Source organism: Parasteatoda tepidariorum, chromosome 2, assembly GCF_043381705.1.
Source record: "Parasteatoda tepidariorum isolate YZ-2023 chromosome 2, CAS_Ptep_4.0, whole genome shotgun sequence".
Classification (NCBI taxonomy): domain Eukaryota; kingdom Metazoa; phylum Arthropoda; class Arachnida; order Araneae; family Theridiidae; genus Parasteatoda; species Parasteatoda tepidariorum.
Genome location: NC_092205.1, coordinates 53,416,664 through 53,488,752, shown reverse-complemented (window position 1 = coordinate 53,488,752; position 72,089 = coordinate 53,416,664). Strand labels below are relative to the sequence as shown.

General features: G+C 28.6%; 1 protein-coding gene across 4 annotated transcripts; it reads left to right on the top strand.

The window, feature by feature from the left end:
• Window positions 1–19,215: 19,215 nt before the first annotated feature.
• LOC107447724 (uncharacterized) lies at window positions 19,216–57,643 on the top strand. 4 transcript variants are annotated; one of them, XM_071177572.1, is made up of 6 exons: window positions 19,373–19,761; window positions 27,289–27,434; window positions 49,993–50,235; window positions 51,448–52,287; window positions 55,240–55,411; window positions 56,203–57,643. In XM_071177572.1, the coding sequence occupies exons 4-6, from the start codon at window positions 51,448–51,450 to the stop codon at window positions 56,865–56,867; spliced, it is 1,677 nt and encodes a 558-aa protein (XP_071033673.1). In that variant the 5' UTR covers window positions 19,373–19,761; window positions 27,289–27,434; window positions 49,993–50,235; the 3' UTR covers window positions 56,868–57,643. The 4 variants fall into 4 exon arrangements, with proteins under 4 accessions (XP_015918211.1, XP_071033673.1, XP_071033674.1 ...); XM_016062725.3 differs by lacking the exon at window positions 27,289–27,434 and having other exon boundaries at window positions 19,216–19,761; XM_071177573.1 differs by lacking the exons at window positions 19,373–19,761; window positions 27,289–27,434 and adding an exon at window positions 49,810–49,904.
• The last annotated feature ends 14,446 nt before the right edge of the window (window positions 57,644–72,089 follow it).

The following is a 72,089-nucleotide window of genomic DNA, read 5'->3' as shown; positions in this document are numbered from 1 at the left end:
TTCGATGGTTTTAGATTATTGCAATTCGAAGCAAAACGTTAATTAGGAATTCGTGTGGCTGCTGTCAGAAGCTTCTGTCCAGAGAGGGAAAAATCTTAAGTGCCTGGGGTAATTAGTTACTGAATATGTATAAAGAAAATTACTTCTTTATGTGTTGAATATGATGAGAATTCCATTCATCAGGATTGAGTGAAAATGCAACACTCTGTCTTTTATTAATTCATTTTTTCACTAAGAACAATTTTTTTTTTAAATTATTGAGAATATTCCAGGTTAGGCACGAATGCATGAATTATATCAATAAAAAATACACTGACCTTGTAAAATAGATACAAAAATTCCAATTAGTAAGTTGAAGAATGAGAGGAACGTCTGTAAAGACAAGAAAAAATCGTAATTTTTAGTGTATTAAGTAACTAAACATGTAAATAGAAAATCGTAATGTTATTTCCATGACTCATGATTGAATAAAAATGCAATAAGACTTAATAGTTCAATTTTGTACTACGGAAAACTTTTGTACTAGAGAATTTTCTCTGTTATGAATAAATGCTATGGTAGAAATTACAGTGTTTTTATGGTAAAACCAGAAAAGTTAGATAATTTTTTTCCGTTTTGTTTTGGTTATGATTTTAGTAAAATTAACAATAAAATACGGTCTTATAACATGTGATAAAAGTTGGTAATTTTTATCATGATACCGTAGAACATTGCAAAAAAAGCCAATTTTTTGTGTTAAATCTACTTATTAGTATGAGGTAATAAGAACTATAATTTTGAAAACCAGATTTTCTGGTTAACCTTGCTATATGAACGAAAAAAATCCCAAATAAATAGTTTAAATGCTGTATATTTTGGTCTTTATCACCATAATTTTTTTTCTTCTTTTAAACCAGAAATGTTATTACTACACAAATCGGTGATTTCATAAGTATTTTTTTCACTGCACAATTATAGTACGTGCCAATTAGTATTCGTATAAATAATGCTCCCTGCTCTAAAACTCAATTTTTCAAATCCAAACGTTATTATCCTTTCTTTATTAGCACTAGGTTGCCTAAAGTAAATCATTTTGACTGTTTCTTAACTGCTTTTTCACTTGCAAAAAATGTACAAATATTAACGCGTAAATTAATATTTTCTTTCCAAGTGAAGTAAATTTTTTTATTGTTAATATTTACTAATAACTTGTTATATAACTGTAAATAATATAAAAAATATTAAAAATTAATTAAACAAATTTCTTTACACATTAATTATTCTTTCACAATGCAGTCATTTTGACTGCTTTTCGGCAATATAGGTATATACTAAGTTTCAGTCTTTTTAGTGATAATGAATATTTTTTAAAAAATAAAAATAATAATACCAGGTTTGAATTTAACTAAAAAAAATTTTTAGATGCACGTTATCATTTTTTTTCTTTTTTAATTTGTCTTTTTTCCCATATGAAGTGTTTCAATTATTAATAGCAGTATAATTATTGAAAAAAAAAGCTCGTGCAAAAAGTCGATAATAAGGTATCAGAATCATGATTAGCTTTTACTAAACCACACATGGTAGACCACACAAGATTTGAATGTTTGTGATAAGGATATAAGAGAGGATATGCATACGTTCCATAGCTTTTGTTAAGTGATGAATGAGAGAGACAAATCGAAGTTGAGATTATTCAAGGTCGTTGCAGTGCCCGGAAAGAAAAGCTACTTGAAGAAAATATTATTGAAGTGGGGGAGGGATGATATTTCTGAAAATATGTTGAAGTATTAAGTGAATTATGATACGTCATGAACATTGCATTATCTGATCTCAATTTTTTTTTTCATTTCTCATATTACCTGAGTAATCTCTGAATTATCTAGATATTCAGAGCATTACATACTAGGCACTCATTCAAATGAAAATAAAAAAATTTCTGGAACAACAGCAATGTTTCTGCGTGCTTAAATTGACACGATGTTATATTTATTTATTCCTCGCCATCTTTATAATCAAGTTACTACACTCAAACAATCAACACATTAGTTTATAAAATCAATCACAAATAATATAATACAAAGAATTAAACGGTTTTAAACAATATTACTAATAAGGAAGGAAATTAATATGATGACATTTATTTTTTCAGTATCTAAAGAGTAAGTTAATAATACAATTAAACAAACAACAAATTAGCTGATATAAGAAGAAAAAAAAATAAACTTTATATATAATCTTGATTGCTTTATTTTTCATTTTACATTTTTTGATTAGTAAGTTCTATTTTCGTCTCAATTATTTTGGTGCCTCTCACACTTTTGTATAAATATGTTTTACTTTGGCTATATTAATAAAATATTGGGAAGCACTATTTTTTTCGGATGTAATCAAGTGAGAAAATGTATTTTATCTTTTCCTTATTTTTTTTTTTAATTCAAACATTTTTAAATTTTTTAAAAGTATTGTTGAATAAGTTTTTTCTCTCCATTAAAAAAACCTCTTTATGTCTTTTCCCGCGTTTTCTCTATATTTTAAACTTATTTTATGAGTGCTATATACTTGCATCGGACGAGCAGTAAATTAAACTTATTATCATTTTTCTTAATTTTCTTCGTTAATCTCTCTTTTCTGTTATCCTTTTTGTAATTTAAAATATATATATATCTATAAGAGGACTAAAAATATTTAATTTTTTGTACCGCACCTTGAAAATTGTAGTTGCAAGAGTTTTAAGAAACAGCATGTGTGCATTTATAGCAATCAATGTGTCCAGTGCGCAGCTGTTTCTTAAATCTTGAAAGAATTGTCCAGGGTGGTCTTGCGAAATGCCGCTGACAATTACATTTTAGCGGGAATTAAATCGAAAAGTAAGCGGGAACCTTCTACTAGAAAAAAAAAAAAGATAAAAAGAAAAGAAAAAAAAGTCAAAATAAAGAAAGAGAAACGAGCAGGTGATGGGAAAAAGGCGACTTGTACCTATTCTTCCTATACACGCGCCAAAATGATTTTTACGACTCTTTCCGAATGTAGGGCATTACCTTTTTTCTAACCTTGTCAGAGAAAAACGAAACTGAACAGGTGCTACTGCGTTTCGAGACAGAGTAGATTGAAACAAAGGTCAAGATGAAGAGCCGGCTTAATCCGGAATCTCCCAAGTTCAATATTACAGTGTCCGCTACAATCTTAATCTCTTAATGATTGTTTTTATTAAATGTATTTGTGTAAGAAGAGAAACAGCATCATGTAAGAAAATGATTAGAGATCATGTAAAATAATGATTACTATGTAAATCGCATGAGTTTAGCGATTCTTAATTTTCTTGAATCACAGCCGAAATCTTTAAACGTTAAAGAAGCTTTCTAGTTTATTTATTTTTTTTTAAATCTGAAAGTCACGAATAAAGTAATTACTGATTTAATATTTAAATGTCCTATCTTAAAATAAGAAAGGTTTATGATGTAGTTAATCAAATTAATCAAATTCCTGTTTTTTAATTCTGACTAATCAAGAATGCTATAAATTTAATATGCAACAATAAAAATTTGAAAAAACAATAAAATTTTTATTTTTATGCATCTTTCAAAATAACTTACTGGGGAATTTCACAGTGACAATCAGTTAATTTTTATGGGAAAGTACGTATAATATGTGGGAATATATCTTTCAGTGATTTTTAATTTTCTTCAGTTCAAACTGGAATTTTAAGGGATCCTTTAAGGTATTTCAAGATCTTTTGCACTTATTATAAATAAAAGAAATTTCGGCTGTAACTATTTTAAAAAAATTAACTAATAATTTTAATTATGCTCAAAATTTTTTCTACCTAGTCTTTTATAATCTATATCATTTAAACCTATATATATTCTCTTATCCAAAACTATAAAATGTGATTTCCTAATAGTATGAATCCTTTATTTCTTAACGATTTTCAGTAAATTTTAAATCGTTGTAAGAAAATCGTAAGTGTTCAATGACTTTAACAGCTATTTTGTGTATATTAATTCTTATCGAAAAAAATTGAATGTACTTAATTAATACAACTAATCAAAATAAATTTACTCAAAGAATTTTAAGTTTACTGAAAAATATCCTGGAACCAGAATAATAAATTTAAATTGAATTAAAATTAAACTAAAATTTTGACTTATGAATATTAGAGGAAAGCATAAGAATATTAAATTATTACTAAGTTCGATAAAATAACAATAACTTTCGAATTAGTAATTCAAGAAATTTTTGCGATCAAAAAAAAAATATTTACATATTGAGGAATTTCATTTCATAAAAAAATGCAAAAGAAAAAATTGCAATTCAGAAAATTTAAACAGAAGTATTAAAAATTCATGTTTGGGTTATTTTCAAAATTATAGTATAGCTTGAAAACTGAGAAAGGAAATATGATGACGTTACATGAGAATAATTTTTAAAAATTTTTTTCAAATACAATTAATTCTTTTACATTTTTCGAAATTTTTTTTATCTGAGAAATATTTTTAAGTGGTGCTTTTTCGGCCATATACAACGAAAATTGTCACGTATGTTACTAGATTTAAAATTAATCTCATAAAATTTTAGACAAAAATATGAGCTAAGATTTAATCTAATTACATAGACTCTCTCTATATATAACCTTGATAAAATCTTTTGAATGTAATTTTATTTTTCAATTTTCGTTTATTATCTGCCTGCTCTCAGGTAGAGTAACACAAATAACATTTTAAAGAACAAAAAAAACAAGAAGCTGAATAATTTTTAAAAAAAAACATTAAAATTGGACATTTTATAAACTAAAACATTCAATTAAAGAAACAACAAAATAAATAATTTTTATACAACTAATTATGGTAAAAAACAGGAAAGAGTAAAAGTGTAATTTTCACTAAAAAATTACATTTTCATCAAGCAAGTGTGGAAAATTCCAAATAGATATTTATAATTACTTCTAAGCAATCTTTACTCTTGAAAAGTTCTGCTTTTCATAAATTTTTTCAATTATTAAAAAAGTACCAAACATAGCATTAATTTTCGAGCAGCAATATTTAATTATCCTAAAACTTATTCGTTTACTAATTTTATTTTCCACTTAGAATATAATTTAGGGTATTAAACAAATTGTTAAACTACGAAAACAGGAAATGTTTCGTGTCTGAAAAATTTTCTGTTTTGCACCGCAATGTATTTTCAGTTTCGTTTAAATTGGTTTCTTTAAAGAACTTTTTTTTTTCTTTTTAAAAAACTGTTATTTTTGTACTTGAAAGTCTCAACTATTGGTTTGTGTTATAAAGAAAAATCACGTACATTTTCTAACGATTTCAAGAAAAAAAAAATCTCAAGCGGGCAACAAATGGCAATAAAAACGTTTAATTTATCGTCTATTTTCAATATAGATAAAATTTCCTCATTAATCTCCATCCATCTATTACTTTTAATTCTGATATAGTTTAACTAAGAATAAGAAACTATAAGTGCATGCATATATATATCTTAATGTAGGCTAAATCCTTTTCTACTCTTTTTTATCTTTCAGTGCTTTTACTTTCAAGCATGGAGAAGAATTTATCTGAGGTCTAAAGCAGTAGACCTTGAATTTTTAAACTAGTCTTGGTTATTTTTTTTAACCACAGATAAGATTCTTTTTTTAGTGTTAATGAAACATTGTTCTTTGGCACTCCCCCAATGGCAAAGTTGTTTCCCTTAATGATAAATGTGAACTGAAAAAGGTTATTTTAAAAAACATCACTCTGTTTGTGAAGATTTAACTCTCAAGGCTGTTAACTTAATAAAATATTTTGAAGAAAAAAAACTGTGTCAAAAATATTTAAATTTTTAACTTCAGGCTGTTTTACAAGGGCGTTTTTAACACAAGAAATAACTCTTATGATATTTTCATACATGCTGTGAGTTTACAACACAGAGTTATTACTATTAAGTCACGTTAAGCCTATTTTTAACCAGCGCCCTCTATGCTGATCGAATACTTGCAACTCGAAAAGAAGTGAAGTGATTATGCCTAACTGTGTGTTTTAAATTAGACTTAATTAGATATCTGTGAGCAACGTGATGAGTGTGTGTCGAGCCTGATTGGCTTCTGAATCGACAAATGCCTCGATTTACCTACGACGACGTCGCTTGCAGGCAGATATCCAATTCTGAAAATGGCTAATAACGTCAATTGAAGATAAAGCACAGTTTTGTGAAATAAACAAAGCGTTTTAGAGCTAATTTTTTAATGTTTAAACATTTATTCCATAGCTGCATTGTCTGGGTTCATAAAAATTTGAGAAAAAAAATGAGTTTGAGGGTACTTAAGTTGTCTTTTTTTTTCTGAAAAACTTTGAATCTTTTTAGACTTATAATTCATCAAAATATGAAAATACATTTTCACCTTTTTTTTTATTTAGTTTCTTAGATTACGGTTTGTTGAATATATAGGTGAAATGTGTTAAGCATTTAAATTTACCAATGTTCTTTCTGTTATAATTAATAATTTGAAAGAAATGGGTAATTAGTATGCACTTACAAAAGCTCTATGTATCAATTCTTCTGCCAAGCCTACAGAAGGAGTGTCGAAGATAATCGTTAAAGACGTTTCAATTTAATGGAACATTAAACCAAAATGACTATTTTATTCAAATTTGACCCATTTTTAATGAATAATTTGTGTTGAAACCTTTATTAAATTCTATTTTAATCAAGTTGAAATTTTGTCGACGTTTAAAACTCCGCTTATTTAACTATTGTTTAAAATAGGGTTAAATTAAAATAATGTGAATAATGGCCAATTTTCAATCGTGAAATCTACGGCTTTTAAGCTTTCTGATTAATATAACTTAGTGGTAATTTTTCTTTACTAAGCTATTTAATTATACAGTTATTACACGCCGAATGATGGTGGTTTGACGAAAGTAAATGAGAAAAACCACTTTTCTTTTGAGAATTGTTTTGATTCTAAATTAAGAATATGAGGGTTTCTTCCGTAACTAAAGATTTTTTGATGTTAATCATTTTCCGCTTTGTTTGAAGAGCTTGGCGCAAGGCTAAGTCCAAACTTTTTCTTTTTGGTTTTATTGCTTTTTTTGATTGTCGGCAGTAATATTGTTTCATTTAATAGAACAGGGTGGGTAGCCAAATTTCTCAATAAAAAATAAGCACCTCTTAAGCTTTCTTCAAGCACTCAAGAAATATTTTTAAGAACTTTGCAAAATGCATCAGGGTTGCACATGAGAGTCAAACATCCTTACCACTGAATCCAGCTCAGTATACGCAAGTGCAGACCTGCTAGTATTTCATCAAACATGCAAAACAAATGGTGCTTTCATACACTACAGACCGGCGGTACACCGAAATAGATTGGGGTTGAATTTATTGTGAAAACGTTGAAGAAGACAATGTCTTTTTGCATAATTTGTGGCGAAAATCAACATGGTAAAGAAAAATATCACATTTCGGTAAAGTTTTCATTCAAATTATTGTTAAAAAATTTTCACGAGTTAAAAGAATTCCTAAATTAAAAACAATATCAAATACTTCTTCTTTTTTTTTTTCTTTTTTTTTTGACAAGTATCTAAGAACTGTCCACGCTAGCTTCCTCTCTCCTGTGTATGAAGTTAAATTATAAAAAAAAAAAAATAATAATAATAAATAGGAAAAAAAAAACGAATTTTACCCTGATTTCAAACATAAAAACAGAAAACACTTTAAAAACATCGTATTTTTGTTTGATTTCACCCATATGCTAAATGAAACTTTACCTGGTTACCGGTAAAAGGCCGTCTCAGTCAGTTTACCCCATCTAGATCTGTTCAATGATATATTTCTCCATCCGTTAACTCTCAAGTCCTTTAACCACTTCTCCACTCCATCTGACCATTTTGTTCTAGATCTTCCTCTTTTTCTTTTTCCCTCTGGCGTTTGGAAAGTTATTTTTTCAACAGGATTTTTATCGCTATATCGAAATCTAGTCCTACCAGCCTTTTTTGAGAATCCTTAATCACTTTTACTATGTTAGGTTCTTTGTGTTTTGATTGTAATTTGTGGATGTAACGAATTCGAAACATCCCGTTTTCTTTTACTTCATCAAAAAATTTTCTTAATATTTTTTCTCTCGAAAGTCATCAGTTTTCTCTTTGTCTTCTTTGTTAATTGCCCACCATTCGCTGCCATATAAAACAATTGGTGTCACAAGTGTCTTGTAACTGTATTTTTGTTTCACAATTTATTTATTTAGATATGAACTGGTATACAGACGGTATACTATACGGAGTATAATGACTGGTATACTATAAACTAAATATTTAAACGGAGCTACTTGTTCAAATTCATATTCATTAACTTTTATGATTTTGTTTCAGATTTGTAATTCTGTTTGTTATTGCCATGGATTTAGTTTTTTCATCATTGAGTGACAATCCTATGATTTTTGCTGCTGCCTCGAGTGCCCAAAAAGCTTCTACTGTAGCAGCCCTAGTTCTTCCCACAATTTCAATATCGTCTGCAATTGCTAGCAGTGGTACGGATTTAACAAAAATTTTATTCTGCGTTTATATACCAGAGTCTTACTGCTTTCCCCAGTGCTATATTAAAAGATGATATGACAGAGGGTCTCCCTGTTTCAGTCCCCTTTCAGTATAGAAAGTATCTGATACTTCTGGTCTCAATTTAACCCTACATTTTACTCTCTAAGTGTCATTCTTATGAGGTTAACCAATTTAAGGATTCCCAACTCTGACATTGCCTGATACAATTTCTCTCTATTGATGCTATCGTAAATTGTTCTAAAGACAAGAAAGAGATTAAATGTACCTATGTTACATTCTTTGGTCTTCTCAAGTATTTGTCTAATACTGTATTGATCTGTCATTGATCTGCCTCTTTGAAATCTACATTGGTATTTCCCAAATACTCTGCTAATATAAGTAACAAGTCATTCTGCAAGGATGTTTGTCAATATCTTGTACGATATGTTCAAGAAAGTAATTCCTCTATAGTTCTTCAGTTACAGTTATCTTGTATGATGTGTTCAAGAGGGTAATTCCTCTATAGTTCTTACGGTTCAGCCTGTCTTCTTTCTTGTATATTGGACTGATGGAACATTTTTCCTTCCATTGGGTATTTTTCCACTGTTGTTACCCGGCATATAATAGTGCGTACTTCCTTTATGAGTTTAGGCTCCTTTATAGTTTGTTTAAAGTAAGAACTCCCCTAGCGTCTATTCGTCCGGACAAGTGGCGGTGACTACGGCAACGAGGTATAACTATTTCAAGTAGGGGTGAGGGGTCACTGTTTAAGACAGATTTTGGCTCGGGTCGGAGAGAGAAAAGGAATTTTTTACTTCTGTCTACTGTGTTAGCCCTAGAGTCAAAAGAAATGCGCTATTCTTGCTTCCATAGCAGCAGACGGTCTCAGACTTTGTGGCCGGGGGAGTTCTTACGATAGACAAACTATATGTTCGGGAGCTTGTCATTGAGGCCATCTCGTCCTGCCGATCTGTCGGTATTTAATTTTTTTATTGCTCTTTCAACTTCTTCCAAGGAAGGTGGTTCTAGTTCTTCGTCTGTTGGATCCTGGTTATATCTGTCTCTATTTCTTCTAGAGTATCTTTTCAAGAGCCCTTTTAAAGTGCTCTCTCCATCTCCTTACGATTTAAGTATTACCATTAATAAGTTCTCCGTATTTATCACGAAATGTGTCAGTTCTGATAAAGAACTCTCATAAGAAGCAGAAAGAAGCAAGAAAGTTCCACAAGGTAGTGAACAATGCTTAATAAAACTGGTTTTCCAAAATTAGTTTAAGAGACTTACAGTCAATAAAAACATATGTTGTTAATTCTTTTTACCTCCCTGTCTCTACTTCATCTTTGAAACTAAATTAGAAAAGTAATGAAATTTATTATATGAAACTATGCCCGCGAATTATAAGAAAACGCTCAACTAAGAAAACTTTACTAGGCTAGGTTTAAACTTACACTAGGCTATTTTAAAATATTTGCTGGCCGAGCGGTTAGCGTGTCTGACTGTGGGTTTGAATCCCGTTCTGGGCATGGATGTTTCTCTCTATGAGTTGTCCTCTGTTGTGTGTGAATGTGGCCCACTCTATGAACGGGTAACTGAGGCAATGTGGCGTGGGTAATGTTGCTCCCCTCAGGCAAAGAATATATAATGTGGCCTCAGGTTCACAGGTGCCCACTGGGTAAAGTTAAATGAGCAAACTTCCAGCATCGTCCCAGATGAAGAACGTAAAAGTTCAGTACCTGTCATTAGAAAGAAAAAAAAAATTTTTTTTAAATATTTGAACCATAAGAACAAAAAAGTTTTTTTCGTGATGGAAACTTTCAATGATTTATACTAGTAAGCCGTTCCTCTCTTTTATCTAAAGTGGAAAAAAAAAATGGATTGAAAGTTTAGTTTAAGTTGCTTCTTTTTTCCTTTGAATCAGAATATGCGAAAAAATCACTTTGAATTTAATTTCAGTGTGATACATCGATGACTGTCCTACGTATAACCTACGCATCTTTTTATAAAAAAGTTTCGCGGGGAATGGAATCAAGATATTATCCGCGGTGATTGAAAAGAATTGAAATATCATATTTTCACGTCGCATAAATTGAATCATATCAAAAGATGAGTGAAAATGATGATTTGAAAATTTTTCTAAACATTGAAATGCTGAGATGAAATTTTGTAAAATACCTTAAATTAAATTGAAATGTTGAAATGAAATTTTATAAAATGAGTTAAATTAAACTGAATTATTATATTTAGCTAACTAGTTGTGCAATTACAGCAAATATAATTTTATATTTTATTTTATAACCGTCGTTGAACAGCCTACGACTACTGATGCTCAACTACGTAGCCTTGTAATTTTGAACCAATTGATTTTGACCTACGTAGCCTTGTAATTGATTTAATTTCCAGAAGACAAGAGAACTCCTGGNTTTTCACGTCGCATAAATTGAATCATATCAAAAGATGAGTGAAAATGATGATTTGAAAATTTTTCTAAACATTGAAATGCTGAGATGAAATTTTGTAAAATACCTTAAATTAAATTGAAATGTTGAAATGAAATTTTATAAAATGAGTTAAATTAAACTGAATTATTATATTTATCTAACTAGTTGTGCAATTACAGCAAATATAATTTTATATTTTATTTTATAACCGTCGTTGAACAGCCTACGATTACTGATGCTCAACTACGTAGCCTTGCAATTTTGAACCCAATCCAGAAGACAAGGGAACTCCTGGATCAAGTATTGGGAAAAATTTGCCTTCTTGGAGGACTTTTTGATGGAACTAACCCGCTTTTGCGTTACATGGAGAGGAAGACCGTGAGAACCTCTCACGGTTAGCCTGACGATGGCGAGGGGACTCAAACCCATGATCCGTCTACCACTGAGAATATTTCACATCAGCACTGTGGTCGGTGCGAGCCGGATGCGGAATTCGTATCGACTGGGATTCGAAACTGGCTCACCTCATTGGAAGGCGAACGCTCTATACCTTGAGTCATCGCCGCTCAGCAAATATAATTCATGATTGTAGCTATATTACTGTATATGTAACAGGCTATGTATTTTATACTTAGCCGGTTCGAAATTTTTTTTTATTTAATAGAATGTCCAGGCATTGTGTGAAATTGTTTATCATTTCATACATTGCTGACCGGTTCTTGCTTGAGAATGAAATTTCAGATTGAGAATTTAACCGATTATTCTGGACCAAATTTCAGCGCAAGCATCAGCAGTAATCTCTTATTGATCATCTTTTCGGAATACACCTCAGTATGGAGATCTTCTAAGAAGAACTGAAAATAGTTGGATTCAAATCGTTATTGGAATTGCTGGTGAAGTGACCAAACTTCTCCTGGGATCAGTTACTGCATTTCATTGATTGTCCTTCAAAAACTTGCTAACTACTTGAGGATAGAAAATTTCTTCGAATTTTATCATGCATTCTTAAATGTTCTCGAATTTCTCAAAAAACATGTAATTATATTTTTACATTTAAAAAAAGTTCGAGAAAAAAATTCGAAAAGCACATGTTTGTTTTTATAAATAGTTTTTGTCTTTTAAAGAATACAAACAAAAAAACTAAAAAACAACATGCTAAAACTAACTGCAATGAAAACGCAGCAGATGATTTTTAATCAAAGAGCCTTTTCCGAGGTATTTTGCATTCTAAAATTTTAATCAATTTTGATGGAATGATAGTGCTAAATGAAATGCAAGTCGTATGCAGGTTACAACGTAACACCAGTTAATAAAAAAAAAATAATCTAGTCTTGATAGAAGTTACAACTTCTGCTCAAAGGTCATTACAATGTTAATATGCACTTTCCCTTAAATGCATTTATACACCAACTGCTGATTTCCGTGAATTCTGAGAGTTTAAACATAACATTGATAGTGTAATAAAAACAGCAACTCCGTAAACGAGTATTTTCAAATAACCATTCATGCTAATCAAATGAAAACAGGCCGGATACTACAAAGAATTATTTTGAATTGCTGAATGAAATCAGCAAATGATATCCTTGATAATAGATACTCTAAATCTTTGATTTGCCGACTGTTACTATTAATCCTGATAGATACCTCATTTTTCATGCATTTATCAAATGTAATTCAAAATAATTGGCTATTCACAATACCTTAAAAAAATCTTTGCAAAACAAATTTTATTATTATTTTAGTATTTTACTTCGAATTTTTAAAGAACAATTTATTTTAAAGTGAGAATGGTGCATTCCAGAAAGTCTATTTTTGTTAGTTGTAGTTCTTATCTGAAAGTTTAGATGAGTTGAGATTGTAGTTATTAAGTAAGATAGTAATATAAGTAGTTATTAAAAATTGCTTTTGAATCTTTCTCTCGCCGACATGTCTCCTTATTTGAATAAATTTGTGATATTTATCATTAATATATCTTTGTGTTCCACTCTCTGATGGTTATGTTAGTTTATCTTCTATCGGATGTCATTATTATGCGCTGATCATCAGATGGATTGTTTCACTCTTTTTATTACCCTTGGATAAAATCTTTCTTGGGAATCGGTTTTTGTGTTTAAGACCGTCTACTTTTTCTTCATTGTTGGCATATTAAATGAAGTATTATTGTATCCTGAGATATTTTGATATGGTTTTATCAGAGTGAATAAGTATACCATTGGTATTCTGTTGTGTGATGTTAATTTCGAAATTTGACTTTAATTATGAAAAGTTTATAATTAATACAGTTTAGTCAAATCATGATTAATTATGAAATTTATTTAAAAATGCATAGCCTATGCTTGTTTTAAATAGAATCATTATTATGTGTCACGTGGATTATTTAATCTTTTTGCAATTCTTGAATTAAATCTTTCTTATGAATATGTTTTTCTGTTCACGAAAGACTACTTTTTCTTGTTTGTTGGCATATTAAATGAAGTAGTACTCGGAGATACTTTGATAGGTTTTATCAGGGTGAATAAGAATACCATTGGTATTCAGTGATATTAATTAAAGAATAAGATATTTATTATGAAAAATTTATAATTAATATAATTAATATAATTATATGCTTGCGCATTACTTCAATTTTAAATTACTGCAATTTAATAACTTTTATTTTACTTAAATTTAATGTATCTTTATTATAACTACAGAAATATATTAACTTATATAAAGACATGTATAAAGACACACATGCGACACAGAAAAGGGAAAGAAAGAACTCACATTCTTTTAAAAGTGTATCTGAGAAATGATAAGATCAGAAATTCTCGTTGGAAAGCAAAAAAATAATAAATAAATCAACAAAAAAGCAAATCGCATTAAAAAATGTTCCTAGAAAAAAATTCCCTTGAATTAAAGTACGTTTCATAACGTTACTCAAGAAATAGAACAATTTAAAATTCAAAATTATGTAAAAAGGGAAAATTTCTTTATTTTCTTCATCCTTTAAGCCAGCTAGATTTTTCACTAAACTGAGTTATGCGGTTTTAAATAAGCTTAGTTTACACTAACAAGAGACAACGTAAAAAAAATTTCATAACAGGATATTTCTTAAACATTTCTCCAATTTCTTCATGTTTTTTTCATCGAATAATTTTTGCGTTATCAAAGCGGCGGCGACTACATGACAACAATAATTTTCTTCGGAAATAGAAAACAGGTATATAAAAAAAACTATCATCCAAAATATAGGGTATAAAATACATCCAAGGTGAAATAAGCGAACAAAGCAGTTTAAAATGAAATGCGTAAGTAGTTGGAAAGTTTAAAAGCCATCGAGCACAAGAAGGGAACCCCTTGCTTAAAAAAAAAAGGTTTAATTTTAGTTAATTCTGTGAACATTGATCGACAACCATAAGCATTAAATCGCTATTAATATGGAAATCACACTACTATTAATATGCTTTTCAAAACAGCTTTTATATTCTTTCCAGGACACTAATTGTTAAGTGAAATATGTCATAAGCAGATCCTGTTTTTACCTAACAAAAAGCTATTACGAAAATAAATAAAGAAATATAATGAGGTGCCTTTTTTTTATTTATTTTTTTAATATTATCATTTACCAAACATGATTGCTGTAAAGTATTTAAACTTCAGCGGCGCAAACTAGTTCTGAAAGCGGTGGTCAGATTCCATCGTAAATGGAAATTCTATTCATTCATTATAAACCGAGAACGTTCTTAATGTAAAAAAGAAAGAAAAAAAAGGAATAAGTCCATAGAATAAATAAACAAAATCTAAAGAGGGAATCTATTTTCTAAGATGTAGTTTTTGTATTATTTTGTTTGAACAGGTATGTTTCTTTGTGAGTAACTATTTAAAGCGTTTTTCTTCAGTTAGACAGCTTATTATTTTGTCAAAATTTACAGCTTCTTTTTTATACTTAGTTTGTTGATTACTTTTCAAGTGATGTAGATTATTTGAGAGGTTATTGGCTTGTCTAAGAATGCAAGGCATTTAGATTTTGAAGGTTAAAACTTAATAAATATGAAACGCTACGTATTTTAAATTATAGTATCAAGCACAACTGAAATCCATCAAAAGTTTGATATAAAATTATTCAATCAGTTTTTAACAAACAAAAATTATCGTTTAGAAGTTATCTTATTTCCATTTGAAAATGTTTCTTAATTTTTTCCTGGTGCTAGTTTTAAGAAGGGTAAAAATTATTTTGGAAAATTATTTACAAAAATTAACGCTCTTATTTCCATTTGAAAATGTTTCTTAATGTTTTCCTGATGGTAGTTTTAAGTAGCGTAAAAATTACTTTGGAAAATTACTGACAAAAATTAACGTTTGGAAATTATCTTATTTCCCATTTGAAATTGTTTCTTAATTTTTTCATGATGGTAGTTTTAAGTAGCATAAAAATTATTTTGGAAAATTATTTTAATAGATTTTTTATTATTTCAAGAATATAAAAACTGTTAAATTTATTTTCTACCCTCTGAAGTATATTTTGAGAAATTGTAACTTATGGTTCTTAATTTTTTAAAAGAGATAAAATAATATCTTATTAGTGTTTATAAATTTTACTAGTAAAACAGACATTTTATAGAATAAAGATTCATTGATATAATTATAATTTTTAAAACCTGATTATTTTTATTATTATTTTTCTTGAAATAATTTTTTCTGTCTTTCTATCAAATTAAACATTCTTTTTACATATTTTCAACTTTTTCGATGCAGGAATTTAAATTCAAACTAAGTATTTATTTTCATTGATTTGTTTTTTAAAATCAGATTCCGCTATAAAAAAAAGTAATTCTAGCAAAAACTGACTTTTAATTTTAAAAAAATACATTTTTTTTTTTCCATTCGAAAAATCAGAGGTCTACAATTCACTATCCCTTGGTCGCAACGAGTCGAGTGAAAAAATTGTAGATGGCATCCTACATTTAAATAAAATTTAACCTGTTTTTTTTCTTTAATTTTATATTTTTAAGGGAAAAAAGTTTTGTTTAAACATAACATCTGAGCCAGTGGCTTAGGAGATAGAGCCTGGGTTATATCATTGAGATTCGTATGTCAATGATGTAATCCAGCTTCGAATTATAGCGGAGGCTGGATGATGCGAAATCTGTTTCCAGCTCGCACTGACCACAGAGCTAAGGTAAAATATCGTCAGTGGTGGACAGGTCAAGGGTTACAATTCCCTTGTCGTTGGGCTAACCATGGGAAGTTTCCGTGACTTTCTTCTCCATGTAGAGCAAGTGTGGATTAGTTCCATCAAAAAGTTCACCATGAAATCTAGTTTGTTCCAATACTAGATCAAAGAGTTCCTTTGTCTTCTGGGTTGGGATTAAAATTACAAGACTATGGAGTTGAGCTTTGATCGTCGTACATTTAGAACTGAGCCGGCTGTTATCAAATATAAAATATAACATTTAACCAGAACAGGTTTGAAACGTGATAATTATGCATTCATTAAAATTGTATACTTTTCTTTTAACCATTATATTATTTTCGATAGTAAAAATAAAGTCTTCTCGCTGCATAATTTTGACATTGAACTAATTTTATTTTATTTTATAACCGTCGTTGAACAGCCGATCCAATTTTATGAGTTTACGACTACTAATGTTCAACTCTGTAGTCAACTCTGTAATTTTGAACCCAATCCAGGAGACGAGGGAACTCCTGGATCGAGTACTAGGAGAAATTTGCCTTCGTGGTGGACTTTTTGATGGAGTTAACCCGCATTTGCGTTACATGGAGAGGAAGACCACGAGAACCTCCCTCTGTTAACCAGATGGCTAGGGGACATTGAACTAATTAGGAAGAACGAAATCCAAAAGAAGATTAAAATGAAATGATTCTGAATATGAACTCTCCAATTTCGAAGCGGAAAGAAAATCTCTCGCCGCAACACGTGTTCGTTTGGAAAACGAAACTAAACGCATTTTAAAGAATTATCCCTTATACTTAATTGTTACACATTGAATTCAATCATGAAAGGAAAAGCAAAATTGGTTTGGTAAAAAATTATTTTAGTTCATTGTTAAGTTAGTTTCAGAATCATTTATAAAAAAAGAAATTGAGTTAAAACTTATACAAATGATACTTGAAAATTGAAAACCATTGTACAATCCTTTTATAAATCTTCGAAAAAAAATTATAAATCATTAAAAAGACTAAAAAAACTAAACTAAAATTACGTAAGCTGAGATTTATTATTATTTTTCTTCTAATTACTTTTATACTTCATTTTGTATCGTATAACGAGGAGGGTTCATTCCGGGCCCTTATTAAAATAGGAAATAATAATTATTTTTTTTATTTTTTAAAAAATTAAAAGAATATTCTTACTTAACATAAACTTAATTCTTCATAGAATTTAAATTTAACTTACAGAAATCATTTTTATTTATTGGATTTTTACTAGAATTTCAATTCTTCATTAAAGCTATATACCATTATTAAAAACTAACAGTTGTACAAATATTTTGATGTTGAAAAATAACCGAAAAAAATCCTGTGGCAATAAACATGCATTCTACGGAACGAAACTCTCAGAAACTACTACAGTTAGAAAAATTTGTTATTTTTTATTAATTTGTTATTTTTTATTAATTTGTTCATTTTTAGGACGCTTCGATTCCTTCCTGTCTAATTTAATTTAAATTAGCCACAATTATCAAGGAAACAATAACCAAGGAAACAACAATAACAATACCAAAGAAAACTGTTTAAAAATTCTCTCTACATTTTATAGTTTATTTAATTCCCACAAAATAATAATAATAATTTAAAACAGTAATTATTCAAATTACTGATTTAAAATCATATCATTGATTTAAAAGCATATTGCATATAAAGCATATTAAATCATTGATTTAAAAGAATATTCTTTTAAAAGCAATGATTTAAGTCAAATATCTTTACAGTATTTTATTTCCGGATTCTAAGAATATATATATTTTTTTAAATGTTTCATTGATATTAAATGCCTTAAATATTTATAAAAATTCTTAATATATGAAAATTATTAAGGTGATGTTTTTTTTTAGTCTGATTTCATTGTTACTGAAAGTTTTATTTGAAGACTGAAGACAAAGGGAAATGAATGTAGATAAAAATGGAGTGCAACTGTTAAATTATAATAATTTATTGATTGCATGTAAAATAGTTTGCTGTTTTACTTTATATTTACATAATGTCCATTTAACTTCATGTTTATTTAAATACAGATGCGTTTAGGATTTAAACTATAGTGAGCCGTCCCAATATGAGCAATCAACACTTCACAGAGAAGGATGATTAGAATTTTTTTTTGTTAACATGGGGAAGGAAGGGTTTGAGAAGTGCTTAAATAAGATATTAAAATAACCTTGTTTTCAATTATTTAAATGTAAAAAAAATTAATTATTACATAAGGAAAATTTTCAAGTTTGAATTAAAGACTAAAATTGGAAAACAATATTCTTCAAGGAGTTTCCGAGGACACAAATTTTGACTACAGAAGGAAAAAATTAAGATTCCGGAAGAATTCTACTCAAAATTCCATTAAATAAAGTAATATGTATTCATGCAAAGTTAAATTTTTTATTTTAATTGAATCCTGAAATTCGGTTACAACTAAGTCAAATTTAAGATAAATTAAGATAATTTAAGTCAAATTTAAAATAAAATTGGATTGTGATTTTGTTATGTAAACATTTGGGGGAAGGAATTTGCTTATTTTTGCTGATGAAGATGGGGGGGGGGAATTTCCGAAAACATATTTACTCAATATTTTAAAGGCGCCTTGAATTAAAAATAAAATTCATAGATTAAGTAATTAATTGAACAATAATACTAGAAATTTTTGTTAATTGTCTTAGTCGTAATTATGCTATTAAAAAATATTAAGTATTATAAAAGATCTTAAGGTAGTTAAATTAAAAAAAAACTAAAATTAATTTAAAAAAAATAAATTTATATTTTTTTAAATTTTTTTTTCTTCTAACATTTAAAAAAAAAATATATAATAATTATGATTTTTCACATTTCCTGTAAGAAATTAACAATTATATAGACATAGTGGCATCGAAAATAAAAAAAGAATGAGAAATATCACATTACACGTGTTCACAACGAAAACGAAACTAACCACACGTGCTTCACTATTCATCATTCTTCAAAATAATTCTTAAAATTCTTTCGTTAACACCTGAAACTCATTAAAAAGGCCCAAAACCTTGTAAGTGCTAATAATTTTTAAGGGAACTGCTTTAATTAAGAAAATTCATTACTAAAATCTTAGATCCATTATCGTTAAACGGTGCTGTGCTTCCAACTCTCTCCGCCTCACTTAGATCACAGCATCAACTCAACATTCTATTTATTATCAAGAACCTGTTTCTTCTCCTTAGCTAACTGTAGTTTCGTTTCCCCTTTTCCACGTGTGGAACATGTGTTGTCATTTAAATCGACGTTGAATTAACCATGTGCGTTTAATTATTTAAAATAAGACGGAAAATATCTTTTTTTATATTAAGTTTTAAAAGAATATCGTCTAAAACCATCATATCATCAATTCTGAGTAATTTTTTGTGCATTAATTCGTCTTTTTTCTTTCTTACGTGATATTAATTAATTGATGTGTTAAGAGTATTCGATAATATAATTAGTGTTTTGGTGGAATAAATTTTTTATTCAAAGCAATTATCCAGTGATTCTATGTGTAAAAATGAGTATTCTTCATTGTGTTTTGATTGAGGATGCATGAGCTTATCAAATTGGATTATTCATTATTATAAAGTTTGATGCAATACTTATGGATTACACTAAACACGTGGGTTAGTACAATTATCTTATTCTTGATTAATTTTATTTTGTAACTAATATAGGCTTTTGTTTGTGAAAAATATTCTTATTAAGAATTGATCGCACAATATTGTTAAAATATATATTCTTGATCGAGGCATGTTTTTAATTTTTCTCGTATTGATACTTTATAGACATAAATATGATTAAATTATTCAATAAATTAAGTGGTACCTAAATAATTATTTTTATTTTAGGTAGATAAATATATCCTATGATAATGTGTAATAATCAAGATGTGTAAATTATATTTATTACATGAAAATATTTATTAAAAACTATATGAAATTATTGTAGGAAACATGAATTTTTATTACTTTCAGAATCTTTTATTGTAGAACAAAATTAAATTTTATAAATGTAATACGATTATAAAAAATAATTAAAAAAAATTGTACTTGAATAAATTGTTACTCTATGTAAATTAATAAATTTTAAGATAAAACTTGAATTAGTAATTATGGTAATGAATTGGTAAATATGTTTTATGTAATGTTAATAATACTTTTTTGAAAAAAAGACTAGATAAAAATATTTTAAAATTATTCCTTGGTATTATTTATTTTAGAAATGCTTTAAAATTAGTTAATTTAAGAACAAAATTATTGTTGTATAACCTTAGTAACTCCTTTGTATTACACAATTATGTATGCGTACATTACATTAGTCCTCAATGATAATCATAAAACTCAATTAAATTGATTTGCGTAATTACCATTGATGTTCAGTTGTTAGATAGAATTTTTTTTTCTTGATAATTTTTCTCAATTCCGAATTTAATAAAATTCTTTTTATTTTAGATCTCTAAAGAGTAGGCAAGTTTTTGAGTAGAAAGATAATCTTACATGCATTCGTAAACATTTATAAGAACATATAATTTAATATTACGATTTAGATTATTCTGTTTTTGATTAGATCATTTTATTTCTGCTCTTCACCCAAGAAACTTCTTTATAAATTTTTAAAAAATATAAGTTTTGTTAGCAAGTTAAGAGACTTTTCCTCTTTGACTGACTGTTGTGGCCAAATGGCATCAAACTACTCTAAATAAAATTTAAAGATGTATTAAAAGTAGTGTTATTTTAATTTTAAGACTTAAAATAAATCAATTATGTTTTACAGTATACTTTAATTGATCGATGTAGTTTGTTTACATTCATTATTTCATACGTATTGTGCAACCTTTTTAAGCCTGGCCTCTTTCTGTAATCAAAAAATTATTTACAAGCCCCATAATTTTATTAATAAATTGAAAAACGTGTTTTTAAAGCTATGCATAATTATAATTAATATTACTAAATTAATTTATATTTTATTTATTTCAAATAGTTTCTTATGATGTTTCCTAAATATTTGTAAAATTTAAAAGAAACTTTTTAGTAGGCTTATATTCAGCATTATTGCATAAATTTTTTAATTTATGTAAAATTGTTTGGAAGCAGTGATTTGAAAGCAATTCCAAAGCTATGATTTGAGTAAAAATATTTTTGAGACATTTAAATGATGAATTTTCCAGCATTGGTAAATGGTTAAGGATAAATTATAACCAAGCAATTAAGTTTATAGTTGCATTAGTTTGTGACATTCACTGATGTTACCTGAAATAGGTAAAAGAACAATATATTAATCTATTTTGTTAGTTTCGCTTGAATTGGGAAGACAAATAAAATTGGATTTTAAATAAAAGGTTTGTATTATACAATCAAAAGATTTAAACACTGTAAATCCAATCCATTGAATAATTTTTGAAAGAGAACGCAAAATAAATTAAGCGTTATTATATTTTAATTCAAACCATATGCTGAATCTTTTCATATTTTCGTTAAAGCAAGCACGTACTGAAGTTACTGCGCATGTCCGTACATGCGCAGTAATTTCAAAACACTGCGCGGGCATGTGTTTCTTCAAAACATATGCAAGTGAGCGTAAATGTTTAAGTAGGTGAGACAGTATTGCTAAAAGTTTCTTTTAAAATAAAGATAATTAAATAAATAAATAATATTTAAAAAAATATGGGGGATATTTTCGTATAGTGGTCTGTCGTGCCAACTACAATCGCCGAGATGCCACATGGATTTTAATCTTGCAATTTTTTTTAAAAAAATAAAACATTTATATGTTTTGGCTACCAGTTATACCTTTCGAGTTAGTCACTTTCTGTGATGTTTTTTTTTTCTTTCTACGCGGGCCGCTGCATGGAAATTGCCAAGACTTGGCGATTATTCTGCAACAGATCAAGATATGGAAATCTCCCCGGAATGTGTTGAAAATTAAGAATATGTAAATGACTTAGATGTGCCCGATGAAATTGTAGGGACCTATTATTGATTTATAAATAAATCTTACCGCTGAAATAATAACCATTTATTATTAAATTTCATTTATAGAAAAAGACAATCTTTTAAATGATATATTGATTTTGTAACATAAATGGGAATTGATTATGTTGTACATTAAATAAATATTGTAATTATATTAATTATTTAAGAGATTTTCAAAAGTTTTGAGAAAACTCTGTGACGAGATTGATTATTAAAAAACTCAATATTTTTATAAGGCGTTTTTATTAGTCCCATTAATCTCTATTATGAAAATATAATTAGTTTTGACTTTAAGTTACATAAACCAATGCTAATAAAATTTGAAAATCAAAATCCTTTTCCAAAAAATAATAAAAAAAGCATGCTCAGCAATATGAAAGAAAAGATATCACATGCAGCAACTCGACAGCCAAGCAGGGGAGTAAGGCAGAAAAGACTAATTTCAGTATCACTTGGGGAAGGAAATTATACCAGCTTTCACTCTTTTTTTTTCTTCATAAAAAATGTTTCTAAAATTCAAAAAAAAAAAAGTCCTCTGATTAGTTGAAATATTGATTTAGTGACAGCTCAATTAAATAATATACAGTGTTTTAGTTTCATAAAACTGGATAAAGCTTTATTTTAGAATAATCATATCGCTTTCATAATGAATCATAAAGCTTTATTTTAGATAGAATTTTCATAAAGCTTAATTTATAAATATTGATACGATAATAAACCTCAGTAATTGTTTCTAGCTAAACTGATATTAACTATATTAAAATTAAATTTTAACGAAATCCCTTTTGTAGGCTTAAATTATTCAAATGCGATTTAAAATATTTAATTGCTTTATGCGTTGAACTATGCCGTAGTAGTTTCATTTGTAAAATGTTAATTGCTTATGGGTGTCATCTTTTAAAAAGTAAAATTTTGTATCAAAGCATTTTTCTTTCTATGATAGAATATTTTTTATTGGATAATATTTTCTTATTGGATTGTGTGAAAAGTTCATTTTTATTTTTTTGAAAAAATATCATTTTTTATCCAAAAGCTTTCTTTTTTTCTTCTTTTTGTTAGCTGCAGCTTTTTTTTTAACAAATTTTATATATTAAAGCTATATTTAAGAAAAATTTTAATTATCAGGTAGCAAGTTGCATTTCGAAATTATCCTGTTTTAAGCCTTTAATTATAGATAATTTTTATCAAAATATATCCATTACTATGGTAAAATATTTATCTCGGTTGTTAGGCTTATCAGTAAAGGAATAATATGGAATTTTGTATTTACCTAAAAGCATATGTACTTTTAGTATCTGCCAACAGATAACAAATAGTAGTTGATAACTAAGAGAAATATAAAGTCTATGTTTATTCTTATATTTTCGACAGTGGTAATTTCTGATAGTAGTTTTTCAGAAAGTAACTAGCATTTTGAATAAAAATTTAAAAACAAGAACTAAATTCGTAAGAATATTTTCTTAGCACTTTATTTCTCTTAAAGTTTAAACTCAGTGATACATTTAGGGGAAACATGTGAAGTTGGACACGTTTTTGCAAAATATTACTTGATAATTTTTATTTATTTTACTATTTTATGAATTTTTTTTAAAATCTCGTTTTTGTTAATTTAATGAAATTTCCTTGTTTGATTATTTGATCGCTTGTAAACCTTGTCATCGATTTATATTATTATTTTTTACCTAAAATATAAATTATCCATCTTATTAATGATTTTAGAGAACAAATTTAAAAAAATTAATCAAACCTATTTAAAGCTAGTTTCTGATAAAAAAAAAAAATTTGAAACCTTCTCAGGTTTGAATCATAAAGATAGTTAAAGACTATTATTCACACACATGCTTATTTCTTGATTTATTTCTAATATTTTATAAAATTTCCGTCGTCTTTCATGCTGAGCCTTTTATCGATTTCTTCTTTAAGTGTTTCTGACAAAATTTAATTTTTTGATTCAAACATTAACAGTCGTTTTGTATAAATTAATTAAAAAAACACTCTAACATAGAAGGTAAATATAAGCAATTAATAGCATCAATGGCACGACAGCACCTGGTGGCGTCTCTAGAGCATTCATTACACCAATTTATTTACTGGCTTTAAGTATATTAATCTAGTTTTTTTTTTACAAAGGATATAAATGTTTAAATAGTGCAACAAAAAATATCGAGTGAGCAAACGTCCCATGTTTCTCCTTATCGTTTATATCTATTTTTAAATTACTTATTTTTATATATACTCCAATTTTTAAAATTAGACTAACGCCAGTTCATTCATTTATCACCTGCGAAATAAGTAAGTTAAATTATATATATCCCACCCGTGCTTCAGTTATCAAATAAAATGAAACAATATCTACTTTTTATTATGTAGTGTTATGCCAAAGCAATTTTAGCGCACAAATACCTAATACTTTTTTTTAATAACTCATTCAAGTCGAACACAACACAGAAAATAATTTGTTATTTATTTTTATTTAATTTTTGTTTTACTGTTATTAGTTTCTTTTAGAATGATGTTTCAATTTTTCTTTGTTAAATAAATAATACGAAAAAAAAACCTTCGTTTACGTTACTAATCGATATCTAAATGAAAATTTCTCAAAAAATAATCAGAAAAAATAAGCAGTATTTTCACATAGGTTTAAAAAATATAAATTTTTTTTCTTCTTCGTAGCTTGCAGTTTTGTTTAATCTTATTTTAGAAAAGCGATTCGCAATTTTTTTCGACTAAGAAACCATAAATGATCGATCTTCTTTTAGCGGAACCCCGAGACTTTATGAAATAAATTTCGCATTTCTGAATATGTTAATCTAAGCAGAACTATTAATTATTTTGAAAATATTCAATGATTGAAATCTTATTAATTATTTTGAAAATATTTAGTGGATGTATGAAGTATGAAATTTTTTAATCATATCGTTTTATCAATATCAGTCTTAAAATTGGGTTTCATGTCAGAAAATTGAATTTACAGATCTATAGCGGCATCTAGTCTAGTTTATAATTTGAATTTAGTGGGTGCATAAAGTGAAAATAAATCAGTTGAAATGGTTTTCGTTGAAATAAAAGTGAAAAATGGGGAAAATAAAAGGCGAAAATGGTTATCAGAGGAACATACATCTTCACTGTTATTTTTATTTAATGCGAAATACTGATGTAGTTTTCTATAAATTAAATCCTTTTCGTTATTCATTTAATGTATTGTTATTTGAAAATACATTTATTATTTCTACTTTTATTTCTTCTCAAGCATTTAGATTAAATAATTTAATGAAAATAACGGAAAAGTAAAATAATGGATAATCAATTAAATATAAAGTTAATAACAGGTTTCGCAAATCGTAACTGATTAAAAACGTCTTATCTCTCGGTACTCCTGTGACCCTTTTACGGAGTTCATCCATGGGTTCCATGAAACATCATTTGGGAACAGCTGTTCTAGACGTTTGTACCACTAAACTACTACAAAACATTTAAAAATTCTTCAAACCAAAAAATAATTTTGGGGCAACCCTTCCAAATTCAGTTAGGTGTTCAGCCAAAGCCTCCTAGAGAAGTGGCTCACTTCTCTAGGAGGCTTTGGTTCAGCGTGCCAAAAAAAAAAACGAACCACTGTAAATAACTTTTGTTTTTATGATCAAATCTTTACGTTCTAGGACTCAATCTTAATGGTTCGAGCGGGTAACCTCAACTATGCTGTGTAATTAGTGCAGACGATATTTAAGTTACGAAATCAGACGCGAAAACGTACTTTCTCTGAATAAACATATATATATATATATATTTGACCCACAAAATATAGGGGGCAGTCACAATCTGGGAATTATGGTCCCCAGAGTTTGATCACGAGAACTGTCTAAAGTTTAAGTTTGAGCCCCTTGATGTTAATTTTACATTTTGCGTATTTCGCCATATCTCGAGAACTTTTTAAGCAAATTGAAAAAATTTTGTAACTTTTTAGTAAATTATATTTTTAAAAGATGTTTAAATAAAAAANACCGTTTTTCTGATTAATTTTTTTGACACCTATTCGACTTTTTTGGTTTGTATTCGAAAATGATATTTTGGAATCAGTTGCGTGCCCCCCCTGCAACAGTCTCGCGCCCCCCTAGGGGGGCGCGCCCCACAGTTTGGAACACACTGCCGTAGAGTATCCTTATCTCCTAGTCTTCCTCTTCGTCATTTCCCCTCTATAAACAAAAGGGTAATCTTTTTAGTGGGAGACGAATCGTTTTATATTCGATTATCGGTCCAAAACTTTTTCTCAGCCCTCTTCCACTTTATTTAGTGTACAGCATTAATTTCCTCTTAGAGCAGCAGGTCTTTCTAACGTCCAGTATAGATTTTCGATGTATTTTAATCCTAACTATCTATTGTTTGAACTCAATTATTTTAATCACAAAAATTATTCAAGATTCAGTATTAATTAAAAAAATATCCTGATTAGAGCGGAACTAATAAACAGATTACTGTCTAATATAGCATTCGAGGTTGAATGCTAGGTAAATCTTTTTTCTTTTAGGTAACTTTTCTTTTTTTTTTTCCTAAGCAAAGCTCATCACCTGCGAGTATCATTTGCATTAAATTGCTTAAGCCGTCCGTTACTAAACATGCAGTTAAAAGAGAGAGGGGAAGAAAAAAAAAAACGATAAGTATAAGGGGTGGGAGGACTAATTTGTACATGAAGGGTTACTTCCGCCTGATTTCGAGGATGACTTCCTCCGAATTATGTAACGCCTACCAAGAAGGCAATAGATATTAACACCAACGACGGCGATATTCGATACACTCGGCGTCACACGCACGACATCCTGCTTCCTTGGCCGTAACGAAAAGAAGAAAAAAAATGTTAGTCTCCATTTTGCTTTCTAAATAGTGATGGGAAAGCTAGGAAAAATTTTGTTTAACCCCCCCCCTCCCATCAAATTAACCTGCCCCATGCCCTTTTCCTACTGCGGCATCTTTGGAGGAGAGCATCAACCGGAGAAAATAGTTGTAATTTGCTTTTACTGATGTGTTAGCTTAAGTACGACATTTATTAATATTCGAATATGTTTGTCTCTCGTTTTAATTTTTAAGCATTTATCAATTGTGATGTAATTTGTTTTTATTTATATTCATTTGTATAATTTATTGTGTGTCTGAAGTGTTTAAATAAATCGGAGAAAATGTTTTCAGGTAGATGGACGGCAATCTCGGAATACGGATTCTGCAATCCTTGTGAGAATAATTAGGTTCCGAAATGGCTGAGAACTCTTCACAAGACGTCCGTAGTTCAATATCGTCGATCTTCGTCAGAATATGATCGCCGATTTCGATAAAATGTGACGCCTTACCCTCTCTAGTGGGATTTATGTATTCCATAATTCTGTGTCATATTTAATTTTCTCAAAATAAAAGTACATTAATGCAGAGACCAAGTATGTCCTAAGTCTCAATTCAAAATTTTCGAATAAGATTGAAAATGAATAAGATTGGTCGTGTTAATTGATGAAGTAAATTTTAAAGAATTTTATGCATCTTCAAAATAAAAACCAATTCCATTTTGTTTAACTTTTTTTTTTTAATGTGGGTGTATTTTATCACTGTGAGTTTTGCATTATAATTTGATAATCATCATCGTCCTTCTGATAAATGATATAATAAAGCTAATTTTTAGTAGTTTGTATATAATTGAGAGATACAAAAGACTGAATTTTTTTAAAAGTATTATTTACTTATTGTAAAATAATTTTATCGAATTACTGAACGATATTACAAGAAGTCAAGACAAAGTCGCTCTAATCTTCAAGACAATTCAAATACATTCCGAAGCTATTATTCTAAATAATAGAGCCTTCCAATCCACAAGCAAATCAATGATTTACTATACATTCAATTACATGTATATCAGATTAAACTCGAGGCCGATGCCTTAGAAAGAATCCAGTTATATAAAAGAGAACCGCAGTTCGTCATAACCCGTTCCCTGTGTTACCATTTCGGGGTCAGTTTGAAAATTCATTCTGACGTTCTTTTAATGAAACGTCATCTGGTTAAGCCTCGTGTGAGACTACCAAATATAGGAATAAGAAAGTGGCAACCAGTTCTTGCTTTATGACAGCTCCGGCCTAGTTGATCTTCCTTGTCACGTTTTCGGCATCAGAGCTCTGTGATGAAATGAAAAGCCATAGATCTTGTTTGAGGTACCATTGAAAAATGATACTTGGCTAATTTTCCATCTTTAAAAGGGTTGCGGTAATTTCCCTTTTGTCTCAGGCAGTGTGGCTTGTTTTTTTTCCATCTTCTTCTTGAGAAGTGGATTCCTCTCCGCATTTTGCAGTTCCGGTATTCCAATTTTCAAGGTTAAGAATGCGGCTATTTCACGTTTCGTGCCGTGACGAATGATGTTTGCGTCTTCTTCATTGTAGTTTCGTTTCTGTTTTTTTCTTCCTCTCTGGATGTTTCTGGTTCTGGTAAACAATACATTTAATGTATTGTTTAGTTAACAATTTTGTTGCAAATGCCACCGTAATCTAAACAGTCGATTTTGTGGATTTTAGATCCATATCAATGCCTAATATGGATAGAAACTTTATTTTAGTTTTTTTTTTTCATGGCGTAAAAACCAACTACATCATCTACATTTTAACATTAACTACATCCAGCTAAGAGAAATCACCTAAAAGGGTGGACGGCATGATGTTTTGCTCCCATCCCAATTTGAGAATATGAACGTATTTCTCCCGGATAAGAGCTTGGAATATAATAAAATTATTAACGCAACTAATAATGTATTATTATTTTTAATTTAAAATTTAGCTCCTTCGGCTATCCATAATTATAACATCATACAAAGTTCATAGCTTAATTCACGGCGAAAGTAATTTCAATATAAGGTGTGTTGCCTGAATGTAGGATGGGTGTTGAAAGGTTTTGCTTGTATTTATGAAATGAACACATGCATTTTTTAATCCCCACACTTTGGCGTGATAAAAAAAAATGCAGTACAAATACACTACAAAATGTTCATTGGGCAACGTTTTGTGATATTCCATAATCTACAGGGCCATCAGCTCAGTAACTGCCACCCTTAACAATGCTTACATTTCTCTTTATTTCTAACTGTACCATACAGTATAGCTCTGTTGTACGAATAATTTTTGTCGTGAAATCGCATGCATTTCCCAGGCTTTCATCTACAAAACGCAACTTTTACAATCATGCAAGGGTGCCCACAGGGAAGTAGCAAAGGATGCAAGTCGCAATAGACAGTTAAGAGAAGGGTGCTTTTTCTTTTAGTATTTTAAATACCTTTTTGAAGCTATAAAACTAGAAAGTAGTGGTGAGACAGTGTCGCTTTGAGCTAATTCTTAAGTGTAAGCAAAAATATTTCTAGCGCACCTTCAATTAAGAATAATAATAAATATGATAATAGTAAATAGTATAATAAATTTTACTTATTTTTAAAAATAAGTCAAAATCTTCAATTTATATACATATAAATATTTTTTTTTTGTTTTTATTTTTTATTTTTTTAGAATGGAATCATTGAGCTCTGAAATAATGAAGAGATAAATACGTAACATCAAATGATTACATTTCTCTCAAAAATAAAAATTACTAAGAGAAAGCTAAGATAGAAAGAAATATGTTTTATACTCTTCTAACAAACTTCGTGCTATAAATATAGAAATTGTGGGAAAAAAATAAATCTCATTATTAATTTATTTTGCTATTTATTTCACGTTGCGAAATTTCATATTGTTTTTTTTTCTAAAATTGATGCATTTTAAAAAAAATTGTGTACTTATAAAATAAATGAAAGCAAAATGACTATAAAACTTTTCAATTAACATTACATAAACTGAAAAGTAATAAAATTTGTACATTAATGATGAATCTATGAGTAATTTGAGCCTGCAATTGCTGATATACTTTTAGAATTTTAGAAACTAATACAAAATTTAGAAAGATGCTTTTTTTTAAAAAAAACTACTGTGTAGCTAGAAATTCAATGCGTGTCTGTTATTCCCTTCTTTTAACATAGTAATTTGAAGAAAAAAAATTGACAAATCGGAAACCAGTCTTTGTCTATTTATTTTTCATAATAAATTTTGTATCAATGGTTATGTAAATAGGGCAATATTATATATTATATATACACACACATAGGGCAATATTATATATACACACACACTGCGTGAGCATTTGTGTTCGTTTCTAAAACGGGGGTCGCGTCTAACTTTTTTCTAATGTCTAATATCGAGTACCAATGTATGTATTCGATAATATTAAATAGAAAAAAGATATTTGATGTCTAAAAATAATTAATATGTCAGTTAATTAATTGAATGTAACTTCTATTGCTTTTCTCTCAATGTGTCACACTAAGGCTCTCGAAGTCAATGAGCTGATAAAAAGAACAAAACAGGGACATTTTAAATTCATTTTAATTTTATGCGACTATCGTTGTTTGTAGGATAATTATCAACCTGTTGTGTTATACTTCCTTATGTCTATCTTAAAAAAACACAAGTTCTGTCGTATTTGTGTTGAATCAACACAGCAGATTATTAAAGGCGTTTAACATTATTTAACATGTTGATAATATAATTACATATTTAATGATGTATGTAGGGTAATTCATTTATTTTATCGCGCTCTTGTACGCATAATCAACATGAATTTTTATTTATTTATATTTCTTTAATTGTGGTCATTGCAGACAAAAAGTAGGGGCTGCCAATAAATTGCGTTAGGGAATTTTAGATTTTTTTTATTTGTTAATTTCGTTTTTAAAAAGTTATAGCTCAACTTTTAAACTGATATAAGATAAAAAAGTGTAATAGAATAAAAAGTTATATATTTGAAGAAGTAGAATATTTGATAAATTTAAACAAATAAACAGAAAATTGCCTATTTGTATCCGAAATTTACTGAAAGACTATTGAACACTAAGTACAATATAGGGATAAAAAAAATATAGACGGATATTTTATTATGTATTACATAAAAAAAAAATTTTTTATAGATATAATTTTAAAATTTATAACTAATTAAAACCAAGATACCTTTTATACAACAATATTTTAACATCAGTGTAAATAGGTCTCTACTTTTCTATAAATCCTTATTTCTCGGTAAATTTGTGTTTGTAAGAAAATATTTTTTATTACTTAATTCAGATTGGATCAAACAATAGTTTTAACAGTCACGTTATTTAAAAGAAAAAATATATAACGTTTTAAAAAAAGTTTGTCAATTCCCAGTCATCATTTTGCAGGGGCAATGTAATCAGCATTTAGAAAAATTGCCGATTTTTTACCATTTATTAAGTGTTTTCCAAATCAAATTAATTCTATCTAATCATGTGTTTAAAATGAATTTATAAAGAATATATATTTTAATGGTGGGCGGACCGTGAGAAAATAGTAGCTTCATGGTTAAAAATTAGTGATGAGGAAAAATTCTAAAGATGTCCCCCCTTTTATTTTTTACTTTCTGGCGGCTTTCAGAGACTTATCCACCTTTCGCTTTCATTTTGTCACACCAAGAAGAATGCGATTGGTGGCGCTCCCATATAAAAACTAATGTCTTAATAAGCCCTGTGACAAACGAAAAATTTCGGGCCCCTCTTAGAACTTTTCCTGGAAGGTAGATTTCAAATCCCTACCAGAAGAGCAACCCTACCTTATTGTGTGAGGAAGCACACCAAGAAGGAAACAAAATCCATCACATTTCATGTAAACATGCAATTATCTTTAGTTACCCATGAGGGGTAGGGATTCTTCTTTTTGTGCCCTACACAATTCACCTTTATTTGGGGAATGGATAAATCATTCTAAAAACCACTAAGCATGTGACTGACAGGGTGGAAGAAGATTTCTGGTTAAAAGAGGATGTTCTAGCTGTGCAGATAGGAACAAACAGCATTGAAACATATTGTTGTATGACAGGAGATAGATAGTTAACCATTGAATATGCAAATGTAATTAACCCTTCAAAATCAAACTGCAGGGAAGTTCTGAGAAAAACTTCTTCCAGGGGGCTAACTACTAGGGTGGTACACAATCTTTGGAACCTATTTTTAGAATTTCGACCAAGATATTGCACCCTAACGAAAATCATAAGTCACCTTGGATTTTAACAATTTTTTCTGTTTCACTAAGGTTTTAAAATGCATGGGGGTAGTTTGAATTACACGAAAAGAAGGGAAAAAAAAGATTTCATAAATTAATGTAATTCTTTAAAAAAGTTTTAATTATTAACAAATAAAAAAAAAGACGACTGATTCAAAATTATAATTTCAGTTCAGCAATTTCATTTCTTTACTTTCAACCAAGAACTAACGCTTATTTATGATTTTTATTACACTAAACAAATTATATACATTTATAATCTTCATTATTACACACGTTTTTAATATACATTAATAAAATAGCTAAGTGAGTACTCCTTATTTTTTATGGGCATCGTTCGAAGTAATTTCTGTTCATGTTTTTCAATCTTGTGCAATAAGTTATCCCAAACACCCATACTCAAGGTTATAGTTATGAGGCTATCTTAATGTTTTTGATAGGACACGGCCAGCAATTAAATAGAATCATTAAACGTGAAAGATTATATTATAAACATAATTAGTACATAAAAATTAATTAAATTAATTCGCAATTGTCTCCTAATTAAACTAGATCCAAAAATTAATGAATTTAAAAGTGAATGAAAAGTTTTCGCTCACTATTATATCATTTTCCTTTCATAAACATGTATACACATACAATAAAAGCACAACATATAAAAGTACAAACAATATTGTTAACAGAGACGAGATTATCTTTATCAACGAATTTTATTTGTCCTTTTATATTTTTATTTGCTTCGTTAACATATTATTAACCAAGTCTGAATTTGTCAGTAATATTTTTATATTATTTTAAATGTTTTTAATGAACTGGAAAATTATAAATACGACTGAAAATTCGTTGTGTTTCTTGAAAAAGTGAAAAAATAAAACATATGTATGTATGAAAAAAACTATTAAAATATGAATTTTGTATCATAACTAAACAATTATATTCTTCCAATAGAATTTACTGAATACAAAAAAAATAATAATAATAATAACTAAGCGAGCTTAAATTTTTTAGGATGTTGTAATCTAGACAAATTCCATATTTCTTGCGAGTTCATGGTTCGTTTTAAGAAACATATGTCAGTGAGTTTCTAATTGAATTAAACCATGAAAAGAAATCCCGTGTGATTGGACAAATATGTTTTGTTGTGATTACTAGTAATGCATACAACTATATTACAATTTTGTTTAACTGTAATAGTTTGGAGTTTGGAAATAATAAAAAAAATGAAATAAATAGATATTATTTTTAACAGCTTGTAATCTATAATAAATGTCATTTTTAATAAAATAGCTTTCTTCCAGATCACTTTTTCACACAACCGACAGTAAAAACTATTAAATATTTAAAGTAATAGTCATTAATAAGTTAACTTCGAAGAATTTGTCATTTAACCTGACTCTTTATTCCAAGCGGCCTTTTAATAGGACGGTATTTTTATTCAATGAAGTAATAAGAGGTTGCACAAGTGCTTCATAACTAAGATTTATTTAAAAAAAAAAAAAAAAAAAAATTGTTCTGACTATCTTATTTTAACATCATAAAGATAATTCAATTTTTAAGAGGTAGGTAATATGATAAAATATTCCCTCAGTATACGCAAATATGCACTACCACTTTCTTCATATAGGCATTTTTCAGAAAAAGTTCGTTTTTTTTGTTACATGGATTAATAAATCTGAATCATTTGCATCAATTAATAAATTATTGATTGAATTAATAAATCTGAATCATTGCAAATTGAATAATTTGCATCAAGAAATTCCATTATTAACAGATCTTGGCTTTAACTTATTAGAAGAAGAGTATTATCTTAGAAAATGGAAACTAATTCTTTCACTTTTTTTGTATTCATTTCAAGTCCTAAGTCATTGTTTGGATTAAAATAGTGCAAATTATTTAATTGAAAACCAACAAACACTCTATTATTAGTAGAAGGGCAACCGGTAAGAATAGATTTTTTTAAAAAAATTTCTAATAAGGATAATTTTAAGCGGATACATATGATTATTATTTTAAAGTTCTGCCTTGACCTGTGTAGAAAAGGTAGAATCAATTTATCATAGTCACAGTAATGGAAGTGAGTTAACTCTTTGTGTTTACTTTAAAGTGAACTGAACTACTATTATAGCGGAAATAAATAAATTTTTCTTGGAATTCTGGTTTGATTACGTCGAAAATCCGAGGTCCTTGGGCGTACTTTTGCCTTGATATACGTAAATTAATATACTAAATTTTAATGTGAGGACTCTTTTATATTAGAAAAAGGGGTAGAATGGGTATATAATCTTAAGTGGAAATTGGTTGTTATAAAAATGGCAAGCACAGTCATTTCGTATTCTTTTGGGGAAACAATAATCTGTCTTGCGGTTTAGTAGTATGGTCATCTATTTTTCTCCCCATGGCAAAAAAATATCTTATTGTTAATTATGCAGTGCATTAAATAACTAGAAAATTTAACTATATATTGAGTTTCTGATCGTCTGGTTTTGAACTTTTCGAAGTGGGGTCAGGATAGCCTATCCGAAGAATCCCCGTGTATTAAATGGTGACTGGTGCACGTTAAATCTGTCAGGGTCACAAAGTCCTCCAAGTTCCCATTATAAGTCAATACTTCTGGGGTTACTGATCCAGGAGTTCTCTTTGTCATCTGGATTGGGTTCAAAATTACAAGGCTACGAAGCTGAACAAATCGTAAACTCAAAATTCGGGTCCGTTCGAATCCCAGTGATGCCTGGTAGATACGAATTCCGCACCCAGCTCGCACCGACCACAGTGCTGACGTAAAATATCCTCAGTGGCATACGGATCATGGGTGAGAATCCCAATGCCATCGGGCTTACCCTGAGAGGTTTTCGTGGTTATTTCCTCTCCATGTTGCGCAAATGCGGAATAGTTCAATCAGAAAATCCTCCACGAATTCACAGCTGTAAATGTAGTGCCGATGTATTTCTTTCTCGTATCTTTGAGTGACAGGTGGAAAAAATTTTTATTTTTATTTTAGTGCAGTGGTGATAATTTTCTTTATTGTATGTAAAACGTTGGTCTCCACTGGACATTTTATATAATTTCTTCATTAAAATAATATTTTTAGGGTTTAGCCTTTTTATTCATGTCTTCACATAGCAATTCTGTAAGTAAAAATATTGGTTTTTCCCTCGTTGAACAATTTTAATCAGTCAAGAATTTCGAATGCAAGTAAGAATTTCTTATTTGCAATGAAAAATTATAAGAAAGCTGGGAAATTTGAATTAAGTTAACTTTTTGATAGTTTTATGACAGATAAATATCCTATTGTTTGAGTTTAGTGATTTTTGTTTCTAGACACTGTGAAGGAATACATGATAAAATATTACATAATATTTAAAAAGTGCTATGAATTAAAGTTTATCATTATTTTATGCAATAATGGAAAATAATTAAAATTGAACAAAATATTATAAATTAACCTTTCGCATTTATGAAGTTCCCTTTTCTCTAAGCCTAAATAAAAATCGTTTTATTTATTCATTTTTTTGCTGATATTGCATGTAAATATATATATTTATTTACGTGTGTTTTGTTAATGAGTTACACAGTGCCAACGTTTTCAAGAGGAAAAAAAAAAAAAGAAGGGCATGATTTGGTAGACAAAGCAACTTTAGTTGAAAAATGAATAGATACATAATTTTCAAACTATGAAGCTGCGGTTATTGTTATTAATTAAACAGAATATTTATAAAGAGATATAATTCTAGAATGAATATTCTTTTCTAAGGATATTCATTATCATAAGAGAGGTAATTCTGATGAATATCAAGAGATATTCATCAGAATATTAATTAAATGGAATCTTGAAACAATACGCAGAAATTTCTTAAACAAATGAATTGTTCGGTTATTCGAGATATTAGCTTTTAAAATTTAAACGCCATCCCCCATTTTCAATATCTCACTTGAGAGCTTGATATCCATCGACGATGATATAATGTTGTATTGCTTTGAAAATTTGGCCATAAGAAGTGTGTTTTCAGAGTAGCAGATAAAATCCAATGGTTTTTTCTAACAAAAAAAAATCTAGAGATATTTTTAAGCTGTTTTTTATTTCCTTGTTATTATTTAATATAGCTTGTTATAAGTGCTTTGTAATATATTTTATATTTAGAAATAAAAGATAAGTAAAAAATTCATAGTATAATTTGAGCCACCATTACAAACATCAGGTAAACCTAATAAACAGTCCGGAAAAGTATAAGAATTTTTTTTCTTTTTCTTGAATGGCCATCTTGGTTTTTGAAACGCTTTTCTTTCATGGGACTTTCTATTGTATTGTATCTAACAAATTGAATATTTATTAAGAAGATCTAAATGTAATAAAGATTTTTCAAACCTAAACTTATGAAATTACAAGTAGTTCTAAAGGAAAAAGGCATAACTTATTTTTCTCACATCTTAATGATTTAGATCCCTTTACTTCTAATTCAGCGAGAATTTTAAATTTAAAAATCTGATTTTATTCCTCCGGATCGTAAAGATATGAGTCATCATATTGAAAGATCTCCCTCGCTTAAGTTTCTGGAAGGTATGAAAATATTTACCAGGGGTCTGTTTCGAAGAAATTTGGGTCCGTTAACGGACCCTTCACAAAATACCTTTTTTATAAAAATGGACCCTTCCCAAAATATTTTAACTTAAAAACGGACTCTTCACAATTTATCTTTTAATCGGACACTTCACAAAATTATTTATCTTCATTATTGTTTTGTTAATCGAATAAACCCTTCCCAGGGGGAAAAAAGAAAGATGGATGTAAAAGAATTAAGTTATGTCTTCGGCAGACGCTTCTTCCATTATTCGTCTAGGAATGAATATTCTGCGTTCAGCAATATAGGTTAAATACCAAATATTTGTATGTTGCATCTCTAATTTAGAAGCAGCAATTGCTGTTTATTTTTGAAAATTTTAATTAAAATTTTACAGTGTTGAGCATAATCTTGGATCTATTTACAATTTAAAAACTCATTGAAAAAGTTTTTTGCAATAACAGGACCCTATTTGCACAAATTCACAAAAGTAGGACCCTGGTTGAAAGAATATGACTTATTTTATATTCATAAATTATGAATAGTTTTCTCACAATTTTACAAAAACAGGACCTTTCACAAAATGTCTGGGCAGACCCCTGTTACTGGAAAAGGCAAGTCAGGGTCCACTTATGGTCTTCCAAGAACGTTTTCTACAATAGAGCCGCATCGATTTTTTACTGGTCATCCTTATAAGAGACGATTCAATATATTTGCGGCTTCAAGACTTATTCATCATTTTGCTTTGCGGGGTTCGATTTAATAAACTTTTTGGGAGCTTAAGAAAAGGGGAATTCTATAATAGCGGTACTATTCTATAATAGCACATTCGACTTTGACGGAATAAGATTATGATGGATGAAAATGTTGACAAGAAGTTTATCAAGATTTAACTTATTCATTATTTGTGTAATGGGTGAAATAAATTTGATTACAAGAACATGCACCTGTCATTTTTCCTGTAAGTCTGCATTCCTTTAGTGTGTGATATAGCCCGATGGCTATAAAATGATTCCGATTCTGAAGATCATGCCTAGATCATTTAGAACGCATTGGTTATCATCTTCATAATTTATTTAGACACGAGGAGAGATTGGCATTAAACGGAATAGATTTGTAGAATATGGTTTTTCCCGGTCAAGTTATATCCTGGAACTCTCTACACGAATGATTTCAATAAAGAACACAAGCATTTTGTTTACGGATATTTTAATTATCGAAATAAATGGGTTTTAATGTTATATAATGTTGAGGTTACTAACGATTATTTGATGTTTAAATATTAGCTCTCTTTTATAGTTTTATTACTAATTTAACATTACTTATATTGAATTGGCCGCGATTATCAGAACCGTTTCATTCTGTGTTTCTGAGGAACGGGAGAATTACTAGACAAGCATAAATGTAATGTTTAAGGTAGCATTATTTTGATGACTTGGGATGAAATTTGGTAAGGATAAAAAAAAAATTATACAATAATTCTCCGTACTAATATAATGAGACCATAAATTATCGGCTCGTGACTGTCGGTTATTATATTATTTAGAAAAAATATTAATTAGAAAAATTTAATAATAAATAATGTTTAGTAATAATTATTATTGATATAGTTATGTATTTAATATATGCATTAATAAGATATTGCTTAGAAAAAATTCATATAAATTAGAAATAATAATAAATATTAGTAAAATATATTAATTCGATTAAATATGATTAGGAAAAAAAAATAATTAGAAGAAAATAGCAGATTTAAGGGTGGGGAAAAAGCTTTTAAAGTGTTGAGAGCGTTTTTTTTTTTTATACACCTCACATTGCTATTTTTAAATAATTTTTCAAGATCAACTTAAAAACAAAATAGCGAGATGTAGATCTAATTTATATTTTGTTTTAATACCTGAATAATTTGTTCAAGAGCCAGTTTGTACATTTATGTGAAACATCTTTTATTTAAAATGTATTTTTATCATGATTAAAACATAGTATTTTGTTTAAATTGGATTTTTATAATGATAATGAAATGTCTGGAAAAGCTTTTCCCTGCTTAATATTTTTTTTTATGCCAGTTTGCTTATTGTATCAAGACTAAATCACATCAAGACTATACAGGAGTGAAAGTAGGTCTTTTATTATTAAAATAAGCTTACATTCTTAAATATATATAAAGATTACTCTTAGAGTACTAAGGTTGTTGATTACTTTTAAAATAAAAATTTTCGCTTCCCTGTCTCCTAGACAATTTATCTTTAAAATATGGAAATTAATTAGTTGCAATTAAATTTTATTTAACAAAAATTCAGCATACTTTTTTTAATAGATATTATTTAATGAACAATTATTATTTTTAAATGAATGGTTATTTTTAATGTTATTCAATTGATTTATAGACATTAATAATTTTGTCAACACTTATTCCCTTAACCCAAACGTGTATTAAAAAATGTTAAAAAACAGGACTTCTATTTTCAGATTGCTAATCTAATTACTTTGGGCAGCATAATTTCTTATCGCATCTGGCACAAGTTTAATCCAATAAAGAATGAAATGTTATTAATCACAAGCAGCGAATGTCAATTTAGTATTTTATCCATCATAGCTGCCAAGCCGGCGAAAAATAAAATCCAGTTAAGTCCGGCCGTTGAACTCCTTATCCAACTCGTTCCATTTTAACTTGACCTTGACCACCATTCCATAGTTTCTATTACGACCATGACATTGAAATATCAAAGAAGTGAAAGAAAAAGAAATTTATGCAAAGAAACAATTCTTCCTTCCTTGAAACTCTTACAGACAAACCACATAAAAATTCCTCTATCCTTTTTTAACTTATTTATTTAGTGATGTCTTTTCGTGGTGAAATTCTCTGAAATCATGAAATTATCGATTTTTCTCACCTCTGTCTCAGATTTGGCGAGATTGGCGACTACGTTTTAAAAAAAAGAGAGCAAGTTGATAATTACTCCATTCCTTGTTTCAAGATTTGATAAAAATTGCTTAAAAATGTTAAAAGACTTTAAATATTAACAAACAAAAACAAAAAAAAATACTTTCCTAATTTGAAATTTTAAAAACAAAAATGATCCCTTCATTTTTTTTTTTTTTTTTTTTTTTTTTTTTTTAACGGTGATTAACTTTAGTACAATTTTTAAGCAACTATATTTTTTAATATCTTATATGACGAGATGAGATCAGTTGCCTTTTTATGAGACTTCATAAAACAATTATTATTTTTAATTTAACAATATCTAAAAGTAAATAAAGTTAAGATTATTCGGGTTTAAAAGAATGTTCTGGTCAAATGTTGCAGTTTGAATATTCTATTTTTTTCCCTAAATTTTCAAATTTAAAAAAAAAAAAGATTTAATTTGACTAAAATATCGTCGTCAGCTACGATATTTTAGGTGACCACGGAATTCAGACTTGAGTGACCATAAATATTTAATAGGTAGAGCGGAAAATTTGTCGATTATCTCTCACTTGATGATAAAATTAATAGATTGTTGAATTGTCAAAATGGTACATATTCTCGGCGTATAGATACGCATTTCTGGTAATAATATCAACAAAATTTCAAAACCTCCAAATTACAGATCTCAGGTGAGTCACTCTGAACCCTTTCATGAATAATAACTCGCGAATTTCCTTTAAACTTTCCCTTTGAAAATTTCTTTAAGGAAATATTTATTTATTTTTTTCTTGTCAAGTTTCTAGTTTTTGAGAAATTGAGATCCCTTCAAGTAGGGGTTCACAACCATTTTGAGTGAAGGGCCACTTGCACAACAGTTAGATTAACGAAGGGCCGCACGCATATTTAGTCATGTTAAATATGATAATTTTTATATAAACACCAGTGTTCCAAGCAGTTTTTTTTTAATCAGTGAATTTAATAACATATTTGCCGAAATTTAGGTGAGCAATTTATACCTTACAAATCGCAATAAATGTATCGGAATCTTAAAAAAACAGACGGAATTTGGTAATTATAATTATAAATACTAAACACCGATAAAAACGACACTTGGATTTATGATGAAATTGGCTAAAATTACTCATATTCGAAATCCGCATATTGTAATATCGTATTAAAAATATCGGGTTTTTTAACACTATGCGGAATTTCGTAGCAATAGCCAATGAAAATGCAACCGAGAAACAACATAAATTCATAATAGAATCAATGCAAATTGAGAGCATTAAAAAGTGATAACTCAAATGTGCAATTCAAAATTTTCGAAATTGTTTAATTTTTCTAAAAAAGAAAATTTCCTTGCGTTCAGAAGCTCCTGCGGGCCGCACATCAACTGTCGGCGGGCCGGAGTGCACCCCTACCTTAGAGCGAGTTCTCTGCCCCACTTGAAAGGACACTACATGGAGGGAGAAACTTATCCTCGCAAATTCTGTTTCATCTTCGTAACTAATTTAAAATTTTAATTATGGAAAAAGTGATGTCTGGAACACCTAGGGTTAGCTATAAAGTTTCAATTGCCGAAAAAAAAATTTAAAATATCAAAATGCAAATAAATAATTGAGGAGAATTTCCCCATTGCGTAATCCTAAGTTATTCTCTCACGATAGATTTTCATTTTGAATTTTTTTTTTCCTTCAATATTTGAAACTTCAAGGCTTGCTCTATGTTTTTCTGAACTCATTTCTTCTATAATTTAAATTTCGAATTATTTATGGAGGTAAAAGAGAATTTGCGATGAAAAGTTTTTTTTTTTCTTCTTCTTTCTTGGTTTGATAATTTTAGGAAAAAAGTACATTTATTAGCACTACAATTCTCAATCAGAGTAGCTTTAAGTTCTTCACTAAAAATACAAGCTAATTATTTAGCTGTAAAACCTTCATACCTCATTTACATAAATAACTTTTAGACATTTGTGATGGGCAATATATATTACTTTGTTGATTTCTCGACAGAACATTTGCCAATATGTGTTAAAATGAGTTTAAAAAGTAACTCTTTTCTCCAGGCTGTGTGCCAGGCTTGTCACAAAAAGAAATACGTAAGTACTCTTAAAAAGCTTGGCCTTGGAATAGTTTCTTTAAAAAGCATGCATCGTGCATAAATTTTACACTTGAAAAAACATTAGCTTGAGTTAGGTGTTTATCGCACGACTAAGCAAACCAGAACATCATGATTTGTTTTAAGTAGTTGAAAAGTGAGTATAAACTCCTCAAAAAGATGCGGAAGTATACAGCTAAAAGTGCTTCAATTGGTATTTTTAAGCATATTTCCTAGTTTTGAGAATAACATTTAAAAGGGTGAACATTTTAAAATCTGAAACAGAAATGTTTCCAGTATATAGCCAACTTTCTTGAGCGCAGAATTGATAAGTAAATTCGATATTTTAGTTTTTTTTTGTTTTTTTTAAATTATTTATTTGTGTGCCAGTGGGAAATCCTTTTGTTGGTATGGTTAACGAACTAATAACCTTTTGCATTTCACTTCAGAATCATAGCCCATAGATATCTCTAAAACTTACGAACAAAATGTTTTCGTTTAAGAATAACCTGTTAACACTATGATCTCTCTAAAAGCATCTTTAAAACCTGGGGTACTCACTCACTAGTTATGGAGATTATATTAAATTCCTGGAGTACTCACTCACTAAAACTCACTAGTTATGGAGATTATATTAAATTCCTGGGGTACTCACTCACTAAAACTCACTAGTTATAGAGATTACATAATATTCCTGGGGTACACACTCACTAAAACTCATTAGTTATGGAGGTTATATTAAATTCGATTATTCAAACCTTTTTTTTTTCTGAATAAATATTTTGCTATATTTTTGTTTATTTAATTTGAAGAAAATAATAATAACTTAATTAAATTTCTTTACAGTATATCCTTAATGCTGAGCACATTTAATCAGAATTTTACTAAGACATCAATACATAATATTTTAGTTGAAATTAGAAATTGTAAATCGATGTTTGACTGAAGAATTCCCCCCCCTTTAGTTTATGCTACTGTACATGCAAACTGTACTGTACATTACTGTATGTAAATATTCGTATACATTTATATACGAACATTTCAAAATATTTCTTCAAGATAAGTCGTAGTATTGCATTTTCTCCTTTATGGTAATTACTACTCTCTGAGATGAAAATAAAATTTCGAAAAATTTTTTTATAAAGGGCGAAGTTTTTTTTTCTGTTTATTTGCGATATTATTTGTCATTTAAAAGCAAATACTTTCAGTTGAAACGAAATTTTAATTTCGTTTCAACTGAGTCGAATTTAATCTTTAAATCTGATTTGATTTTTTAAACATATTTACTTTTTATCCTCCCGAAAAAAAAAACCAGTCTAGGTGGTTTATTTATTTTTTTTTTCCTTTGAAAATATAAGTTATAATTTTAACAACATAAATCGCCGCTGATGGGAAGGAAGAAAAAAAAAAAACTACCAATGAAAAATTTTATGAATGGAGAACTGCTTTTGACTGAACAAACAACCAATCTCCCTCTCCTCCATACAACAACAAAAAAAAAGAAGAAAAGAAATATTCCAGTAAAAATTGTGGTACCCCACCCCCACATACTGTGGGAAAATAACACACTTCACGTATGCAGTCTGTTGAGTTCTATTCCAACCTAATCTGACCATCTATATACGTTATTTAATATCCCACCCTCTAATAAGTGCTGTCCGGTTGAATAATAAAAACTCAACCGAACCCCCACCTTGATCTACCGTTGGCAAAAATAAAGAAGTTTTTGATCGGTAAAAGATTGGTCGGGCTTAAAATAAGTGGTTCCCAAAATGTAAGAGGCAGGCGCCGTCCATTTATTCATTGATTACCGTATGTTAACTTCTGAGTCAGAGCATCTGGGTTCTAGGTTAGGATATGCCCAGCTGATTCACCGGAAATGTCCTGCTTGTGGTGCAATAATACTTCATGTATGATTTGAAAAGATAGTTTATGGGGTTTCAGTTTATTAATTTTTCCGCCAATTTTGGCTCAAGGGGTAGGGGGAAAAAAAAAAGAATGAAAAGAAAGCAAGCGGGAAAAAAGAGGGGCTGGAGATTTTTGAGGTTGGGTGGATTGGATAATGATGTGTAAAGAATTTTAAACGGGAAAAATTTGAGAAATTAAATTAATATATGAGAATTAATTTTACGTGGAAAACTAAACCTCAAGGAATACAAGCAGCTAGTGTTATATATAAGTTAGTGAAAGGCATATTTTTAAATTGAATAATTGATTTTATTAGAATAATTTAGTCAATTCTATCAACAACAAAAAAAAAATTAGAAAAGCGCATTTATGTAACTGTTTTTTTATGTTCATTATCAATTGTATTCCGAATTAAATTTCTTCGTATTGGTTCAAAATTACAAGTTTATTTTATGAAACGCCTATTAATAACCACCGATTCTGAAAATGCATCATAAGTGCAAACAAATTATTTTTTAGACATAAATTTCGCTTAAATTATTTTTATTTATTCTATTCCATGAAATTTTATCTACGGCCTAATAATGAAAACTTTTTTTTTCAACTATAACTCAATGTAATTTTTATGCAATTTCAAGAAGAAAAGTGTTAGGTTTGTTTAATTATGTATTTATTAATGTTTTTATTTCAATATTTTAGAAAAATAGTTTAGATGTATTTTAATAATACTTTCATTTTTTTTCAAAAATTTCAGTGCGTTCTAAATTAATACGGATTATTCGATTTAAGTAATTTTCCAGTTGTACTATTTAAAGTTTACTACATTTTTTATTAATATACAAAATATGTTTGAACATTTCAGATTTTGGGCATTACTAAGGTAAAATTCATTCAAGGGTTTTAAGTGCACTAGTAAATTTCATGATCTCACTAATTGCAAGATTATGTGTTATTATTATCAGAAATAATTAAGTTTTATTTTGGGTTTATAATTTATATTTGAAGCTACACAGTTTTAAAACATTATCTCTTCAAACTAGTAAACTGTACTCGTGTAACACCTTTAATTCTCTCTGCTCGTTCACTTTCGTTTATTCAAAGCTTTTATTAGTTTTATAATCATTTATGAAATTTACTTTTTTAGATTTTATTAAATAAAGTCATAATAAAATTAACCGTCAAAAAATTTATCCGTATATTTTTACTTTAAATTTTTACTATCAGTATATTAGTTATTTTAATGTAAGAGTTTCGTAATTAAGAATTATTTTCTCTTATATTAGTTCAATTCTTTCGTTATTGGTTTCACGTTTACTTTGCTATTTCAGTTAAATGAAACTTATTTTTTTAAATCGAAGACTTTCTTAAAACTAACATGGCTGCCAACTTGTGCAGTCATTGATGAAATTTTTTTTATCTGTTTGTTTTTAAAGTATCAGAACAATATGATTTAGAGTAGCAGAATTTCAACTTTCAAAACTAGACTTTCTAAAAGCATACAATAGAACTGACAAACACGTCCTACACTTTTGAAAATGAATGGACATTCAAGCAAGGTAGGATAAGTATCCAAATCCCAACTTGTTCATGACCTTTGTTCTGTGTGTGTTCTTGATGGGTGGTCAGACTGTCATATGAAATATTAATCATCGATCAACTAGTTCTATGAGACGACCAGTTTCTTTCTACTCATGCATGTTCTACCTCAGATAATATTTTTTAAATAATAATAATAATAGGATGCTCTTGCACTGAATTAAGTAAAGTGACCGATGAATTAAAAAGTTCAAGTGACACTTGCCTGACAACCACACCCAAATATTCAGTCTAACCTCAAGAAAAGAAATACTATTTAATCCTTACTTCCCAATACACATGAACTGATTGTCTTAAGTTATTTCTTTATATAATTTCTTGTGTTTCAGTATTCAGTTGTTGATAGGTTGATCGGACTAATAATTGAGAAGTTCAACATGCTTAAAAGGTTTTCATTATCTGAATGATGCCAAACTAAGCAATTTTATAATTTGTCTGATATACAAATATATTTGGCAGTCTTAAAATTAAGCCAATCAATTTAATTCTTTTTTTCTTTTACATTTTTAAAAAAATTATTCTAAGAGAATTAGCGAAATATCGAGTCATGCTTTTTATACAAATTGTAAAATAAATAAATTAATTAAATAAAATATGTAAATTTTTTTAGTATTTTTTAAAATTTCTATTTGATATAAACTTAATCACAGTCCCATTCGTAAGTATACATTTGATTGTTTCAAGAAAAACTGCGGTGGTAAAATACTCCTATATCAACTGCAGAAAAGGCTGCATTAAAATTATCAAAGCTAAGTCATGCTAGAAAACAAAAAATAAATAGTTTAATGTTTCAACATACAGTAAAGAACCGTTTATTCATCGTTTAAGGGAGTCTACGTTTAAATGAATAGATGCATAAATGAAAATTAAGCAAATAGAAATTCAACGCAGAAATAATAATTTTGATAAAGTCATAGCATTGTTAATTAGACTCTTAAAATAATTGATATCGATGATATAGGTATTAGTAATTAAAATTTAAAACAAAGCATTTGTCACAAAATGAAAAATAAAATCACATCTTTAATCATCCCACACTTTTTTTCATCTTGAGTGCTACAATATTTTTAATACAGGACATTTAAGATTTTAAATAAAAATCGTAGAGGGAAACAAAAGCTTTTTAGAGCCTCACTGAAGCCAGTGGCGGATCCAGCGGGGGGTCATGACCCCCTCCCCCCAAAATTGAAAGAAAAAAAAAATTTTTTTAATAGTTTACAAAATAAATAAAATACTTTAAAAATTATTTAAGGGGGCATATACACCTTATAGGTCAGAAAAAATCGAATTTTTTTTTCCATCTAATTATGTTCTNCCCCAAAATTGAAAGAAAAAAAAAATTTTTTTAATAGTTTACAAAATAAATAAAATACTTTAAAAATTATTTAAGGGGGCATATACACCTTAGTAGGTCGGAAAAAAATCGAATTTTTTTTCCATCTAATTATGTTCTTCACTGTTTCAATAATCATAATCCAAAAGATTGAAACGAAATTCGTCATAGTTTCATTATAAACTTTAATAATGTTGAAGCGAGCGCTCCAACAGGTTTAACCAAAGATAGTATAAAGGTGAAGATGGGAAGCTTGCGAAACTCGTAACTAAAATCTGGCACCATGCTTGAATTATTAATACTTGAATTATTTATGTATTGTTCTATTGTTCATTATGAAAAAAATAAATGAGAAGACTAGCATTAAGAACCCCAGTTTAATTTTTTTTTTCAAAAAAAATATTTAAAAAAATTTTTTTACTAAAAATATTAATTGTTGGGGGGGGGGGTCTGAGTTTATGATTCCCCCCCGGTAAAATTTCTGCATCGGCCCCTGACTGAAGCATTCATTTAATTTCTTGAATTAATGAGAGGAAATTTTTTTTAAAACCAATAACCTGTAATTTATATATATATATTTTTTTCTTCCATTTTAAAAAAAAAAAAACTCTTTTAATACTTTCTAAATTAAGAATGAGCTGGTATTGAAACGTATAAACATGCTTTACTATATTCAGGCTGTATAAATACTTTGAACGAAAGAATGAGTTGATTGGATTCAAAAATTACTAGACGAACTCAGCATGCTTCAAATAGAAATGTGATGGAAGTAAATGTGCAAACAATTTTTATGTGAGGTAGTTAAATATTTCAGTAGATAAACTATGGTTATTTGCTTGATAATATTAAAAAGCGAAGCGGGTTTTCGACTTTTCCCGAGCCCTACGTAGAGCACGTCATATATTTTTTATAACCGTCGTTGAACAACAAATCCAATTTTGAATTTACGACTACCAAAGTTCAACTCCATAGCTTTTTAATTTTGAACCCAATCCAGAAGATTAGGGAAGTTCTGGATAAAATATTTCGAGGAATTTGTCTTCTTGGAGGACTTTTTGATGGAACTAACCCTTATTTGCGTTTCATGGTGAGAAAAACCACGAAAATCTCACACGGTTAACCTGACGGCAAGGGTACTCTAACCCATGATCTGTCAACCACTGAGGATATTTTAAGTCAGCATTGTAGTTGGTGCGAACCTGGTATGGAATTCGTATCGACCACCTACCGCTGGGAATGTTATTTATTTATTTATATATATATATATATATATATAACTANTAATAATAACTACTATATTTTTGGCGACAGCGAAATCTCTTAGAATATAATTCATACTTTTCTTGATAACTACTATTAGAATTATAAGACAAGTAAATTGTATGAATATTGGTTTTTTACTGTTCAAATACTTAATACTTCTGTATATAATTAAAGTGTTTAAATTTCGAATTCATATGTGAACAGTTTATTTTGTCTGCAATTGTTACATTTTACATTTATTTGCGATAAGTTGATCACAAAAATAATAGAGATGTCGAGCGAAAATATAGTGGAATCTAAAATTAAAAATTATCGAATCATTAAATTAAAATGGAATTATGTTATGACTGAAATTTATTTTTAACAATTTTTTGTTGTTTTGTTTTTTATTATTTGAGGACTGCATTTGTGAGTAAATTAAGAAGTTGATATTTTCTTAAATAAAGAAGAAAAAAAAGCGGTAGTGAAAGTAAAATAACGTAACTGAAATTTTTAAGGTAAATTAAAAATTTTTATAAATTTTAAAAGTTTAGGAAGATGTATTTTTATCGCAAATTTACTAAAAAAGATTTTTGCTAACCAATAAAATGATTACAGTTATATCCTTTTCGGCATATGTGTTTGAGTAAGTATAATATTTAAACTTAAGTATAAAGTGACGTTTTCATCAATACAATAACGTATTAATAAGATTAATTTCCTTTAATTTAAAAAACAATACATTTTACTAATTACTATTGCTGTAATAGGCTGTAAATTCTAATTCGCGGAAATAGCACATAATAAGAATACAATGAATGGGAATGAAAAGAAGCTGAAAACGAAAACGTGACTAAGGGCAAGAGGGCAATCGTTCTCAGCGCCATCTGTTGTAAGTAAAAAGTAATACGAGATTAGCACCGTCATTATTACAAAGCAAGAAATATATTAGTGATTTGAAATGTTTTTTATTATTTATAATAACAATTGTATGAAAAGTAGCAAATATACTCCTTGGGATATCTCTTTATATTATTTGTAACAAAGAAGGAAAAATAAAAATACTATCATATTATTTGCAATACTATTATATACAACACTATATGATAATTTTAAATAAAAAGACACCATTCACTAAAATCCTCCAAAAATATTTTTTAAGAGTAGGAGACTATTAAGGAAAATTTAGATGATTACATGTTTATTCCGTTTTATATTTTGTAGATCCGATACCATACTTTTTATCTAAATTAAAAATAATATTAAAATAGTGAGAAAAAGAGTAAAAGAATTATTATATCTGAAAATATGTAATTCCAGTTTAGATTAGCTGTTTTCCACCATAAAAAATTATTTTTCTAACAAAAAGTCTAAGCGGGGATTTTGTTGAGAAGTTTTTTAAATTAGCACTTCAAAGAGCTTAGCCTAAGAATCAAATAATAATATTTACAATCGAAAAATGTGTAAATATAGGTTCTTTTCTTCCCGTTATGTTAAAAGCAACTCTTAATTGATCGGTTCTAAGAAAAACATCGCATTGTAATAAATAAAAATTTTTAGCATTATGTACCTAAAATATTTATCAATTTTATATTCTCCTTGTGTATATCTTATTCAATTATTTTATTTTTATGCTTATTAATGGAAGGTAACAGATTCAGTAAAAATTAATTGGAATTTATGATGCTAATTATACAAAAAAAATCCTAATTATAGGAAATTATTAATTTTTTTCGCGAAGAATACAATTATTCATACTTTATAGACAATAATTTGCTCGAAACCTATTACCGAAAGAGGAGATGTCTAACATTTGCGACGAATAGGTTCACTTTCGATTTCCCATTTTCTTTTTCACTGCTCTTCTCTCAGCTACTCCATATACCGGTTTTACTACGTTTTTACGGCATAAAGCAGCATGGACGCTTTCGTCATTCCAATGTGGGTCTCACAATTGGATAAGAAATTAAGCTCCGCCCTTCAGTTTCCCGCCAACCTCAGCCTTTTTACAGTTCTTTCTTCCGCAATAATTAGTAAAGAATAATTTCTAATTAATTTCTTTTAGTAAAATCATAGAAATCTATATAAATCATTTAATATCGATTTTTTAATATATTTCAGTTAGAACATTCCGTAAATTCTTAGAAAGAATCAAAAGCCGATCCATGCTGTCATTGGCGGAAGGATACAAGAATGAGGATTGCAGCATGTTGCCGGCATTTCGCTAGCTCTGACACGACAGTAATACTCTTGTAGTCGGTAGTAGTGGAAGTGTAATGATCTTAGTCTCCTCAAGTCTGATGGTCATAACTCAATAAATTCTTCCTCTACTGGATATTATTGCAAGCTTTACAAAGCTTAAAAGTAAGTCTACTATAGTGTCTCATTTAATACTGTAGTTCAGCAACTTAAGATTTTACATATGGCTTACTAATAATCTTAGTTGCGCATAAAATATTATATTATATAAGAACACTTGTATGCTAGAATTTCACCAAGATATATTTCTTAAATATAAAAAAATATTTTGCGAACTTTTTCATTGTAAAATTGCTTGTTTAATTTATTGTTTAACAGCTATGAAAATTAGGTTGCGCTTTCAATTGCGTAACTTACAGCAAGTGTTAATTTTTTCCGCGAAATCCGCATTTGGTGAATGGAGAAAGCCACGTTTCAGTGGGGCGTTTCTTTCATGTGGCGATCTCTCTCCGCCGCCAAGCACTTGTCTTGGAATATTATTCTACGCGATATTTTCGCCAGGTGGGAGACTGTCGAAATACCATCTGAAATAATTGTGATCTGCGCAAGCCGGCCGGCATTTTTTTTCTTGTGGTTTTCGTTTTTTAGCCGGCGTTTTCTTCCATGCAACTTATTCAGGGTAAGGGAATTTTAATAAAGCAAATAAACTTGTTTATTGAAAAAAGTAGTATGTTATATTTTTCGGCGGTTTTGTCTCTTATTTTATTTATTGTTGAACTTTTAATTTTAAATAGAATTATTTTTTTTAAATTTTAATGAAAAAGATTAATACTCTCAAAATTCTATTATTGGTAATCTATTGGAATATTTATGATTTATTTCCTTTATTTAAATTAATAGTTCGTCCAGAAATTGCACTTTAATGACTTTGACTTCGCTTAACATGTTTTTTTAAATTTTGATTTGATGTAACAGTAATCTTAAGTCGCAGTTTGTAGTAATCTGATCTATTCATATTTTTACGTAATAGTAATTAGAGGCAGCGAATTAGTAAAATATTTTAGCTAGGTGGATCATATTAAATAGCACTTTTCCTTAAAATCTTTACAATTACAATTAATTAAATCTTTACAATTACAATTAAATCTTTACAATTACAATTAAATCTTTACAATTAAAATTAATTTAATCTTTGCAATTAATTAAATATTTACAATTAAAATTAATTTAATCTTTGCAATTAATTAAATCTTGACCATTACACAATTTATCTAAAATAGAATTTTAATTATGATTTCCAACTTTACAATTTGAATTTATTTTTTCTGTTGTTGACTATGATTATAAGATCTTAATGGGGATTTTTGTTTTCTTTAGATGATTTCCATAGACTCTATTGAAAGTCTTGATCGATGGGTCGAGAAGGCTGATGTATCGGATTATAAATGTTCCGCTTTAGAGGATCTTTCCACCTTCAGCTCCTTTAACCTCGACTTTCTCTTTGGATCTTCATCTGATAATTCAGATTCTGGTGATTTTTACCCTCCAATGGATCTGGATATTGATTTTAATGATATGGAATTGGAGAAGAATTCCTATGACTTCTCAAAATATTGCTCCAGCCCTGTGAAATCGGAGGTTTCAAAAGATCTCGGCAATCCTTACGGTTTTGCATCAGTCAGCCCTTCGAAATTGGGCATTCCATATATATTGGATGATTACTTCATTGATCTGAATAAATCCTTTTCCGATCAAGATTCTAATTCTCCAATTGCTGGCTCTCCAGTTGCTAATTCTCCTGTAACGAATTCTCCAATTGCTGAGAAGCAAAGTGCTCCGCTATCTCCAGATTCTGGATTTGAACAAGATTGTCTGAATTCATCTTTTGATGAGTATACTAATGTGTTCACTCTTATGGAGCAAGATAAAGATGTTGATGGTATGTGTGAACCTATAAAATTGAACACAGACACAGATATCGATAAATATCTTGACTATGTGATACACGCTAATAAAAACAGTGACACTGATGATGAAATCTACAATAAAGGTACTTTGGCTACCATCAGGTTATCTGATATTATAGACAGTGATTGCATGTTCAGAGATGGAAGTAATAAAGTTAATATAAAACCAGAAGGTTATCTAAATGGATTTCAACGAACTAGAAATGACTCTATTGCCAGTGATCATTGGTTAAATGAAACACTGCAATCGGTGAGTTTCCTTACATTTTTTACCTGTGTAGTTGTATCTTACCTGTCAAATATTATTTTATCTATTTAATGGGTTTGAACCAGTGTGAACCTATCATTAAATGTTAGTTTTTAAACACCTAAGAAGTTAAGAATAAAAAAAATTTCTGAGTCAACCTATTATAAGATATTCAATTTTTGATGAGCCTGATATTAATAGTGAATAGCTTTTTCACTCTCAGTATGAAGTATTGTGAGGCAGAATTACTGTCTTTGGGTCACATTCTACTCAGGTTTGTCAGTAATAACATTATCAAAAGTTTGTCAGTATAAACAAGTTAAAACAGTAATTTCCATTTATGAGTGCCAGTTTTCAGTCCTGGGTAACTACCTCAAATAATAATCAATAGACTAAATTCCACCATTGCCATTTGTTTTTTAATTAAATTATCTTTTTATTTTCATTAAAAAATGTAATGAAAGAATGCTGTCTGGAATTTTAATTATTTTGCTTTTGTCAGCCTTGCTAAATCTTATTCTTAACATCCTGACAAATGGGATTCATTGATCATATATAGTCATCTGCTTTCTTTAACAAAATTCGTACTATTGCTGAATCTAAATCTGTTTACTTGCGTTTGCTGTTTCCCTCTTACATATTGACATGCTGGCCTAAATTAAATCAAGATTTTTTGAGAGAAATGACACTAGGGAAAGAGTAATGGTGTGAGTGATAGAGAAATGAAGGGAAAAGTTAGTGGTTCAGGGATGGGTCTAAAAAGATAGGCAAGGTTTGTTATTATTTTTGTTTTGTTTGCTAAAAAAATAAAATAGAGAGAAAATATAAAAGTTTTTTTAAGAAAAAAAGAACCAATTTAATATGTAGGCTATTATCAAGAAAAAGTAAATTTGTCAGTGTATAAATTTCTGCAAATTCAAGTAAACAGTGCTAGCCAGTATTAATTGGACCGAAAATAAGTTCTGTCTTGGTCTATGGTTTTATGTGAGGCGATTATTTATTTTTGAAAACTGACTTGCTTTCACCTGTTTTAAAACAGAAGTTATCATTCATAGTTAGCAGGATTCTTTGCTCTTGCTGGTGCCTGGAAATATTTATTTGCATGAATTTCTAAATTAGATTTTGTGTTAAGTTGCAATAAATTTTACCTCCATTACTATTTTAAGTAAATATGTAGAACCTGATTATCGGGCTATGAATTTTATAAGTGCGGAAGAAATAAAAACTGACATTAAATGTTATTCTGTTTTTACTTAATATTGTCTTCAGTTAATACATCTAGATTTTTATTACATATTACTTTATAAGGTTCTTAACATAAAGTGAGGTATTTATGCCCACTTAATTGTAATTTAGGGAAGTTGTACCACATTAATTGTGTTGGAAAAAATGCTCGTGTCAATTACTATGAATGATGCCTTATTGGTAAGGAGTTGGTGGGAATGAGCTTCCCTTGTGTATATTTTTGCATAATTGGAATGTTAGGAATTAATGTAAAATAGTATGTACATGTCAAAAGCTCTATGATGCTTAGCACTATCAAATTCACGGAATGTTTGATATATTATGACAAAAATTTGAACTTGTGCAGCGGCAGTAAAATCGGTCATTCGTTGTTTGTGAAATACGAATGAGATATGTATAAAGTAACTCAAATTAACCTTTAAAAAAAACTTATTTTTTGTACATTATAATTTTCAGTTTTCGCATCATATTTTCTTTACATATGAATGTTTACTTAAAATTACAATGTTTAATTACAATAAGTATGTTTAATTATAAAATGAGGGGTGACTAATAGCTCCTTAATTTGAGGGCAAATGTATCAATCGTATCCAGAGCGAAGATCGTTAAATATTTTTAATTAGAAAATTTTCTGCGCATTTTAGAAATTTACGATAAGTATCTGAAAGTGTCAAACTTTTTCTTTATTTCTTCCAGAATTCATGTAAGCATTGCATTATCTTCAAAGTGTGATCAGTCCTAAAGCATTTCCAGTAGTCTCTAAGCTTATTTACAATATGAAATATCATTTGAGTTCATATCATATATATGTCCTTACTCTTGAAACAAATAATTTTTTAGTGAATATTAACTCACCAATTATAATGGGATTTTCTTGGCTGTTTCTTTTACTGAAATTTTAAAGTAAATCATCATTATAAAAGTGCAAATTTAACAGAAACAGATAAGTTTGAGATTTAATTAATTTTAATAATAAAAGAAATTTGTACAAATGACACTATAAATTATTAAGGGACTACATATAAAATTCATTGTTGGATTTTTTGTTGATTACTAGTTGGTTTTTACTAGTACTGATTTGATTATTACTTGGATTTTTTGGCTAAGATAAATCTTATCCAAATATCCCATCTTAAATATAATTGATGTACCTGACACTTGTCTTAATTTATAGCAAGCAGAATATAAATAAATATATACATTACTTGGAAGGGCTATATAGAACTTTCATTAATAAGTATATTTTATGTCGTATGTACACCAATGCCAAATAGTTTTTCGTCCAACTTGTATTATTAATTTCTAATACTACAGGGGTGGTAAAAAGCAATTCTAGTCTGTGTAAATTTACACCGGTGTATGGTGGATATTGAAATGTTAATAGAATGAATTTATGTTGCAATGCAAAGACAGTGTTATGTCACACATAATGAAATATGTTATTTTGTGACAAGACGGGACAAAAACATAAGTTAAAAACTTGAATAGTATGCCATTGTTTCACATCGATTGCTTATCTTGATTGCTTCATCATTTTCTGGTGTTCTCAAGCCAACAAACCACTGTTAAGTTAAAAGATTTTTAGATATATTTTTCTAAGAGTTCAGTTTATTCTGTTTGAATCTAATCTAGCCTTATGTCATTTAAAATTTTTAAGATGTTATGGAATTGGCTTTTTATCTCTAATTTTTTTTTAAAAAAATTTTTTAGATTCCAAATGATGAAGACTTCAGTGCATTGTGTGCAGGTCTAGTGCTACAGCCTGTGAAGAAAGAGGGCAAAAAGCTAAGCATTAAAGAGGAAGTCTGTGACGATAATCTATTTGTTTTGCGAAATGATTCCAAGACTATTCAAGTAGAACACAGCTACCATAAAAAACTTAGTAAGTTTTGTCGTTGAACATATCAGTATTATGAGTCTTTATTAAGATACACATACAGCTCACTTTATATACAAATACAATAGATATGGCAAATGTCTAAGATTTTTACTATAATTTCATACTCACCAGGTGCAAGTAAATACAATTTTTATTTTCTTAAGGTGACTGATCTTATAAAAATAAACTAATAACTAAATAAAATAGCGGAATTTACTTTAATCGCCAAGCATTTTGGAAAAGTACCATTCTACTCTTTAAATGAAGTTTCAGTTACGAAATAATCTTTTACATCTGCGTGGCTGTCAACTCCTGGTCTACTGGTTTTATTCAAATTTTCCTAGTTTTTGTATAATTTAGAAAATTCCCTAAAATTGTGTAAGTTTCCTTAAAAAATCCCTTTTGAAATAGAATTTTTGTACAAATTATTGCTTGTCTTACTAATACGTATTGAAGTGAACTTCATTTATAGAAAACAGTACAAAACTTTTTTTTGTTCTGAAATGTTCAGTTTATTTCTACTCAGAATTCCCTTTTTAAATTAATGGAGAAGAAATCTTATTATCTATCCTGAATTAAATGCCTATTAATATGCGAAATTATGAGTAAAAATAATGCGTTTAAAGCCTGTTTTATGTCAATCATAACTGAAAAATATTGCTGTTTTTCTATTACTATTAGAACATAAATTTTCTACAGCTGCGGGAAAGTATAGACAGTTAACTTAGAAGTGTGATTTTCATGTTTTAAATTAATCTTATTTGAGATATTTAAAATTTGATCTCTACTTCTAGGTGTTGTTGAAAGTGAGGAAGAGGATGAAGAACCAGTTAAGAAAAGAAAACGAAATGAGATTGATGAAGATTTCAGCCCGTACCAAAAACCAAAGCGTAGGGCTGGTCGACCTCGGACTAATTTCTCAAAAGTAGATACACCAAAAACGCAAAGGTATAAATTGCAAAAAACAAAATCTTCTAAAAGAACTTCACAAGCCTCTAAAAGACTTAAAAGTTGTTCCACAGTTCCTTTTGATAGACGAGAACAGCATAATCAAGCTGAACGTGAAAGGAGAGATATGCTAAAAAAGAATTTGGACATTGTCGAAGATGCAACACCAGACCACGTTCTTCAATTGACTCAGTTAGCTCTTCAGTCTGAAAAAACTAGTAAATCAGATGAATTTGAGAACAATGAAAATAATTTCACTGTTGATGTCCTTAAAAAACTTGATGAATTAGTAAAAAAAGAACCTGTATGTCATAGGCCTAAGTACAAAAAAGCATCTCGGAATTCTAAAATGGTTGTTCTTTTAGGTTCCACTTTTTATATTGGTAGTCTAGAAAAAGAACTTAAAGCAAAAGAAAGTCGCTTAGCTCAACTAAAAAAGCAATATGAAGAATGTTTAAAAAGGTTGAATCCATCTAAAGTTAGTAGTAAAAAAGTAAGAAGAAACTATTAATAGAACTTATTTATAAGATAAGTAGTAAATTTGTTCACATTTCCTGATCTTTAATCTTTCCAAATTATTCGTTTTATGTGCAAGCTTAATAAGTTTCTATTAGTTTCAGTAAAATATTTTATTTCAATTAATGTCAATTATATGATCTTCAAATGTTTGTACTTAATATTTTCCCATTCTGTAAATACTATTGAATATTTTGTATAATGGCTGTACATAGTACAAATTTGCATTTTTTTTTATCAATTATTCTAGGTCAACTAAAAAGTATTTATAATGTTTTGATTAAATGTAACTATAATTATGCTTGTTTTTTATGGAAATTTTTTTTTGTTTTAAATTACATTTAAAATCCTGTAATGGTTGCTTAATATTTACTCTTCTGTGAATCAAGTTATAATCATTCTGTATATTATGTAAATTACTTTCATGTTGTAAATTTTGCCATCTCATTTTTATATATTCAAGAGTTTTTAGTAATGATTAAATTTTTTATTACTTTACATTTGTATTTCCTCATTTTTTTTCAGAATTATTTTTTCAAGTTGTTAAAAAAATTAATAATTGCTGTTATTTATGCTAATGGTTTAATTGAAGTATCCAGCTTTTGAAGTTATAGTGGGTCTTAGTTGCATTACCTAAATTATGTTTTACTTTTTTAATAAGTCAAAATTGGTGTGTTTGAGCATTTTAATATTTTATTTGTTTTAGCTAATTAAGCTGATTTTTCTAAATGAAAGTTAATTTAACATTTAAATAAAATGGTATCTAAAGCATTGTATTTATTATTTTCATCATGCTAATAGTACAATTCTCTTTATCTTTCGTCACATTGCTAATTTCAGAATTTCCTACTTCCTTGGCATTAGTACTAGCTGTTTTATTTAAAACAGTTCATAATTCTGTTTTCATACAAATTTCCTTTAAATTATATTAGCTTTATTATCGAAGTAAACATCTGAGGAAGTAATCACGCTTCACGTTAATTCGCTTTGTAGTTTGTACCTAAGTCTCTATTTCGCTTGGCTGAGAATATCTAAAAAATTTCCAAGTGTTAAAAAGACTTTATTACAGTTAAATAAGAAAGAAAAAAAACTAAGAAAAATTCGTAGTAATTTTTTTAAAACTATATTTACATTTGAATGAAGTGTTTTCTGTCCTGAGCCAATTACATTCAATATACTTGGTTTTAGGTTGCCTAAGTTATAGGGAATTGCCAATAAAACTTCATTTATCACATATCCTCCTTTTTAGTTACCCAATACATTAACAGAATATTAAAAGCCACTCTTATTTGGTCATTTTAAAATAACGTAATTTTGATATGTTGTGAATAATTCATTTAAGTTGTATTAAACTTGCGCATTGAATTTAATTTTGGTTTAAGTGATGTAAAGTTAATATCCTGAATATGTTTCTGTTCAACTTAAATAAAACTAAAACACTTTCTTTTTACCGCTGTATTTCAGGATTACAGTGAAACCGCTAACGTATGAGTAGTCTTCTGAATTTATAAATGGTGCTGTGTGCAGAATAGCGTTGGACGTTTTCTATAGTATTTGAAGAGAAAAATGTAATTTTTTTTTTTTCAATTTCTTATTGAACGCAATCATTTAAATAATTTTTACTATAAATGTAGAAGATATTTACAAGTTAGTAAGTAATCTTCAGTGTTAAAAGCGGATTCACAAAATTATTACAAGTAGTTTATAAGAACCTGCCGTAAGAGAGCTTTGTCGGAAAGTATAAATTAAAAACTAAACTATTTTGCGAGATCTTTTATTCTACTTTCTATTATTAATTTAATACAAGAGAATATTGTTTCATGTAGCGGCGCCTCATTGGTTAAACTAACTACGCATTCCAATTTTGTTTTTTGTAAAATTGTTTTAATTTAGACGGAAAAGTTGCACTTTTTTTAGTTCTGGTATTTTCATTTAACGTTTCATATGTACCAAACGAAAGAAAAATATATACTGATTAGAAATTTTATAATTCAGATAATAGTTCATTTCTATTGGGGGGATTTGCATAATTTAAAACCAGTTCTCCAATTAGTTTTGTTTTCGAAATGTTAGATGCGCATTACGAAAAGTAATGTAAGCGACCGAGGCAGTAGCACTGGTTTTGTTATTCACACCAACATATTAGCATCCCGAATTTAAATGCACCTTATTCCTCATCTCTATTCTGAGACCTTGGTTACTGCCGCTACCTGTCCCTGAACTCCAAAAGCGGCCTTGGAATCGGTCGATCTTTTTCTCTTCTCGCCGAAAAACTTTCCGCAATATTTTTTCTCTTGTGCCTCCTCCGTCGCCAAGCGATATTGATGCGATGTCTGCGGATCGGATGGTAAATTTTTACTTGGTTATTTTTCCCCGCGCAAATGGCAGCAGACGGAAGGATTGCTTGATTGGCGAGTAAATTCCCTGCGATCGGCGGAAGTCGCCAGTGATCAAACAAGGAGCTGATGAAGGACTAGTGGCAAAAGAAGAGCAATGGGTAGCTTTCTTGGAAACCGCGGGAAAAATTCCTGCGCACGAGAATTGGCGGGAAAATCTGACCTTGATGTTGAGGATGGAGAGAAAAGGGAAGTATTCCGAGAATTTGAGAATGGGAGAGAAAACGGAGATAATTTCCTGTACACAGGTTGTTGAGGTGGTTACCGGCAGGAGTTATTCATACCTTTCACTAAGTTCAAAGGTTGGGTATTTCTTTTTTTTTTTTTTAAAGTGGTAGCTTTGAACTGGTATCGAAACCTTTGCGGAATAATAGATTATTTCCCAGCAAAAAATATTTATTTTTTTACCTAGACGAATCTACGCCGTGAGAAAATATTTTTAGATTTTCAAAGTTATCAGTTATTTCTCTTAATGGTTTTTAGATTTAAATTTTTTTTTATTTAATTCGTAGAATTTTATAAACAATTGGTTATTTATTATATATTTCATTCAACGTCGAAATTGTTGTAATTAAGAAAAAAAAATTTACGAAAAACTTCATTGTTCAAATTTTAAAACCAAACACAAAGCTATATTTTTTCCCCCTAATGTCTCTTAAGTATAACATTTGGAACATTGGACTCGCAGAGCATTAACCAGACCATCGCATGTAATAATTTTTAGTTAGCGTTTGTTTTTATTTTTAATATAAACCATATTAATCTTCAAGACAGGGTTAAAAAGGTTCGTTTTATTGTGGCCCGTTCTTAATGCTTCTTAAATTAGGGAGATTTCCGTATCGTGATCTGTGGCAGAATGAATGCCAAGTCTCGGTAACTTCCGGGCAGCGGACAGCTGGAAACTAAAGAAGAAAATATATCACAGAAAGGGACTAACTCTAAAGGTATAAGTCGTAGCCATCTCTGAGCAAACGTCAACATGTTTTTTTTTTTTTTTTTAATTTGACACCTTGTCGATTGTAGGTCGCTCAACAGATCACGATACGGAAATATCCCCCATAAATTCGCATTTTAAAAATATAAATAATTTAATGATATTAAGACTACTATTTTTTATATTAAGTATAAATTTTCACTTAGGCAAAGAATATTAAGTTCTTGGCGCGAATTGTTGAAAACTTGTCTATCTTTCTTTTTAGTATAATGCGAACTTCTATTTGTCATCTCGTTCTTTTTTGCAGTTATCGAACTCTTCTTATCTTTTACCATTGTTTTCAGCTGTAGTAAAGTGTATGCAAAATTTTAGCGCTCTTTTTTTTTTTCTGTCATCTGAATATTGGGAATAAATGCAGATAAAATATTTATTGATGGTTGCGATTATGTTTTTATAAAACATCCAGAATCTTTTTAAAATTTTATTTCATGCTTTCTTCCGATCATTTTAGCGGATACAGTTATCAAAAAATAGTGAATAAACGAATCAAAGCTTAGAAGTTGTAATGCGGCCTGGCTGAGGCTGGGATAATCACACAATTTAATTAAGTGTTTTGCTCGTAGTTATAAAAATTAGTTCCTTAGAATTGAGTTTTAACAAGAAAAATTCCTAGTTATTATTTCATTGTAAGCCGCGAAAAAGATAATAATGTAAAATTTTATCATTATTACATTGTACTAATATGCACTATTTCATCAAAAAATAAATAGAGTGATATATTTGTTGAAAATTCTCAAAAAATAGCAAACATCGGCAAAAAAAAATTTTGAAATAATAAAAAGCTGTGTCAATACCATTACATGGAACGATATAATCGATAGCAAATAATGCACATTCAACGTATTTTAAAAGTTTTGCGATATTTTTCCTCTAAAAACTAAAACGGTTATTTTAATTATTTGAAGCAAGTGACATATTGAATTTCACATTCTTAGTTTCGTCTAAAAAAATATTTAAATTTTTTTATATAAGTAATATTTTAATGTTGAACCAAAAATTTTATTTTTTGATGAATAATAGGCCCACTATCAAAGTTATTTAAATTATGTAACCTGATATTAGTTGTTCCAGGATATCCCTACAACCAAGAGACATAACCGGCTGATAAAACGGTCACGTTTTCTTCTCCACCCAAAAATTGAACCTTGAATCTCCGGAAGTGCTCCAACTGGTTCACTCTTCTTATTTCATTGCTTCCGGACTGTTATCTTGTACGGCAAGAAAAAACTCTAATTAAACTCATACTTTCCTTTTTAATCTAGTTTTTAGGAGCGAATTTCGTCTGCTTAACAGGATTGCTTAAGCTTCTTAAGAATGTAATAAGTAAACTGCTTAAATAATGAATTATCAGGTAATGATGCATCTTTCAATTAGATTTCTTCTCCGAAAAATTCATTTGCTGAATTGAGGGGAAAATATAGTCCCTTGCAGTCTGCAAAATTGAATATTTATCCAAATGTTGTTAGATATTTTATAATAATTTAATATGTAGGTAATATAAGGACTAATCTTCAGTTCAAGGAATGAAGATTAGCTTGATAAATTCGCGTCCTATAATTCGTCCTATAGATTCCTATAATTCGCGTTATCCTTAAATTAAAAAACTAAAAAGATTTTTAAATAATCTTTAACTGTTTTTTTTTTTTTTTACATCGTTATTAAATTACAATGATTTATCAGTATGACTTCATCGTCTAAAAATTTTCATTTTGGCGACTTTTTTCTGTATTAGTTATTGACTAAAAACAAATGAAATATCTCAAAATTTAAATTTACTCTACTGTATGGGTTGTTATAATGGATAGTGATTTTTCTTTCTACTGTTGCGACGACAAATATTTATGGATTGATAGCCTTATAACCTCGAAGTTCGCTTTAAAAAAATTGCAGGATAAAGAATACCACATTTCATACTAAGCGTATGAATCATGCAATCCGCTATCTATATTTATTTTTTTACATTGTCAACTAAATTAAAGCACTTTTCAGAAATATAAATACTGTCAACTATATACTAGACGTTGCAAAAAGTTCATACACTCTTAAGTCATCGTCATAACACATTTTTCTTTTTCTCTTTATATAGGCATTTCAATAATCAAGAAATATGTTTATTTTTAACATCTTTTTATACTGATGTTTTCATTAAGAGATCTCTACTCTCGCCATCTTGGATTCATGGTTATATTTTTAATATGAGTTTTCTTTCTTTTTTTTTTTTTTTTTTTTTTTTTGTATTTTGCTACCTTTTAATGATATTGTATTACTTGACAGCACATTTCGTTTTTAAAAAAGTGGAAAATAAATGGGTCCCTTTATTATAAGAAAAATAACGCTTGATAATTTTAAGAACTTCTAAGGATTTTTCTCAAAATTTTTCAAGCAATAAAATTATGCAATTTTAATTTTATGAATAAGTAATTTAAGACGACGCATTTCCAGCCTCTGATTTCTTTTAAATTTAATTTTATTACAGTTTAAACTGATGAAAACTGATTAGGATGAAGCTAAAAAATTCTTTTTAACGTTAATTGCACAAAATCTAAAAACAGACAATTGTGTACAATTTAAACTGCTGATTTCAGAACTGTGTTGGTATAATTTTATCAGGAAAAATGGAGAATCTAAAATACCGCCTGTTTTATATCTCACATTTTGATTTAGTGATGGCTTTGCATTTTACGTAAATCGAAAGATGCTGCCGAATAGAGTTAATAACACCCATCAGTTTATTTGTGAAAATTAAATAAAAAAGAAATAAAATAATATTTCGAATTTTACCTCCCCGTGTTCACCCATTGGACAGTTGAGTTTCGTTTTGACGGAAAGAGAAAGGCTTCTTACAATTAACTCTACGAAATTAAAATAATAACTTAGTCTATGTGATATTTGAAAAGAAGTTTAAACTTAGAACTTCAATAATGAGCCTGATGATAAATCACGGCTGGGCTGGAATTTTTGCTCCTCGAATCCCGATTGTGATAATTAAAATTGTGATATTTTTTATTTTTTTTAAATTTCTCATGGGATTAAAATTACACCAGTGTTGTAGATAATATCCAAATATTTTTAATTGTATTTTAACTTCCATTTAGTATATTAGCTTTTGGTGTAGTTCGAAAGACAAAAAATAAATTAAATGTATGCTATTGTTAATAATTGCAATTACAATTTTACATTGGTATCACCATTTCCAAAGGTTTTATTCCTTTCTCATAAATTAAAACTGTTTCTAGGAAAATTACATCATGTTTATACACATTTTTCTATACATACTAATTGTTTTTCGCCTATAGCTACAGTATTTTTAAACATTAATTTAAGTTAAAGTTCATGAATCGTTTGGAGCTATTTAAGATAATTCAAACAAGGATTTCTTAATGCTAATTAAAATTAATGACACCAAAATTTGTGAGTTCTCAGAAAAGGTGATCCCAGCGCAATTCATGCATATCTAGAACCTAATTTTATTCATTATTTGTAAATTAAAATCTCTAGAGTAGAAGATAAAGTTACTACTACCCCGACGCCACCGTTCTTTTAAAAAAAAAACTTCGCAGATTCTCATTGTCCTAACTCAATAGATATGAAACAATTCTAGATTGCCTATTCTTGTAAAATGCGTCCAGAACTTGTTAAGAACTTTATACATTTTTCGATTTGAATTTCCTTTTTGATCAGAATTTTCATTTTTCTGAAATTATGTTGTTTTTAAATTTATTTAGTTTCTGGTTGCGATTAATAGTTAAAACTTATTTAAGACATAGAAATTAAAAGACTAAATAAATGAAAAAGAATCGAAATAACTTTGTTTTAATGTGCATTTTCATTTTTGGTTTCCTAAACTTATGTATGTAATTGTAATTTTATTGTGAATTTTTAACATTTATTATTTTAAGTCAGGTTAAAAGAATGAGCAATGCAGGCTAAAACTGCGAAGCCACCTAAAAAAAATAAATAATGAATAATAATAATAGTAAATGAAACTGATATAGTTTGTTTTTTTTAAACAAGCACGTACTGCATAATTTAATTTTATGAAAACTTATATTTTGCAGACATATTCTCTTTTGTCTAATGGAATAATAAAAGATAATAACAAAAATAAATAAATAAAAATAAAAATTTAAAGTGAAAGAAATACTTTTTATAGGAAAATTTAGCTTAAATTTATCAATAATATTATAAATTGCATCGAATTAAGTTTCTTCAATTTCGCATCGGATAAAAAGACTATGGATATAGAAAAAGATTTTCAGAACTGCATGCTTTCCCACAAAATAAATAAGTTTCTTTCATGTTATTTAGGAAAATATTGTTTACCCATGATCACCCATTTGCGAAAGTGTCTGACTAAAGAGTAGTTTTATAATCGAATTTTGTCTTTAATTCAAATCGTCTTCGAATTTCGGTAACCCAATTTTGTTTAATTTTCGGTAGCTTAATTAACTTAAAAGAATAATCGAGAAAAGAAAATATTTCACAAAAAAGTTATTTTACGCGCATAAACTTCATAAACTATTTTATGTAGAGTATACTAAATTATTATTAAATGAGAATCAGAAATATTGCTTTATTAAAATAATAGTTTATTAAATCATTTCTTAGTGATAATACTGACACTCCCTGTAACAGAAACTTCTGGTATGGCAGCGGCCGCTGCAGATTATTTTTAAAATCAGGTTTTAAAAAGAAGTTTGCAGGGGGAAAAAATTTTTAATTCCTGAATTTACTGAAATTACTATTTGTTTCGATTTCATAACAAAAATTGTTTGCCAATCTGCAGGTATGAAAGCTAAACAGAAAGTGATTATTTTCAAAAATTCCAAATAATTTTCTTTAACTTTTTAGAATTTTGAATAATAGAAGAATTTAAAAGTTGAAAAAAAAAATTCGTAATTTCCGAACTCTAGTTGCTTGTTTACAGACTTATATACATTATATGTGCAAATTTTTCTGTACTCATGTTAGATTAAATGAAACTGTCTGAGTCTGACTGTAATAGGGTCGCTGGAAAATTTGAATTAATGGAAATTGTGCAATAGACTGACTCTGTTAACTCTGCTACCGGGTTGGCACTTTTATTATTAAATAATTATTATCGTCCAATTGAAACCGTTTATTGAAATATGAATGCTATCGAGGTACTTGCGCCCCATTTTTTGTGATTTGGTTTCTCAAAATAAATGCAAGTGAACTTTTAAAGAAGCTAATTCAGAAGTAACAAAACCATTTGAATTAAGACATACATAGAAGCTACGATTAGGTTGACAGTTGTAGATGAGCTTAGGGCGATGGGGGCACTCACCGAGTTGGGACTAAGGGCCTAAATATAACTTTGTGACGCGGTAACGAGATATTTCCCGAGACGGAAGAGTAAGTAGTGTAGAGAGAATGACGAAATCATGGGGCAACCCCCTAGTTGGATCGAAGCCATGGCATCTGAGACGATGAATTCTTCCGCGGTCGCCCCATGCAATGCACAATGCACCGAATTATCCCCCATTATGTTCCTGTTGAAATAATAGCTATGGCTGGCGGCTATTTAAGCAATAGAAAGAGAAGGGATGAAAAATGAGTTTAACACTCTCTAAATTCAGATTTATTTTTAAAAGTATAAATCTGAATTTAGTTGAATGATTTTTTTTTTTTATTTAAACGACTTCGTATTAAATGATAGGAGTTAAATTTTGATAAAATAAATGTTGGATTATAGTAAGTTTTTACTTGCCAAATTTTATTTCAAAAAATACTCTTTACCTAAAGGAAAATTTTTAATGTGGGAAACGTACTAGTGTTCAACATTGTATTAAGACTTGGTATTCACGGTATATTATGAAAATTCTTTTTAAAACATCGTTATCTCGATGCTTAAATAAAGAGTAAAAAAAATAGTCTAGATGCTGGGACATAGGGTGTATATTGATATAAAGCTTACAGTTCTAGAATATATCATTTTATACAGTCATCACTATATTCTCTAATCTTAACAACTACCGGTCCTAAATCAGTTTCTGAAACAAAATTGTTTTTACCATGATCATAAAGAATTTTGATTCTTGTTTCCATGGAAAATTTGAAGAAAGTCTACAAGTAATAAGTTTATATTGTTTTTAAATTAAACAGTATTTTAATTTAATTTTTAAAAAATGAAAAGAAAATTGACGTAAGTCATTCATTTTCCTTCGCAGACAATAAAGGAAATTCTTCCGCGCTTCAGTTTCTAAATGTTGTATAAAGCAATCGTTTGCAAAGATATCATCCGAAAGCCGCGAAACGGGAAAACATTTACATAAGTGGCGACATTGTTGGCGACTCCCTTTCAATGATTGCATTTCATCAGATGACGCAATCATGCGGTTAAAAAATGCGGGGAGAATGGAGACCGGATCATTTTTTTCTCATTTTGCTCACGATTAGAATTAATAAAATTTTCAATTTAAATAATATTGGAAATTTTTATTGTAAAATGTCGCCCCCAATTGAATTTGAAAAATATTTATAATTTTGATATCAATTATTATTTTTTAAAATAGTCTACAATTGATTCCATCTTGAAATACATGTTTGCATTTCCTGTATTATCTTACAGCATTATGATTACTACATAAGAATTTTATAATAAATAATCATTTTAAATAATAATAACCAACGACGTAATCACCAATAAAAATAATTTTTTCGAAAACTTCAAAACTTCATGAAGAAGTTATAAATAAAATTTAGTGCTCTCTGTTCACTTTTTTTTTTTATTTATCTGATGATGCGATTAAAATTTTAAATTGTTTGAATATACTATGATAATATGTTTATACCATAAGCTTTTGTATTTTATATTATTTATTATTATCGGACTTGCTTATCTTTTTTCCCCATTAATTAACATAAAATTTACTTTCTCAGATAAAAAATTTTTTTCTTCATTCAAAAACAGAAATGTACTTGAGTTACGACCGAAAACAAAATAAACTAATTTAAATTGCTGAATTTGAAATATTTGGAAGGAATAAAAAATATTTCATCTCATTCCTTTAAGATTGTATTATTTTAACTATCTTTCAGGATGTTTTTAAGTAAAGAACAAACAGAAAGAAGAAAGAAAAATTGTGTAATAATTGCATATACTGTAAGCTTGGACAAACTTGATTTTTATTTTAGTTTGATGCAAGTAAAAAACTGAGTGAAACGTTCTGGTTGAGATTTTTTCATGATGCATTTTGTTTAACATAATATCAATAGGATTTGTATCATTTTTTACACCAATTTTCGGAGTGTGTGAAACGTCTTTTTGAGAGACCTAAAAAAGCGCAAACACCACCGTTTCGCAAGAGCTCTTTCGTAAATTGGCCGAATCGGCCATTTCACGCTAATGTGTCTATTTTTCTTTTACTTAAAAGCAAGCTTTCCAGGTAGATTGGAGAATGGGTCGGATCTGGTCTAAACAGAGCCGCCTAAATTCCTAAAAGCGGAAGACTGCAGGATTATTTAATATCAGATAGGAAGATTGAAATATCCAAGATGGGCTATCACGGAATCTCAAGAAATAACGATTTTTTTTTCGAACTCGCAGACAGCCTAAGCATTTATGGGAAATAAGAAATGGCAAATCTTTTAGCTTCTGAGAACATTATCCGTAGCTTTGAATTAACCAATTTTGAAAGCCACAAAGCAATCATGGTTTTATGGGTGTGGTGGCTCAACCGCATTGTGGGTTGGTTAGAGCCGTAAAGAATAATTCATGAGTTCAATAAAGTTAATTAAAGTTTTAAAATTCGAATTATTTATAATTTTTTAGTTAGTTTTAAAATTTATACATAATATTATTATTTAATTTAATTATAATTCTTATTATGATTTTCAATGTTACATATTTATATGGGTTTGAAATATTTGACTGTGTAATTACAATTTTTATCCCTTTCCCTCCTAATAATTTAGTGTTTCATAGCAAGTAATCCAGAAATCCAGCTAATATGTTTGTTTTTCGTCCAGGGCCGTTAAATCCTTGGTAAGGCCCAAATTATCAGTCTTCAATCGGGTACTTCCCCTTGAAGAAGATCACGAATACCCACACGTGTGACCAAAGACATCAGCTCCAGCTGATGGCTTATGAGCAAAATGGCGTTTTAAAGTTGAACTAACTTTCTCCACATAAGTTAGAATGTTAATTAACGTGAAGTTAATTAAATACAACTCCGTATTGTACATCGAATTTCTTGAAATATAATTATTTCTCGTCTACTTCTCTTATTTCACCAAGATTTATTTTTTGTTTATGTATTTTATTGTAACCGTGGTATATTTTTGTTTTGTGTACCTGGCAACTTCGATGCTTGATTGGTTTGTTTATGTTCTACATGGCTTCATTCATGTCTTTGTGTTAAGTGAGAAATATAATGTGAAAGAATTGAAATCTGTGAGAAAAATCTTTGTGTAAGAATATAGAATGTGTCACTTAAGAGAAATTGATATATAATGGGTTTAACTTATTCAGAACAAAATGTAAAGAGCAGAAGCTAACTTAAACAAATGTAACAACCAATCAGGATCGAGATACCCACTCTATATCACTTGCCGGTATCCCATTATTAAACAAAATTTAGAAACTCTCTTTCTAAAGAATTTGTTGTACGCAGGGCCGGATTACCCACTAGGCCGGCCTGGGGCCCCCAATGATTAGGGGCCCCCTTAAAATTAATTTTTTTTTTATAATAAATTTAAAAAAATTAAAACAATGATTTTTCGAATTTTTTTCAAAATGTTATGATTATTTTTTAGTTCCAATTTAATGAAATAAAGTAAAATTTAATTTATTATTATTTATTTTAATTTTAAATATGCTTTCTTAAATGGAAAGATACATAAATACTTGTATACTTGAATAAATAAAAAATATTCGAGAAAAATATTCTAAGGGCCCCAAACTTTGAATAGCCTAGGGCCTTACGTACGGTTAAACCGGCCCTGGTTGTACGACATAACTTATTTTCATACAGAAAGCAAAATAATCAGTTATTCATTTAATTTAGTTGAGCGCCGCTAATTATATTTAAGTTTGGCAGGTAACTGAGCAACGACAATTAATTAATGACCTATAATGTGGAATTTATTTTGAAGGCATTTCATGAAGATAAAATTTTAGAACATTATTTATTTTGAGACTAATTTATGACTGAAAAGCTACATTTATTGATGTATTATATAGTTAAAATTAATACAAATTGGAACTTAAATAAAATATTGTAACGATTGCTAATATTGGGCATCAGTCATATATATTAGAACATGATTTAGATAGAACAGTTTGGACAAATTTCAGTTAGAACTGCACTTAGTTAAAACGATGTATCATTTAGAACAAAATCTCAACTAGAACAAAATTTCAGCTGGAAGAAAATTTTATGTAGAATAAAATGTCAGATTTAGAACGCTTCTTTGATGGCAACATTTATTTTGCAATTAGAACTACGATAAATAGTAACTTAAAACAAGATTATCCTACAAATGTCAAATTTTTTTAATATAATACAATCGTATTAGAAATTTAATATAATACAATTGTATAATATATTTTGTATTATAAATTTATGCAAAAGTTTAAAATTTTTTATCTGCTTTTTCGGGTAAATAATAATGCACATAAGCTAAATAAATAAAATAAAATACAACATAAATTATAGAATTTGGCAAAATCCCATTAAGTCACGAAATTTCCAAAATTTTTACAGCAGCCATAGACTTTTTTTTTTATTGTTTTAAAATTTATTAAAAAGTTAAAACAGTTCAAGATCTTCCCATGCCCATGTCTTCAGAACTTCGTAACATTAATGCCCATTCAGGGTGGCATTTTTATAATCTTAAATAGGATCATGATACATGAGCAATAAATGCTACTGTTTTGAGGCCCCCAAACAGGGTCTTAGAGGGAAAGTCACCTCCGCCTTCCGAAAATGGAAAACATTATTAGAAAAAGAAAAGAAAAAATGCGTGTTAAAAGATGCAATAATAATAAAAAAACGATGTGTTTTAATTATGTTTCACAGATGTTGTGCGTGAAGTGCAATGGTGTGAAAGAATGTTATGGATTCATTAAATTTTTTTTTTTTACTTACAGCGTCTGTTACTTCTGTATTGCTTTTTAATGCCAGCTACCTACTTCGATATATTTCTAGATGTTTTTTTTTAGATATGTATGTATATTTTCAGTTATTTCAATGATAATACTTATGAAATTTATGTCTGAGCTGTAATTTGCTTTGAAATAAAATATTGCATTATGGCTTTTTAAGTCGTAAGCTTTATGAAGCAAAAAAATTCATTGTTTTAATTGATTTGTTTGAGGTTCTGTATTAATATGTATTGAGTTTATATTTTTAGCATTCTTCGGTAATTTTGACTTGCCAGAAAAAAAAAGAAAACTTTTTCGTATTTTTCTTTTGCAATTACAGTTTCTTTTCTTTTTATTTACTTAAAATTTTTTAAAGTGAATAAATCAAAATACTGGAGTAACACCTAATATCTCACAAAAATTTCTCTTTGAAATATGTGCATTTTGTTCTTTTTTGAAAGTTATTGTTCTCTTTTATTTTTTATTTTCCTTTTATTTGTTCTATTTCTAATTTGCAATTTAAAAGCTAGTGTTAATTATTTATTTCAATTTACTTATTTAATTATGAAACAGGCTAGCCAAAACACAAACAGCTCGATCACAAACTGAGGTGGATTTTTCAGAAATTAAATTTATATAATATAAAAGATCAAATATTAAAATTCAAAATTGAATTGGATCGAAAATTAAAATGATCCAAAATATTTTAATTTGTTGTGTTTTATTTCATAAAGCGGATCAAAATTTAAAAATATATAATTTTAGCTTCTTGAGTTGTTGAGTTTACTGTTCTACTGGATGGATTTCCAACAATTAAATTCATATTTATAGTTTTGAAACTTAAAAGTGGACAACAGAAAAGAAAGCTTTTCAATTCAAATACTTGAGTTCAATCTGATTTTCTGTAGCACTTCTTGAACAAGGTTGATTTACTTATTAGGCACAAAAATAGATTTTAAAAACTCTCACTATTTCTAAGTTTCCATAAATTAGTTTTCTAATCAGCCTATATACTATATACCTAATTTAAAATCTAGTTAGGAAATGTGAGAAAAATTAGTTAATCGTACTGAATTTGTAAGGCTTATTGGAATTAATTTAAATATGGCTATAAACAACAAGCCTTTACTACTCTGTACGCATCGCTCCCTGCCTGAAAAAAATCTGACTAATTGGGAAATAAATTATTTATTTTCTAATTAGCCTTGTGATTAATAAACTCACTGCAATAAGCCTTAAAAGTGACAACTGATTTTAAAAAATACTGGAGACTTTTCAGATTTGCCTGGCGTGTTGCAAAATAACAGCATTTCTCTGCAAAGTGACGTATTGACGCATTTACATTGCTCGTCTTAAGATTCATTTTAACTATCTCATCAGTTTTATTTGTTTTATATCCTCTTTTCCTTGCTCCTAAACGAAATCTATCTTATTTTTGTTTCTCTGGAGATTTCTTTCCCTTAATTTTATTACTTTCACCGTGACCTTTTAAGAGAAGTGAAACAATCTGAATAGCCGATCACCGACACATGAATGGAGTCAAAAAGACGTGATACGTTGTTTGAATTAATTAAGAATCTGGTGATGCGTATAGATGATGCCGTCATTTACGACTCATCGCAAAGAAGGGTGTATTGTTGTAAGTAATTAATGTTCTCGCACTGAGAATAATCAAGAGTTATACGCTTAATTTGATAGTAAAGGTTGTTGAACGATTAT

Bases quoted from the DNA above. Each gene is read 5' to 3' on its own strand.
- LOC107447724 (XM_016062724.3), top strand. From the start codon at position 50,528: ATGGAGAAAGCCACGTTTCAGTGGGGCGTTTCTTTCATGTGGCGATCT. The intron at 50,750-51,447 runs GTAAGGGAATTT...TGTTTTCTTTAG, and splicing joins TTCCATGCAACTTATTCAGG to ATGATTTCCATAGACTCTAT. The intron at 55,412-56,202 runs GTAAGTTTTGTC...CTCTACTTCTAG, and splicing joins CAGCTACCATAAAAAACTTA to GTGTTGTTGAAAGTGAGGAA.